The following is a 72,089-nucleotide window of genomic DNA, read 5'->3' as shown; positions in this document are numbered from 1 at the left end:
ATCTCTCTTGCACACAATGCAACTGTCTGTCAATGCCATCCAATACCAATCGGATAAAATGGACATACAGCTATCAGTCTTGCACTCACTGTCGGTCTTTGTCTCCAACATCGACAACAAGCTAGCCGAACTGAACAGTCTGGTCAAAAGGGCGCAAGAGGAGACAGCACTCATTCAATCAAACTGCCCTGGCATAGCAATTGTGGATAAGCTGGCCACACTCCCTGAAGCAATGGACAATCTCCTTATAGGAATCAAGGAGGCAGTTAAAAACAGCTCACCAATGGCTCAACTTGAGAGGAATAATAGTGCAAGGGAAACAATCAACCGGGGAACCCTGACATCATCCGAGGGACCCCCCCACCCCCCAATCACAAAATGAAAAGGTGACAAGGGATAAGGAAAATGCAGCACTCTTAAGAGCAAAAGGACACACTTGGGGAGGAGATACTCCAATATCAGCAAACAGTGACCCAGTTCTCACTCTGGATCCGAACCTAAACGAAGCCCTACGGAATCAGGGTCGCTCCCCAAAGAAGGGCAGAAAACAAAAGAGGAAGGGCCGCAAGTCAAAGCAATGGGCTTTGGGTGTTGGTAAAGCTGGAATTAACCAAGTCAGTATTTTGCACTCAGACCCAAAGCCGGACAAGTCAGCTCCAATGAGTCCTGAGACAGATACAGAATAGGACGCATGTCCCTTCCCCAACCAGGATCATTGGCATAGGGTCCAAAGGAAAAAGAGTCGGAAAACACTTTCTTCTAACATGACGACTACAAAGAAAGCTGATGGCCCAGCCCTGAGGAGCAGCACAGAAGTTACAAATCCCGACAACAGCAAGGTCCTGGACAAATGTGGGGAAGAAGCCACCAGTGACCAGAGCACCACAAGAAACAAAAAACCACCTTCCAACTCAGGCAACGGGGCACAAGAAGAGCAGCCTCGAGATGTCACATCAGTAGGAAACCATCCAAACCAGGATCTAATAGGAGCTGAACAACCAAAGGCCGATGACCAGAGAATGCAAATAGAGTAACCCACCAGGGTTGAGACCACCCCCGCAAGCCCACAGAGTGGTCTTAACAGGTCAAAGACGTATCTCAGCAACCCCTCAATATTACTAATCCCGGAATACACTTCAAGGGGCGATTTCGACATCCTAAACAGGGGTAACATTTTACGCTTGCTAAACTCCATAGATAGCTTAACAAACATATCCTCCAACGACCTGGACTTAGTAGAATTTATAGTCTCACCGGAACATCCAGGGGTGGAAGTTACCAAGACAATATGGGCCACAATAGAGTTGGCAGAGAGCGTGCTCAACGAACAAGCGAAGCTTAATAGCTGGGGCATAATACTTCGCCCATTTGTTAAACCAAGATACCCAGATTTCTTGGCATGTGATTTCCTACATCGGAATGCACAAAACCAGGCCAACCATGACCCTCACTCATTCTCAGTACTGCGAGGGGCTCGCAGCTACACCCCCAACGGCTCAGAACGAAAAGAACTCGGCTTTAGTAGGAAACTTGCCGCGGTAGAGCGAACCAATCCAGACTGGACATGGCTGTCCAGGACAATTAATAATAAGTCGGAAAAACACTGACATGATAAGTCAGTAACTGGGAAGTCCTTCAAAAACTTCAGATTCTGCTCCTGGAACATCAACGGCATTGGGGATAAGCTTGCGGACTCAGAATTAAAAGTTTACATGCAAAGCTTCGACATCATAGCCCTGCAAGAAACTTGGTCAGACTCCCCGCCTCTACTCCTAGGCTTTGCCATGAATTTTATCCCTCCAACCCAGTCTGCAAGATTTGGCCACAAAAAAGGTGGCCTCGCCATATACAGTTCATTAAAAAGCACGCGGAAGGTGGAACCGCTTCAATACAACCTAGTCTCTCCGAATGCAATGCTAGTATTACGAATCTCTATTCATGGTCAGGGAAAGACGGAGAAGATAATTCTATTAAACCTTTACCTACATCCCCGAGGGAAAAAGAAGGGGGCCGTGCAACTGAAAGAAGAGCTCACTAAGCTACTAACCGCAGAGAATACAAATAATCTGATTGTTAGCGGCGACTTCAACCAGAACATGCTCAATAAGCCGGCCACTGAAGTCATCACTGGTGAGGACCAATTTGCATTGGAACAATACCCTCAGGACAACTCTTCAGGGGGAAGAAGCACAAAAGCAGCTCAGCGACTTTTAATAACTCTTGAAGAACTTGGACTTCGAGCGCTTAACGGGAGATTCCCAGGGGATCGGCCCCAAGAAGCAACATTTCACAACACAACAACCAGTTCAACAATTGATTTCACTTTCCTCTCTGGCAGTTTGTTTCAAGCAACAACTGACTTTCACATTGGCTCAATTGACTACAGTGACCATTTACCACAGGAAGTGGCACTAGAGGCTTTTATAGTGCACAGACAAGCGCGTGCCATCGGGCACGAACTGGTTTATGCAGCAAATGATAGGCGCTTAAAGTGCAGAACAGATGATCCTCCGGGCCTACTGCTCTACGCCAAACAAGTTCTAGGCGAAGCCCATAATGAAACAACAGACCTAATTACCAGCTGGGAAAAATTTGCAGAAATATTACGCAAAAATATGGGAAAAATACAGAGGAAAAAACAGCTTGAAGGAGGGGGCAATGCTCCCAATCAAATTCAGCACTACAGTCACGCCTGTAAAAACAATGCTCACCTAAAAAATCTAAAAACTCCCATCGCCCAAAAATTACGACGGGTAAGGACAGACCCTGTTGCCAAGGATGAACTGAGGTTGTTAAAACAGGATCGCAGGAGGCTGGTCTGGCGTCTTAAGCGAGAAGCAGAAGAGTCCTTGTGGGCCAAACTCAGCGCCCAATTTTGGAGAAAGATCAACAATTTGTCTAAGGCGCGGAGTCAAGGCATCAATTCCTTTGTCCCAGAAGAAGACTGGATAACTTTTCTTAGCACGCACTTCAAGGGTATCGATATCAACATGCAAGGATCGCCTAAACTTATAAAACATACTGAGGATTGTTCAACACTCAGCTATGACCGCCACGAGTCCAAGCAACTTGACGAGACAATTATAATTAAATGTGATTTGATTTGCAAAAGAATTTCGAAGGGAAGACGCGAGGGGGCCCCAGGACCTAACGGGATCCCCCCCATATTGTTTAAGCAAGATCCTGACTTTTGGGCGGCTGCCCTCAAACCAATGTTCGTCAAGATTTTGCAAACATCTTCAATTCCATCATCATGGAGGGGAGCCATTATTTCGCCCATCTTTAAAAAGGGAGACCAAAGCGACTATTGACTAGTGGCTCTGCTCGAAAACGAAGCAAAATACTTTGCGGGTCTGCTTCTAGAGGAACTGACATCCTGGGCAGCTGATGTTTCTGCAATCCCATACAACCAAACAGGTTTTTGCAAAGGCATGGGAACTAATTCTAATATCCTAGCCCTTTCTTTATTAATTGATGCAGCCCAGGAAGCGAATCGCCCACTCTACCTGTGTTACATTGATTATAGCTCGGCTTTCGACCATGTCGATAGAAACCTTCTGTGGGTAAAGCTACATAAGTTGAACATTCCCCCGCTACTTTTAAATCAATTAATTCTCCTTCATAGCGATACATGGGTGCAAGTTAGGCTGGGCACAGGCGACTACCTTACAAGAAAGATTCCAACATACACAGGGGTAAAACAGGGCTGTGTACTTGCCCCAATGCTTTTTAATCTTTTTATGGGAGACCTATCTACACTACTGAACGAATGCAACTCCCACGCTCCAAAGCTAGGGGGCTCTCAGATCTCAAACTTATTCTACGCAGACGACCTGCTACTTATCAGCCCGACCCCGGTTGGCCTGCAGCGGCTGTTGGACATCACCTCAAGATATTCTGCTGCCAATAGGCTTAACATCAACCGTGAAAAATCAAAAGTAATGTGCATCAACCTTTCCGAGAAGAAAGCAACACGTAACTGGCTCTTGTCCTCCAGAAAGCTAGAAAAGGTCTCCGAATATCGATATTTGGGGGTCATCATAGACCATAAGGGCAATTACTTGCCGCAACACGAAGCCATAAAAAGGAGAGGATTAATCGCTGCGGTGGCACTCAGAAACTTAAAAAACACAGTCTCTGGTCCCTGCTTACATCCTCTCATAAAGGTTATACAGGCAAAGCTAATCCGAGCCATTACCTACGGCAGTGAAGCCATGAGAGGGAGGGACGCTCCTTTATTAGTCCGAACAGTGGCAAAAGCGCTACGTATGATCTTTGGCCTCCCAAGGTATACATCGCCTGCCTAAATGAGACTAGAGTTCGGGTAACAAAAAGAAGAGCTGGCACGCAAGGGAGCCTACATAAAAACTTGGCATAAATTAAGCAGAGGAGACCCGAAAACCTTAAATGCTCTTCTGTGGAAGGAACTTCAAAACAAAGAAACTTGCCCGGCAAGGCGGTACCTGGAGGCACCCATTGAGGATCTTGGCCTACAGCAACTCTGGCTACTCCCATGCTCAACAGCAGTTTTCAAAAAGATGGTCAATAAGACAGTCCGTAATGAATCATTGCTGAGAGACAAAGCCGCCCTAACAGAGCGGGCCCATGGTTGGCTCACAGTCCAATCATACACCGCGCCTTTGCCTCAAACATACCTACAGATAGGTTTTACCCAAAAAATAAAGGCGAAATTCTTGAAATATCGCATAGGGCTACTGCCGTCAGCGGCCCACCTACCCCCATGGTTACGGCCACATTTACCAACAACATGTCGACTCTGTGGTAACGGCAAGGAAAATATAGTCCATTTGATCACTACTTGTTCCAAGCTCACCCAAAATCGACGCGTCCTCCTGAGACCACTTTTCAACAACCGTAAGATACGGTCCTGCAGACAAGCAGTGCTAGCCTGCTTCAAAGGGGATGACATCCAACTGAGTTGCCGAATGGTAAAATTTCTTGAAACAGCTGAGGCTTGCTTCAAAATTCAGAAAGAACCAAACAAATTGAGTAGCACCGCAAATGGTCAAAGGGACGAGCTCACTGGTAACCCAGAGGACGTACGTCCAGAGCAACATCTCTGACCCTCCCTTAGACGACTGACACAGATCATATATTAGGGACTTTCTGATCTGTTATTATAACTTAACCACTTTGTTTTGTATGATGGTAGTATTTTATCTTCTTTTGGCCGCTAGGGAGGTAGTTTAGCATTTTAACATTTTTTCCAGGATAAATAGATCATTCAATAATATGTTAGCCTTTTTCTTAATTGTGTAACTGCCACCGTACTACGTATTCTTGTTTGTTTTATGGACGGAATCTTTGGTTTTAACACGTTTAAATCTGATTTATGTTTTTTTTTCATAAATTGAATTTTCTTTCTTTGATATTGTAAAGGTTTTAATTAACCATGCACAATAAAGCATATCTATTGCATATTAGTCATCATTGATCATTACACTAAATGGCCTGAAATTAAGTTCGTAAAAACACCAGAGGCACATAGTGTAGTCAAGTTCCTTGATGACGTGTTTCCATGCGAAGGTCTTCCCAAACAGGTCATCAGTGACAATAGGGCACAATTCATGTCCGAGACATTCAAGAATTACATAAAAAACACCAAATTGTGCACAAAACCACATCAGTTTATACCCAGCGGGCAATGGGACTGGTGAACGATTCAACAGAGTAATCAAAGGAATTGTCCAGTTAGCAAACAGAAACAACCTAAGCTGGAAACCGGAGAAATTCAAAACACTGTGGGCTTACCGCATCACAGCCTGCGAAACCACAGGTCACAGCCCATTTGAGCTTATTCGGGGAAGGACTCCATTGACCAAGGACAATGTGGGTTGGGTCAAGGCAGCCAAGAGAGTACACTGGTCCTCCCATCGTGTCAGAGAAAGGCTAGCGAGTACACAGTCCAATTGTAAAGAAAAATACGACAACAAGCACAGGTGTAAACAAGTGGAGCTCAAGACAGGGGACACAGTCAAGGTCAAAAGAAGTGGACACATAGGAAAGGGTCAGGACAGATACACCTCTCCCTTATCAGTGCGTGAGGTGTACTGCAAATCTGTGCTCTTGAGCGATGGTAGGGTGTGGCACTTCTCCGCCCTCTCTGCCTACAGACAACCCAAAGAGAACCCAAAAGTTACCATGCCACTGATCAGACAAGTGAGTATCCCGAAAAGATCAAATGCAGCGAAACACACCACAGTGCATCGGACTACAATTCTGACCATGAGTTTCCCACACCCCACATCACGGCGCACAGCAACAGCACGCAGCCCATTTCTGAACCAGTTAACTCTCCACTAGATCTTGGTACCCCAGGAAGAGTTAGAAGACAGTTGCCTTCTATACCGTTACATGACGCTCCCCTACCTATCAGAAGGAGCGAGGCAGGAAGGCGGCTTTTGCCACCTGTTAAACTTTCTGATTACATTTGTAAGAAAATTGTGACTGCATGCATTTTGTTTTGGTTTCTCCATCTTCTTCTTTCTTCTTCTTCCTTCTCTCTCTTTCCGCCTCCCTTTCTCTCAGTCTATTTCTATCTCTCCCTCTCGTTTTCTTTCTTCCCTAAGGGGGCGATGTGTTGTGATTTACAAGCTTCTGTCCCTGCGAGAACACTGTTCTTGTATTGCACCCATGTGTCCTGCGCGGACACTATACCATCTGTACTGTCACCAGCAGCCAACTGGGAACCTTTGACAGTTGACAGCTGATGAACGAGCAGCAGCCGCTTTACCTACGCTTTGATGTTCTGTAGGAGCCTGTGTTGGTCAAGTAAATAAAGAACTCAATTCACATACTACTACGAGCCTACAGGAGTTCTTTACAAGGGGTGCAATTTACGGACTAAATTCGTTGTCGAGTTATAGTGTGTTTTTGATTTATTAAATTGTATTTTCAAATGTGAAAGAATATGAAGTAGGTTTCAGAAACATTAGTGTGAGTGTGAGTGTTTTGTTATGGCAACTTATCGAGAAAGAGGAGGTTTTGATAGGCTGTAAATATATATTTTAAAGTCGGCGCTAACTGTTGCTGTCACACAACTTGAGACAACATGTGTGAGCGTGGCTGCATGAGCCAGGAAAGCGGAGCGGCGGGCCATTTTAGAAACAGGAGCTCTGTAACATGGAGCTTGAGGCTTGTCTTCAATGAGGACGACCATTAAGTGATTATCTGATGCACGTAGGACGTACATTGCAACGTATGGGTGCCAGCATAATCAATTCCAGAGGTTGGCTTTGCAGTTGAAAGCACAAGTGTTTCGCGGGTGAGATTTAATAAATAGAATAATTTTTTTTTTTTAAAAGGGAAAAACGAGAATATAAGAAAGGTGTATGAAAGTATTGAATGCGGTCACCTTTAAAAATCGGGCATGTTAGAGAAATGCACCCAGGTTTTTTTCTTTGGTTGATGGGGCTTGCTGTTTATTACATTTAGAATGTTGCTAGGTGACTATTTCTGACGTTTTAAAGAATGTTTGGATTAAGTCAGCTGTGACAAAAGTGAGGTAACAGTTGCTTGTGTATTTTCAATTGGCAAAGTTTTTTAATACAGATGCCCTATGCACTCAAGCAAGCCAGCTGGCTTGCTTGAAGTGATTAAACGAGACTGAATTGTTGACACATCAAACAAGAAATACTTGTGTTGTTTCTGCTAAAGCTTTGTATTGTAACTCACATGTGTCCACATTAACACACCTTCTATACTAATTTGTTGTGTGCATAGGACATCCTGTTGAAGCTTCGTAGTGCGTTGGTTTTCCATCACACAATTGGGGAGTTATAGGGCTTATCCCCTCGCCCAGTTGCATTACATGTGTAATCAATCACTCCACCCTGAATTTCAAAATCAGGAATATCATTAATAAAAACTGGAGAATCCTAAATTGTGATGAAAACGCTCCCCCCTTACCACCACCATTGGTAGCCTACAGAAGAAATAGAAATCTTAGGGACATGCTAGTACACACTAGACAAAACAAAACTGTCCCTTCAGAAAACCTACGTTCGATTACTGGCTTACCGGCTGTCCTAGGTAACCACAGATGTGGTTCATGCCACGCATGTGATGCAGCGATTACCTCTGATACCATAAATTATAATGACGGAAAGATTAAATTACGCCATCTGACAAATTGTCGCAGTAGCAACATTGTCTATATTCTGTTCTGCAGTTGCGGCCTGGCCTATGTGGGAGAAACGGGTCGTGAATTTCGCGTCCGTTATAGCGAACACAAGTCTGCCATCAAGACAAAAAAACTATTGGCACCCTTGGTCCAACACTGTTTGGATAAAAACCACTCTGAGCAGGACATCAAATGGTCGATATTGGAGAAAGTAATCACTAAAATAGGTCAGCCCAATGAAGTGACTCGCAAGAAACGAGAAACGTTCTGGATATACCATCTTGACAGTGTGAAACATGGACTGAATGAGGAAATTTCCTGGTATGTAACAAAATAAACATACACATACCTCATTCTCATCCGATATCCGTGTTCTAGTACTTAGCCCGAATGACCTTCTCCTGATCACACCTTATAACCCTGGTCCTCTCACCTTCTGCGTTACTTTGTACCCTCTCCCTCTTCTGTGTTATTTTGCACATATAATCATCGTGTAGAATCATGCCCAAATCGTATACAAAGGGTCTTCCCCGCATGATACTTAATTCATGCTATTTTCTTGGCGGACCATGTTGTGTGTATCCACTAAATCCTTTGACTCCTATCACTGACTTTCAATTGATCGTGTCAACTCTCTTGGTCTACTTTCTTTAATTTTTAACCTCGTTTCCCGATTAGGTTCCAGCGTTACAGTCATTGACCATCATGGCCATTACGCCCTATTAGAACATAGGCAACGCTGAAATGTTTTGAAACTGATTAATAAATGATCGTTCAACTTCTGTTTGGATCCGATCAAAATAAGAAATCAGTGTCCATCTTTTGTGTTCGGTCCCGTTTAGCTGAGTAAACAAACTAGTGTCCATCCTTTATGTTGCTGATACTTCAAAACAAGAGTCCATCTTCTATGTTAATTGCTATCTGAGAGTCGTCTTCTCGCGATATACTGGGGAGGCGTTATAAACCGGACTAGAGACATTGTACGCCGCTCACCGCCGACTGCCGAGGAAGATCAAAATAGACTCCGAGACTTCGTATGTGCAGGTATGCAGCCATCTGAGACGCTGCCCGTTTGTTACCTCGACCAAAATCCCTGCCGCGCTCGCCTCGTTAAAAATCTTGCACGACTAGAGTCTTCATGTTATCGTGCATTAACTGTCTCAGTTTAGCGCTTAAACCGCACCGCGCTCGCCTCATTAAAAATCTTGCACGACTAGAGTCTTTATGTTATCGTGCATTAACTGTCTCAGTTTAACGCTTAAACCTTACCGCGTTCTTCCTGCCATAAGCAGGGGAGACTACCTCGTTAAAAATCTTACACGATTAAAGGCTGAATGTTATCTTGCTTTAACTGTTCTACCTTAGCGCTTAAACCACACAGAGTTTTTCCTGCTACAAATGGGAGAGACCTTAGACGGTACAGTAGTTTAAATTCACCTTACTGTTCCCGTCTGTACAAATGTTTCCAACCTCTTTACTCATTAGATGGATGCAGTATAAAGAATGGGGTTATTTACCAAACTGAAGAAAGTAATATCTCTACTCCCTGTCCGGAGAATGGCGGCATATCTCTAGCTAAATAAAGGAATGCTTCCCTCATCTGTGCCACTAACAAGACGTAAGTCCATCTCATTAGCATTCACTTGTAGTATTTGTTGTACCAAAGTGCAATATATCTGACGAAATGGGGTTTTTGTGTTTCCTTTTTCTACCCGTGTAGACCGTAGCTGTTGAGACCACGTCTTATCGATCCGTATTGTACCGCTGAGGGCATTATCAGCCACTAAAAGGTATATTGCTAAACACCACACCATCTAGGCAGGTTATACCCCGCTCATATAGCGTATTCACAAATTGAAAGAAACCAAATATTATATATAGACACTCTTTTGCTTTGTAGTTTTTAATTGACTCCCTGGAGAACGGATAACCATCTCTGAACAGGTTGGAGTAATTGTACCCTGTCATGCAATGAAAATCGGTAAGATTGACTGTCCGTTGAGTATTATATGTTGCGCATATTTAGCTATAAATGATAAAATAAGGAGCATTGTATCCTCCATACAGGTGTCTCTCAACAAGTATCCGGTCCTAAAATTTAGCAACTGAGCATTTGAGGAACTTAAATCGGCCTATCTTTTCTTGTGAGTAGCACTATGTCTTGGTTTGTATGACAACGTCCCTTGTATTTTAAATTAGCATAAAGGGATCTTAGTTAAACAACACGGGAAATATCTGTTTTTTATTCTCATGCAACTAGAGTCTTATATTCAAATTATTTTCGATCCACACCACAGTAAATTAATCATTTATGATCCATTTGTATCGTAGTAATTGGCTTTAGTATATTCTTCCTTTATCGGTCATGTGAGGAGCAGCCATGCTAGATCTAAGCAATGTGTTATATTGTTGTGTTGGTTTTTGTGTTTGTAAATCATTATGAGAAGGGTTGGTGACAGATATATTTTTGTCTTTTCTTGTAAATAAACCCTTTTAGGTCCCCTGATATCTTTGATCCACAAGAGAAAAAAGGTCCTGAGGAAGGTGGTTTATCCACCGAAACGCGCGTCGACCGATCATGTGCGGGGGCCTCAAGTTCTTCTGAGACCCTAGAATTTGACAACTTGTGAACTTGTCAATTAATACGTAGTTTCTCCCTTTTTTCCCCTTTTGGTAGTGTGGTTGTGGTATGCATGTGTGTATGTTTGCGAATTAAGTTGAGTATTTAAATATCAGGTGGCCTTCTTAAAAATTAATTGTTTATTATAATCGTGTATAAGAAAATCTTTTTCTATTACTGATGTGTTACTAATAATGTGTGCTCTAAAAAGCAAAAAAATTCGAGTTTGAAAAATGTATTTATGATGAATCATGTATTTTGTATATGAAAAACTGAAATGAAAAAAACTTAATTAAAAATGAAAATAAAAACTATGATAAAGTAAACACTTTTATATAATTCTGTCACCTTTCTTAATTATTTGATGCATATTGCCTATAGATACATATGACCACTGAAGGAACAACTTTCTAGAACAAATTTCTTTTTTCCCCTCTGTTCCTTGGTCGCAAATTATTTCTTTGAGGGGGTCCCAACTTTCATGCTGTTGTAACTCACATGTGTCCACATTAACACACCTTCTATACTAATTTGTTGTGTGCATAGGACATCCTGTTGAAGCTTCGTAGTGCGTTGGTTTTCCATCACACAATTGGGGAGTTATAGGGCTTATCCCCTCGCCCAGTTGCACCACACCTTTATTTGTCTTAACCACCTTAAACTTGCGTCCACTATTAGCAGAGAGCTCGCTTTTACCCTGATTGGAAAAACCCTTTTCGCAATTACATTACCTTTTTGAGCACAGATGTCTGAGAAAGAAGTGAATGTAGTATAGTCAGGGGCCTTGGTAAACAATAATTTGACTGAGGAGATTAGGAACCTTATTAAAGAGAGTGTGAATACTGCCAAGTCAAGTAGAAAGAGACCTCATGATGATGAGGAGGAGGAATATTTTTCAATTTCGGATAATGAAGAAAGGGTTCAAAGAAGCCATGGGGCTAAATATAATAGCAAAAGAAAGCATCTGGATTCCAGTGCTGAAGGAAATGGAGTCCCAAGCGGCTCGGAGAGATTGGGTGTTATTGGCCACAGCAATGATGGGCAGAATAACCCTGCGGATTATACTGACTTAGATGAATATATATTGGATTTAAATTATAAAAACGATTTGGAGGATGATTTTGGAAGTGAGAATAGCAAGATAAGATGAGAGAAAATTGTGATGGATCCCTTTGGTCAGAAGTTGTTTGCCTGTAAAAAAGACATCACCCTAAGGGATCTGACTGGTGGCTTATGAGCCATGTGGCAGATTTTATTAGGCATTGGTTAAGGAGACCGCTGGAAAAGAGGGAACGAAATTTAATGAGAGCAGAATGTTCATGTTCTGTGATTGGAGATAAGGATTCATTGACCGCAAATCTGGATCCGGATTTAATAAAATATATGTTCAAGTTACGAAGTGATCCTAGAAAAGGTTTGGCGAAGTCGTTGAAGCTTTTAGATACCTAAGGACCCCTTGAAAGAATGTTCGACATGATAGAGGAAGCGTACCTTAAGGGAACAGATCTGGATATCAACTTGTTAAGGGGTTGGTGCCAGAGAGCAATTTGCTTCTTAGGGAATGCAAATGCTGGGCTGACTGCCGAAAGGCGCAGAGCAGTTTTGAACAGAATAAATCCTAAACTTGGAGACTTTGCACGTAAGGAGTCTAGTGAAGATCCTAAATGCTTGCTCTAAGGTGAGGGCTTAGTCAAGGCCTTGGGAAAATACGTGCATACTTGTACAGCTTTTGATAAAGCACAATTTAATATAAGGAAAGTATTTGGTGGAGTAAATAGTTTTTATGGCAGGGCTGGGAGGAGAGGGCAACTTCCCAGACGTAGCTTCTATAGGTCCCAGTTTAGTAGTAACAGAGCATTCTCAAGAGGATCCCAGAGTCATAACAAATTCTACCCTCAAAGGGGAATCAGAGCTAGAGGCGCAAGAGGATGAGGGCAATCATTTGCTCCAGCCTCAGGTAGATACGCATATGAGGATTTGTTATGGTTTTATCCAAGGAAAGGTGGGCGGCAGGTTTAATCTTTAAGTAGATGAATGGAAAGAGATAACAAGCAATGCATGGGTATTGGGGGCTCATCCAGGCTGTACCAGGATGCGGAAAAACGTTCAATTCAGAACCTGTCCAAATACAGGAACCAAAGAAGTTGTGTTTCAGCAAAGAACAGCTAAACATAGTGAAAGAAGAAATAGGGAGGATGCTTCGTGAGTAGGGTGACCAACTGGCATTGGTGCAAATTCAGGACGGTGAGTGTAAAAATTCAGGACAAAGGGTCAAAATTCAGGACACAAATTCAGGACAGGAGGTCAAAATTCAGGACAAAACTTCAGGACAATAGGTATGTTTTACAGACACATCAGAGGTCGCGCAATAGTATATAAGTAAGCCCAGCCATTTCCAAACATATTCAACCATTTGCAAACATATCCTTCATGTATCCTTCCATCTATCATTTCACTCATCCATCCCTTCATCCATCCCCTCATCCATCCTTTCACTCTCCATTATCCATCCATCCATCCATCCTTTCACCCTATCCATCTGTACACTTATCCATCCACTCTTCATCCCATCCATCCATTCACTCATCCATTCAGCCATTTACCCTTTCACCAATCCAGCCATCCTTTCACTTACTTTTAAATTTCAATTCAAAAGTGCTTTATTCGAGTATTACTCATAAAAGCAGACATACAAACACGTAATAAAAAACAATTAAATTACATAGGTCATGTTTGACATAAGCACATATCACTATAAAAAACAATTATGTTTCAGCAGAATTTACTTAATCACAGGTGTAAAGTTCGTTACTATTAAAAATCCAGTTAAAAAACAGATACAATATCAATGCTAAAAATCAATGAGATTACAGTCCGAAATGACACGTAAAGTATACCAATACAGAGAATAGATAATCTAGCAGTCTCTGATCAACTAGGCAGAGAGTAGTTACCCTACTAGCAATCTCTGCCTAATTACCCACGCCCAACCCAGGTACTTTGCAGTCGCAATAGTAATCCAAGTCAAGGAAGTAGATCTAACAATGCGCAAAGCTACCATACTACTTTTAGTACCCAAGTTCCTACACATAGGTGCCAACCAAACTAGCCTTGGAGCAGAATATACATGGCAGGAGAACAAAAAGTGACCAATTGTTTCATTTCCTTCCCCACAAACTGGGCAAGTAGCTGGTCCTCCTTCTCTCCACTTAGATGTTAAATTACGGAGAGGGAGAGAACCAGCCCTTAGTTGAAAAAACAGTTTCCTGTCCATAGGTTTCGATATGTAATCCCAATACATTTCATATATAGGGAACAGTTTAACCTCAAGAAAAGTGGTAGTCATGGACCCGTTGTTCATGCTAAGCAAACTCCTATTTACAACCCGTTCCCAGAATAAATTTTTTAGGATTGACTTAGTGGGGAATGATGTCCCAGCTGGATCAGACCATAGTGCGTTTAGACCTAGTTCAAATAATGCAAGTTTTAATGATTTGAACCAGCTAATTTTGTTGAAACGATCCGCTTTAATAACATCAATGAACCCATCCGCATAGTGGGAGAGCTCAGGTGTAGTCCAAAGCCTACGCCAATATAAAATCGGTCGTAGTTTACCCATTGCCGAGATTTCTCTCCGGCCAAGCTCGTATCTCAGAGGCAAAAGCGGGCTGCTCTGTGGGGTGCCTGTAAGTTTCCTTAGGAAATTATTCTCAGATTTTTTAAGCTCCTGTAGGTTTTCTTGCCCCCACAACTCTGCCCCATACAATGCAGATCCAATTGCTTTTGCCTCGTATATGATCAAGGCGGGTTTAATCGGTTTGGTCAATGATTTCCTATGCTCCTTTATAATGGTACCAGCTAATTGCTTATGTCTTAGAACTGCAATATTTAGATGTTGGTTCCATCTGTTATCATTGGAGATAAGGATCCCCAGATATGTAAAGGATTTGACAACTTCAAGGGTGCGTCCACTCATGGTGATTTTGGGTTTAAAATTTCTATGAGGATTAAAAACCATGAGTTTTGTCTTAGATGTGTTCACCTCCAGACCGTGATCGCCACCAAACTTATCAAATATTGCCAAAGCTTTTTGCAGACCACTTGTGGTTTTAGATAAAATTAACGTGTCATCGGCGAACATTAAAATAGGAACTTTAACACCTGCGAGAGAGGGAGCATCCACTGCCTGCGATTGCATGCGGGGGACAATGCCGTTAATAAAAAGGGTAAACAGAGTTGGTGCCATTGAGCATCCTTGCCGAACCCCGCGCTCAACAGGAAATTCGGCAGTGTCATTACCGTACCCACCCCATTGAATTTTGGCGTAAGTACCTTCATGTAATCTCATGATCAAGGTAAGCAAGACCCCTGGAACCCCCAGAGCCGCAAGCACTTCCCACAGTTTAGCCCGTGGTACCAGGTCGAATGCAGCCCGCAGATCAACAAATGCTGCATACAGGCTGCCTCCACCCAGCACCACGGTCCTCCACTGGATCAGTTGGAAGCGGAAGACCTGATCCACAGTGCTGGTTGCCCTGCGGAACCCAGCCTGAAAAGGAGATAAAATATTGTGGTCCTCTGCCCAATCAAGCAATCTATTTATAATCACTCTTCCTACGATTTTTTGAACAGTATCAATTAAGCTGATTGGGCGGTAGTTGCAAGGTTGGGCACGATCTCCCTTTTTGTATACAGGGATGATTACAGCACCCCGCCATGATACCGGGATTTCTGCACCCTTGGCAATGTGGTTTATTAGCAGGGAAATATATTTACTCCACCTTCCAGTGTCGTTTAGGAAAACGTCCGCTGGGACCCCATCAATGCCAGGAGCACGGCCACTATGTACAGTTTTTAGGGCAGACAATACTTCACTCTGAGCGAAGACGTTGTCATCTGCAACCAAATAGGTAGGGCAAGTGCTATTTACAGACTGATCCCTGGTAGAATACTGTTCGCTGAAGAAATTGACCCATGCGTCCTGTGGGACATTGTTTTTACTTACTTCTTCAGACCTTTCATGACCCCATTTGACAATGTGCCAAAATAATCTAGAGTGTTTACGATCACTTGCACATTTCAACCTATTCCAATGGGCTTCATCCCAATCTCTTTTCGCCTTATCAATACGGTTTTTATAATGCTTCCTAGCAGATCGAATCTCCCCCAAATTTTTACTCTTGATTGCTACTCCCAAATTAATTCTTGCCACCTTACAATCATGATTATACCACTTAGCAGCTCTATAGGCACATACCCTCTTTCTGTTTACAGGTTTTAGAAAACAACATTTAATTTCATTAAAGAGAGTCACATGTGCTTTGGTAGTATCATCATGGCCCAGAGAAATCCCAGCCACACACTCCAAGGCCTCGATAGCCTTGTCAGTCGCGGCTCCTATTTTTTCTAGGACCTGCTCATCTGTCCTGACACCTGACCACCTTAACCTGCGCATGTCATTTGTTGGTACAATCAGCGGTGGTAGAAGTTCGTCTCGGGGGATAGATACAATGTCTTCAGACAACCACCATTTATGAGAAACGCATAGAGGATTATGGTCACTCTCTGGCCTTTCTGTCACTACCATATCACTAACAGATGACCATATAGACATGCTACAGATGACATAATCAATGCGGCTTTTATTTCTCCCATTATTGAAAGTCATGGCAGGTTCTCTATCTGACTTAGTTCGACCATTCAGAGCTCTTAGCCCGTGTTCGAGGCACATTGCATTTATACCCAATATATCCACAGTCCAGCGAGTTACTGGAGTAGTATCTAGTGTGGGAATGTCCCATTGCTTATCTTCCTCTTCACCAACTAAAGCCTCACCAGTGACCAGAGGTTCAAACGTACGATTTAAATCGCCTGCAATTATTATATTCTTCCTTGTCGAATGTATCTCAAGAAGATTAAACAGGCTCAAGAGAACCTCAGATTTTCCTACATTTCCTCCTCTAACATATATGTTATAGATGTCAATCGAGATGGATAAATCACTCGTGAGTCTAATAAGCTGGATATTGTGATGTATTCCTATAGGTTCTGAATCGATCCCCCTATTCCTGACCCTATTCTGGTTAACAAACCAACAAGTTAACTAGCAGTCAGCCCATGATGCAGCAAACCCCCATGATGCAGATACCGTTATCTGACGAAGCCACACTACGGCACAGGAACGTGTTATCTGATTAGGTCATAACGCTTGCGATCTAATTAGACAAGCGATATTCCTCCAGCCCCTGATAAGGCATACGGAGTTCTCATAACAAATCAAACCTATGACAACCTGGGAAAAACCCCTGCGGCCATTGTTTTGATTTCACCAAGAACTTCAGCAAAAGAATGTGCTAACGACCTGGTCGTATGACATCCTTATTGACGTATCTATGTCCATCCTTACGTCAATCTCGGCACCTTAAAGGTATAAATATTACCGATATTGCCCTATGCAAACACACGCGGTGGTGACGAGACGGAGCAGCCATACTTGCCGAAGCCCAGAGCAGAGCAGACCCCGCTGGCACAGCCCCGCCTTCCTGACGCGCTGAGAACGAGACGCGCTGCTTTCTCCTGCCGAGAAATCCAGCACCGGCGTTTCCGGGTAGCCCTCGCAGGCAGCCTGGAATATCGAGAGCAGAGAGAGAGATACCATCCCTCATTCACCCTAACTTCCAGGTACAGAACTGAATAACCCCTCACAGAGAATTCTTTAGTCAGTCACTTGGCAAAAACAAACTTAACTTAAACTGTAACTTTCTACTCCCGCCCACGTATTAGGCTTAGGTCAGGTACACGGGGTAGGCGTATCTAGAAACACCAGTTGAGTACGTTTAGTCAAATATATATGTGTATGTAATATATTTTATTCATTTTAAACCTTCATATGGCTTAGAAACCATATCAATGTTTTTACAGTATTATTTTATACTTCTGCTTTTAATGTATGCACTTTACTTAACGATAAGTATTGCAATAATATCGATCCATTTCTCTTGTACGAGAAAAGAGACTGATCAATAAATAACATCTTTTATTGAACACGCCCGTCTCTTCCTTTTCTCTACAATCTGATGAGACTAAGAATGCACGTACTGACTGAGTAAAATAAATTGCCTTTTGTTCACACGACTCTTGAGATACACTCTTGATTAGGGGAGAGCAAAGTTGTCATGTTCTATGGTTGTCAGAAACTAAATCCCTTCTTGTCTAATCAGGGAAGTTAATTCCTTCCTGAACATTCGAGAAAGTTTCTAGTTAACTCTGAGCTAGCTGGCAAACCCAAAACTTTAAGTCTAATATCGACAGTAGTAGACCTAGTTAACGTCTGGTCTAGGCCTATACTATTGAAGGTATTATTCCAATGCGCAGAGCCTATTGGGATAATAGGAACTACACTACAATATCTTTTTGGTCAAGCTCCACACTTTTTACTACAACCTTTAGCGACTGCCTGACCCATATAGTGAGGCCCCCCATCGGGCGCCCTTTTGGGCCCTTAGTGGCTGGAACATAGAAATTTAAGTACCCCAAAGCAAAAACAGGATCACAGGTCCATGTCTCTTGAAAAATGCAAATATCATACTTGCTTACAAATCCAAACCAGTCTGCACAATCCAACTTGGAACATAGCCCAGCCACATTCCAAGACAATAGATTCCCCGTGTCGATTTCCATAACAGAGTTGGGACTGGAAACGAACCCATTCAACACCATATCAACAGTACCGTTGCAGTTTACATTTTCGTTAGTTGGTCCTGCTGTGACCTCAGGAATGACCCTCTTAGTTCGAGCCTCTACTGGTTCACCGGTCTCCCCAGTAGTACAAACATCCCAGGTGTTTTGCAGCGAAAAATTATGATTGAGTGGTTGTCAGTCACAGGCATCCAGGTTTGAGAGGGCAGAGAATCTATTTTCCAAGCCTAATCCCCACTCAGTAGAGCCAACGTCCATCCTGCCTCTCTTAGTTACAACGTTCCATTTTGTTCTTAAAATACTAGAGTTCGGACCTCTTCCCTTCCGAGGGTAAAAAAAGTCCAAAGTCAGTGGAACAATTGAAGTTGATCTTCGCTGTGGAGGTAAGATGTTGGGCAAGATGTTTGGCAAGACCCCAGGGTCTGAAAAGTGGAGAACAGCACACTCCCCCTGAAACTTTTTGGCCCTATTACCAATCCACTCAACCCTTCTGGCGTTTACAAGTTCTTCAGATAGTTGCTGCTTACCCCAGGGAGAAATTACCATGTTGTTAGTATGCCACGATAAAGATTTATTTATTAATGATGATGTTGATTCATTTTCTCCTGGAGCTAGTGGGGGGACATTTGCAAGGACGAGAACCAATGGAGAGGCTTCAACTACAAGCTCAAAAGTCCCTTTCCTAGTATTAGAATCACCAGTAATGGGAACATCTGAGGCACCACCAGAGGAGTTAATCTGAGAAGCCATTGATAAGTTTGGCGCAGGGATAGGGATAAATCCACTTTTTCCAACAGAGGCTGTTTTACTCACTATTGGCTCTATCCTAGACAAAACGACGTCCGGGAGATTTCCTACCTCCACCAAAGTTTTTTCTAGTAAACCTTCCAATCGACTGACCTCGGCGGTTAGCTTGTCTATTTTACTGACCAGAGGTTTAACTATACCTTTAAGTTTTGTATCCATCATTGTCAGTAGTTTATTAAATTGAGCGTTAGAGAGGGTAACATAGGCTTCGCTAGTCAGATCGTCCTCCTCATCCTCTACTGATTTCCTTGGTGGGGTTACAGCTTTATTTCTAGCTGACCTTAGACCCTCTTGTTTTGACATGACCTTTGTTTTACCCCCAGTGATCCTCGGGGCTGGGACAGGGGCTGCAATAGAGATTTGGGACTCATTATTAGTGGCTATCACAATCACAACTTCGCTATCACTATTATCACTATTATCTTCAGTGCTAGCAACTATGCCACTAGGCTGGATGGTAATAGTATCTTGGAGAGAATCATGTGTTTCACCAAATGGACTGTTATTTTGTTTGCAAAAGGATCCTCTACCTCTTTATCGACCGAAGGAGATTGGTTAGATGAGTCTAATCCCAAAGAGGACCTCCTGTCGCTGTTTATTTTTGCCACAGCTTGGATTAGATAATTATCTATGGTGTTATTGACTGGGGTTTGCTTTTTCGCAGGCATCGTTCAGGCAATACACTCAAAGCAATATAGTTACTCACAGGTCCCAACAATTATAGTAGATACCCTAGACGATGTCGTCCAAGATGGCAGTATACTGTAAATGGGCAAGAGGATTTTCGGACAGGGTCCCAGGCCCAACCCAACCTGGTCCAACCTCGGACGGCCTCAGACGGCCCGCCCTCTGCCCGGGATCAGCCTGACGCCGCCCGTGCGCGTCCCGCGACGCGGAGGGAGCCTCTGCCCTATGAGCGCCTCCGGTCGCAAACGTGGGCGGAAGTGGGCGGTGCAACCGCTCTGCTACCTGGGAGCTGTAGTCTCCCCCCTCGGCGGCCGCGTGATGGAACCAGCAGCGGCGGCAGGGGAGACCAACAGCGTGAGGTCCCAAGTGCGGCGGTAAAGTCTCTGGCAGGTAAGCGGTGCAAAAGGGTTCCCTGGTCCTCCCCAGCAAAGCGTTCACAATCTCTTTCACTTACTAATCCTTCCACCCATCCACTCTTTTAGTCATCCATCCATCCTCCCTTTCGCTCTCCATCGACTTTCACTTAGCCATCCTTCCTTCCTTCCATCCATCCACCCACCAATCCATCCATCTACTCATCCACTCATGAATCCATCCATTGACCCTATCACTCATCCATCTATCATTTCACTCCTTCACATATCTATTCATCATTTTGTCCATCTACCCTCCCTTTCACTCACTCATCCATCCTTACATCCACCCTTTCACTCATACGTCCATTCATTCACCCTTGCACGTATCAATCCATCAATCCATCAATCCATCCATCATTTCACTCATCCACCCACCCACCCTTCATCCACCCAACCATCCACCCACCCATCATCCATCCAGCCATCCGTCCGTCTCCCTCATCATCCATCCATCCATCCCCTCATCATCCAACCATCCATCCTTTTCCCTCATCATTCATCAATCCTTTTCCCTCATCATCCATCCATCCATCCATCCATCCTTCTACCCACCCACTCATCATCCATCCACCCCCTCATCATCCATCCATCCATCCTTTCACCCACCCACTCATCATCCATCCATCCATTTACCCATCCATCATCCATCCATCCATCCGTCCGTCTCCCTCATCATCCATCCATCCATTCCCTCATCATCCATCCATCCATCCTTTTCCCTCATCATTCATCAATCCTTTTCCCTCATCATCCATCCATCTATCCATCCTTCTACCCACCCACTCATCATCCATCCATCCATCCTTCCCCTCATCATCCATCCCTTCACCCACCCCCTCATCATCCATCCATTCCCTCATCATCCATCCATCCTTTCACCCACCCCCTCATCATCCATCCATCCACCCTTCCCCTCATCATCCATCCATCCACCCTTCCCCTCATCATCCATCCTTTCACCCATCCCCCTCATCATCCATCCATCCATCCATCCTTCCTTCCCCTCATCATCCAACCATCCTTCCTCTCATCATCCAACCATACTTCCCCTCATCATCCAACCATCCTTCCCCTCATCATCCACACATCCATCCTTTCACCCACCCATCCATCCATCCTTCCCCTCCATCCATCCCCTCATCCATCCATCCATCCCCTCATCCATCCATCCATCCCCTCATCCATCCATCCTTTCCCTCATCCATCCATCCTTCCTTCCCCTCATCCATCCATCCTTCCCCTCATCCATCCATCCTTCCCCTCATCCATCCATCCTTTCACCCATCATCCATCCCCTCACCCGTTCATCCATCCCATCCATGTATCATTCCCCTCATCCATCCATCCTTCCCCTCCATCCATCCATCCCCTCCATCCATCCCCTCATCCATCCATCCCCTCATACATCCATCCTTCCCCTCATCCATCCATCCTTCTTTCCCCTCACCCATCCATCCTTCCCCTCATCCATCCATCCTTCCCCTCAACCATTCTTCCTTTCATCCATCATCCATCCTTCCCCTCACCCATCCATCCATTCCATCAATTTATCCTTCCCCTCATCCATCCATCCTTCCCCTCCATCCATCCATCTATCCATCCATCCATCCATCTATCCATCCATCCTTCTCCTCATCCATCATCCTTCCCCTCATCCAGCAACCCTTCCACCCATACATCCAGCTATTTACATTTTCTCTCCATCCTTCCCCTCACTCATCAATCCATCCATCCTCTCTCATTATCCATTTATTCAATCTTTCATTCATCCATTCACCCTTTCACTAATTCATCCAGCCATTCACCCATCCCTTCACTTACTTACTTGCCCACCTTTCCATATTAATTTTGAGCTGAGCCCTTTTGAGAAGAGGCCCATCAAGAACTTCACCCTCGCTGCAGGGGCAGTTCCAGGACTGGGACAGAAGCCACCCAGGGCGGAGACAGGATCCACCACAGGGGGGGGACAAGAGCCATCACAGGCGGGGGTGGACTGGAGCCACAACATGTGGGGACAAGAGCCATCACAGGCGGGGGTGGACTGGAGCCACAACATGAGGGGACAAGAGCCATCACAGGCGGGGTGGACTGGAGCCACAACATGGCGGGACAGGAGCCATCACTGAGGGGAGGGCAGGAGCCATCACAGGAGAGGGGACAGGATCCACCAGGGTGGGCACAGGGGTGGGCATGCAGTATTCGAGTATCATCTTGGGCTCCTCGCCCCCTCCTGCACAAGACAAGGAGAAGACAGGCTCTCTGTCCAAAATGCCATCCCCCACTGTGATGTACAGTACTTACAGGAGATACTCTAAGAGAACTGATTGAACTGATTGTCCTGCATACTTTGTTAATCAGTGTGGGTGCGATTGTGCCATTTCTTTATTGTATTACATTATAGACTGCATGTTTGAAGAACCGAGGTTTGCTTACAATTTAGTGACAGTAATTAAGCTCGGGGAAGAGAAGCACATGCTGCCTCGGTGTAATCAGGGGTGTAATCTGGCCGAGTCTCGGATGTTTGGGGCCCTGGGTAGAAATGGAATGTGTGAGCCCCCCTCTAAATAGCAGAGCCATGATGCATTCAGGGCTGTTTGCATGTGAATAGATGTCGCTGCTCCTGACCCTGCAGCCCCACCCTCTCAGTCACCTTCGAAGCACCTCTTAACAGGTCATCAAGGGCTGGAGGTGTGAGGGTTGCCATCCCGCTGCGCCTCTCCATTGCTGCTAAGTATCTGAGGAGCTTTGGTGCAGCATCGGAGTGAAGAAGGGAGGTGGGTGCAAGCTGTGCCGGCTTTAGGGTGAGGCAACCGGTGCCCTGCTAAAATGACGGACAAATGGCGTCCGTTAAAGAATCATTCACGGACAACGGACAGACGGCCGAAGTTACGGACTGTCCGTGAAATTTACGGACGGTTGGTCACCCTATTCGTGAGTACATTATTTCTAGGGGAAAAGAAGGACAAGTGGCTGAGACCAGTGAACTATTCAAGGGATCAAAACTATTAGATGATATATAGGCATTTCAAGATGAAGGGTATTCATCTGTTGAGGGATCTTTTACAGGATTTAGATTGGTTTGTAAAGTTGTATCTGAAGAATGCATACTTTACGATTCCGATCTCAGAGAACAGTCAGAGATATCTCCAGTTCATGTGGGAAGGACATGTCTATCACTTTGTTTATCTGTCTACCATTTGGATTTTCTGCAGCCCCTTGGTGTTTTACAAAGGTGTTTAGATCAGTTGTTGGTTGTTTGAGAGAAAGGGGAATTCGGATGATTGTGTATTTAGACGATCTACTGATCATAAATCAGGACGTGGAAGTATGGAAGTCACAATTAAAGACTGTCAAAGATCTGTTACTATATTTGGGTATTCTGATAAAGGTACAGAAATCTAGTTTAGAGCCTGCTGAAGCTTTAGAATGAATTTTTAAGATTTGTAGTGAACTCGGTCAAAGGTCATTCGTTGTTACCAGAGAAGACGATCAAAAAGATTTGGCAGGAAGTGAAATCTTTATTGAAGAAACTGATGGTCAGTTTGAGAGAGTTAGCAAGGGTTATAGGTCTTTTAGCTTCCACGATACAAGCAGTGTTTCCGGGGCCTTTACATTCCAGAGCTTTGCAACAATTAAAGACCATGGGTCTGGCAGTTGGTTTATGGTACGGGATTGTGTACCAATGACAGAAGAAGCGAGGAGAGAGCTACTTTGGTGGATGGAAATTCTGGAAGCCTGGAATGGGCAAGCGATTTTTGGTACAAAACCAATTTTTGTGTTGGAAACAGAAGCAAGCAACTTTGGTTGGGGCGCAACATGTTTGAATCAAGGAGATTGACGGTAATTGCACAGGACATTTGGGAATTTTGCATGGATCACAGAATTGCTCTTCAGGCTCAATATCTACCAGGACAGCAGAACGCTGTAGCATATTGGTATTCAAGAAATGTGATAGATTTCAGCGATTGGATGCTGGACAGGGAGGTTTTTTGACAGATGCAAATCCCTTGGACATAGATCTGTTTGCTTTAAGGCTGACATATCAGTTGGAGGATTACTTCAGTTGGAGACCAGATCCAGGGGCCTTAGCGGTGGATGCTTTCACTCAGAATTGGAAGGAGAGGTATGCATTTCCCCCGTTTGTAATCATTTAGAGGGTGGTTCCCTTCAGTATTGGAGATGGTGATGGAGTAGCCCGTTTTGATAAGGGTTTACAGTGGACTGGTAATTGGACAGGAAGGGATAGAACGTCCTTTGGAGTAGGGAGGTTCGCTCAACCTATAGTTTGGAAAATATCAGGGGATCCAAAAGATTCTCAGGCCTTTCGGGAACAGCTTCAGCATTACTCACTGAGTCTTGGGCATCTGGGACTCGAAAGAGATATAAGGGTGCATGGTCAGTTTGGTTATGTTTGTGCATGGAAAGGGATTTAGATCCCGTGGAGGCTGGTGAGATGATGGTATCAGATTTTTTAACAGAACTGTTTGAAAACGGATTGTCATACAGAACTTTTAAATGTTACAGATTGGCAGTTTCGGCTGGGCACGCTTTAATCCAAGGTGTATCGATTGGTAAGAGTCCAGTGGTGTGTTTGTAGAGTAATGAAGGGCATTAGGTTGAAAAGACCTCATAAAGCAAAGTATAGTTCAGTTTGGGATGTTAATTTGGCTTTTATGTTGTTTAAAGGTTGGCATGCTAATAGGTATTTGGGTATGAGAGAATTTTTGTGGAAAGTGGCGACTTTGCTATGCTTGATTTTGATCAAGAGAATGTCAGATGTGAAGGCATTGGATGTTAGTTCTAGATATTATCAACGTCAGGGAGTGATGTTTGAAATTTGGAGAAGAGCTAAGACTATGTCAGGGTCAGTCTTTTATCCATTGTTGGATGCATGCCCGAAGGTTTGTATAGTCGAGTGTTTGAAGGAATACGAGAGCAGGGTTTTGGAGTTTCGAGCTGATGGTGTAGATCAGTTGCTGATTTCGTTTGTTAAACCTTTTAGAGAAGTTTCTGCTGCAACGACTGCTAGATGGGTAAGATTAGTTATGAAGGAGGCAGGTGTGAACTTGAATATTTTTACAGCAGATTCTCTAAGGGGTGCAATGGCTAGTGAGGTAGTGACGCGCAGCCGACATTCCACAGGAGGGCAAGAAGGGAATCATGGGAATTGTAACTTCCAAGGACTGGTGGACTGTTCCTTCTGAAACCAGTCCTCTCATTTCTATTCAGCCGGACTACTGGACTATCGCTCAAAACACTACACAGGATACAGACACCCCTTTTGTTCCTCACGGCTCCTTTAAGGGACACACTTCCCACGACGACTCCGCCCAGGAGCTTGAAGTCACTCTCCCAGGGCCAATCGCTGAACAATGAAGTTGAGGGAGTGATCGCCAAAAACCCGGAAGAGAAGACAAAGAGTGGTTTGTGAACGCCTCGAAGAAGACGACCGAGATGCCAGTAGAGGAATCCCACTTCGATCGGAGTACTCTGGGGAATCAATGACAACCGGAGTCCCAGGAGGCCAACGACACGGCGCTGAGCCCAGCCACACTCCTGGAGGTGCGTGGCTCTCCCCGGTACGGGAATGATTTGCAGGTTGGGTCAGGAGGACGGAGAAAGCCGCCAAGTAGGATGCCTGACTCCATTGTAACTTCCTGATCCTTCCCTGCACACTTACACGTTCTTAGACGTTCGGCTGAACAGGGGTGATCCTTCACTCCTTTTCCCCAATACTATAAGCGGATAGCCAAGCTGATACTAGCCTTTCTTCTCTTCTTTGCACGTGTACCCCTGACCTCCACGGGAACAGAAGAGGAAGACGAGAGCTGACTGGGTTATTGGAGCCATGACCGGATCAGAGGAATTACCCATTCCCTCTTTCCTGAACTCTGGCTACTCATAAAAGACGGGTGTACAGTAAAATAAACACAGCTTTGACACGACTTTGAGTGGACATTGATCCTTGCCTAGACCTCGAGCCGGCCCCACATCACAACTGGTGGAGAATGCTGGCACACTGACCATTAGTACAGACATAATGGACACCCTGATACATCACTTGGTAAAAGGCCAAGAGAAACTGGAATGGGCCGTGGAGCGCCAAATGACGTCGGCACAGGCAGACCGGGACAACTATAAGGTCTCTATCGCAGCCCAAATGGAGGACCTACAGAGATTAGCCACTGAACAAAAGACTACACGAACCCGGGAAACCAGAACTAGCACCCAGGTACCCCCAGGGGTTTCCCTGCAGAAATACATGGTAGGGGAGAACCCCGATGCTTTCCTACTCAATTTTGAGAGGGCAGCATGAGCCTGTAATTGACCCGTGGAGAAATGGCCCTTCTTTTCGGCGCCTTTATTAACCGGGGACGCACAAACTGCTTACCAAGTAGCGGACCCTACTGGTGTTACCCCTTATGCCGAAATTAAAACCATCATTTTGTATCATTTAGGTTTAGATGCCGAAGCCTGTAGGGTACGCTTCCGTAAAGAGAAGGGGTACCCGGGAGAGAACCCCAAAATGTTGTTCTTCCGCCTCAAGTCTGCAGCAGACAAATGGTTGAAACCATTGGACAGTACAAAGGAAGAGATAATGGACAGGATCTACCTTGAACAATTCCTAGAGTCACTGCCATATAACACCCATAGATCGTTACGCCAACACACACAACTCACTACAGAAGAAGCGGTGGAGATGGCAACCATTTTTCGGAACGACCAAACCTACCTGTATCAGGGAAGTATGAGAAGCGGAACAACAAACCCGCACCAGACCCTCCTAAGTCCAGACTCCAAAGACTGGAAGTTCTTCCGTTTAGAGGGCCACAGTGCTTTGATTTTGGAGACTGGGGACATATAATCCGTGCATTTCCCCAGAAGAGGACCACCGAGGAACCAATGGAGGTTGGCTACATCCTCAGATCTATATATTACACCGCATAATTGAGAAGCTCTGTCTATGTAAGTGTTAAAGTAAATGGGCAAACATTCAGGGCCTTACTTGACTCAGGGTGTAGGCAGTCGGTCATCCAGGGAGACCTAGTACATCCCAGCCAAATCATCCCTGAGGCCTTGGTACATATCCGCTGTGTGCTTGGGGACGTAAAGCCTTTCCCGGTAGCCGCTATAGACCTCGTATAAATCCGGGGAACCCCCTATACAGTAAAGGTGGGAAGTATGGCAGAGCTCCCTGAGGAACTGATTATAGGGCCCGACAATGCTAGCTTCCTGGGGATGTTTCTTCCACTGTGCATAGTCAGCAAAAGGGGGAAGAGAGGGTTTCTTCTGGGGAAAAAACCCCTACGAGCCCTGATTACCCCAGAGCCCTAGCTCTTCGACAGGCACTTCCAGTTTGCACAGGTTAACGACCCAACCCTCCAACATGCTTGGCAGAGTGCCAAAGACAATGCCGCCACTCCCCCCTCCCCCCTCTGTGTATGCCCATTTCACCATCAACAAAGGGTTGCTCTATAGGACAGGTATCAAGGATGGGACACCTCAGTTGCTGGTTCCGTTAGCATTTAGAAATAAGATCCTTTTCTTTTCCCACTCCCATCTTACTGCTGGTCCCATTGGGTAGGAGAAAACCACCTAAAATGTCTTAAGACATTTTTACTGGCCAGGGGTATATAGAGACATAAAAAAACATTGCCAGGAATCTGAGAAGAGCCAGAAAATGAATCCTTATCGTCCTCCTCCAGTGCCTTTACAGCCGTTACCAATGATAGGCACCCCGTTTGAGAGGGTGAACATGGACTTCATCGGGCCCCTACCCAAAACCAGAAGGGGGCATTGATAGGCTCTGGTGGTCGTTGATTATGCGACCCATTACCCTGAAGCCTATCCGTTAAAAGCACCCACCACTCAGAACATATTAGACCGACTCATCGATCTCTTCTCAAGTGTGGGGTTACCACAGGAGATTCTAACTGCACCCCTTTTATTTCCCTGCTGATGAAAGAGATTTGTAAAACCCTGAATCTCAGCCACATCAAAACATCTGTGTACCATCCCCAAACCGATGGCTTGGTGGAGAGGTATAACAGAACTATAAAATTGATACTCAAGATAATGATGAACAGTGAAGGAAAAGAGTGGGACCAACTTCTCCCCCTAGCATTGTACGTGATTCATAGTCAGGTCCAGAGCAGCCTCGGTTGTTCTTCCTTCGAGATGATATACGGAAGACAGCCGAGGTCCCTTCTGGATATGACCAAGGAGGCGTGAGGAAAAAGAAAAAGCAGACGAGCCTGGGGATTTCTAGAATACCCCCAGAATCTCAAGTCCTGCATAGGGAAACTACTGGATCTTGCTTATTCCCACCTCGAGAAAACCCAAGAGAAACAGAGATATTTGTACGACAAGGGAAAAAAAAGGAAGGAGGGTGGACATCAATGATTGGGTCTTGGTACTCCTGCCCTCCTCCACGAGTAAATTCAGATCAGACGGGCTAGGCTGATACAAAATAGTAGGCATTGTCGGGAAAACCAGTTACAAGGTACAGATAAAACCCACCCGCATACAGACCTACCACATTAACTTGCTTAAGAAATGGTTAGGACCTCTACCAGCTCCTGTCCACCTGACCCTACCAACAGACAAACGCCCTCCTGTACACTAGACCAGCTAGTGATTAATGACTCTCTTCAGGACCAAGACAGATTCTCATTAGATGGTGTGTTAAGGCCCTTTTCCTCTATGTTTTCAGACAAGCCAGGGAAAACTACCTTGACAGAACACGCCATAGAGACCATTTCGGGCCAAGTCATAAAACAATGACCCTATAGGATACCAGCAGCCAGGAGACAGGCAGTACGGAATGAAGTCCAAAGCATGCTGGAAATGGGGGTCATTCGCCCCTCCAGGAGAAAATGGTCATCCCCTATCGTAATGGTACCCAAACCGGACGGATCCATCAGATTTTGCATGGACTTCAGAGCTCTTAACTCCATCTCGAAAATTGATTCCAACCCTATCCCTAGGATAGATGAGTTGATTGAGAAACGGAGGCCCAATATATAACCACACTGGACCTCACTAATGGGTGCTGGCAAGTCTGACTAAAAGAGACAGATAGGGAGAACACTGCCTTTGTTACCTCTGATGGTTTGTATGAGTCCACTATCCTCCCATTTGGTCTTCATGGGGCACCAGCAGCAATCAGACGTCTGATGAATACTCCGGGAACACCAATCTTTTTCGTCAGCCTATCTAGATGATATTGTGGTATTCAGCCCCACATGGGAGGACCACCTAAAACATCTTCGCCAAATCCTACTGGCGCTAAGACACCCTGGCCTACATATAAACTCCAAAAAATCGTGGGTGGCATTCCAGAAAGTCAAATACCTGGGATATGTGTTGGGTCATGGGATTATTGTCCCGCAAGAAGATAAAAATAAGAGCTGTTGTAGAGACCCCTTTTCCCACATCCAAAAGAGAGGTGAGGGCATTCCTGGGGTTGTTGGGATACTATAGGCGGTTCATACCGCAGTACTCAGAGATTGCGGGACCCCCACAGACATACTACGTAAAGATGTATGAGCACAAACCCTGCTGAACCCCACTGATACAATGGTAGAACCCTTCTCTCGTTTAAAGAGGGCCATCACTTCCAGTCCAGTCTTCTCCTCTCCTGACTTTACCAAACCTTTTATACTCCACACGGATGCATCAGACTATGGTTTAGGGGCGGTGTTGTCACAGCTCTCCCCAAAAGGCACAGACCACCCCATCCTTTTTATAAGCAGGAAGCTGTTCCCCCACAAGGTGAAGTACCCCTCTATAGAAAAGGAATGTCTTGTGGTAAAATGGGCTATAGACAAGTTACGGTATTATCTTGAAGGGAACCACTTTACACTATACACTGACCACGCACCCCTCCAATGGAAGAGCCGAAACATGGGATATAACCCAAGGGTCCTACTGTGGTTCCTGTCCCTCCAGCCCTTTTCCTTCGAGGTGAAACATCGGAAGGGGTCCGACAACGGCAATGCAGACTTTCTATCACAAGTGTTTCCTCTCCCCAAACGGGGGAATATTAGGGGGAGGGTTTTTTGCGAAGCCGATATCCCGCAGGAGGGCAAGAAGGGAATCGTGGGAATTGTGACTACCAAGGACTGGTGGATTGTTCCTTCTGAAACCAGTCCTCTCATCTCTTTTCAGCCGGATGACAGGACTATCGCTCAAAACACTATATTTTGTCGCAAACCCGATATCACGCAGGAGGGCAAGAAGGGAACCGTGGGAATTGTGACTACCAAGGACTGGTGGACAGTTCCTTCTGAAACCAGTCCTCTCATCTCTTTTCAGCCAGACAACTGCTCAAAATCAATCAATCAGGAACATTTATAGAGCGCGCTACTCACCCGCGAGAGTCTCAAGGCGCGGGGGGGGGGGGGAGGGGGAGTGCCGCTACTGCTCGAAAAGCCAGGTCTTGAATTGCTTCCTGAAGGAGAGATGGTCCTGGGTCAGTCGTAGGTGGGTGGGGAGGGTGTTTCACGTCGTGGCCGCCAGGTAGGTCAAAGATCTTCCTCCGGTGGTGGTTCTGCGGATCCGTGGGATGGTGGCGAGGGCGAGGCTGGCGGAGAGGAGCTGGAGGGAAGGTGTGTAAAACGTGAGACGGTTGTTGAGGTATTCGGGGCCCATGTCGTGGAGAGCCTTGTGTGCGTGGGTGAGGAGTCTGAACGTGATCCTCTTGCTGACGGGGAGCCAGTGCAGTTCTCTCAGGTGGGCAGAGATGTGGCTGTGTCGGGAGAAGTGCAGATGCGTTCTGTATGCGCTGGAGTCTTTTCTGTAGTTTGGCAGTGGTCCCAGCATATAGGGCGTTCCCGTAGTCCAGTCGGCTGGTGACGAGGGCCTGGGTGACCGTCTTCCTGGTTCCAGTGGGGATCCAACGGAAGATATTACGGAGCATGCGGAGGGTGTTGAAGCAGGAATATGTAACGGCGTTGACTTGCCTGGTCATCGTGAGGGAGGAGTCAAGGATGAATCCCAGGTTGCATGCGTGGTTCGTGGGTTTGGGGGCGGTGCCCAGTGCAGGGGGCCACCAGGAGTCGTCCCAGACGGAGGTGGATGGGCCGAGGATGGGGACTTCCGTCTTGTCTGAGTTCAGTTTCAGACGGCTGAGCTTCATCCATTCCGCGACGTCTTTCATTTCTTCCTGGAAGCTGGCTTTGGCGGTGGCGGGGTCGTTGGTGAGGAAGAGGATCAGTTGGGTGTTGGGTTGTGCTTGTGTGTGATGGCTGCGAGGGGGCTCATGTAAACATTGAAGAGGGTGGGGCTGAGCGAGGAGCCTTGGGGTACGCCGCAGATGATCTTGGTGGCCGCTGCGCGGAAGGGCGGGAGACGGACTCTTTGGGTTCTGTCGGAGAGGAAGGAGGTGATCCATTCCAGGGCCTTTCCATGGATCCCGGCGTGGTGGAGGCGGGTTGTTAGGGTGCGGTGGCAGACCGTGTCGAAAGCAGCCGATAGATTGAGGAGGATGAGGGCGGCAGTTTCCCCATTGTCAAGCAGGGTCCTGATGTCATCGGTGGCTGCGATGAGGGCGGTCTCGGTGCTGTGGTTCGCTCGGAATCCGGACTGTGATGGGTCGAGGGAGCCGTTCGTCTCGAGGAAGGCGGTCAGCTGAATGTTGATGGTTTTCTCGATGACTTTTGCGAGGAAGGGGAGGAGCGAGATGGGGCGGAAGTTCTTGAGGTCTGTGGGGTCTGCGGTGGGTTTCTTCAGGAGGGCGCTGATCTCCGCATGCTTCCAGCTCTCCGGGAAGGTGGCGGATGTGAAGGAGTTGTTAATGATGTCCCGGAGTTGGGGTGCGATGATGGAGTCAGCTTTGTTGAAGATGTGGTGTGGGCAGGGGTCGGCTGGGGAGCCTGAGTGGATGGTGTTCATCACGAGGGTGGTGTCTTCCGTGCTGACGGGGGTCCAGGTGCCGAGGGTGGTGGTGGGGGGCGCTGGCTCAGTGTTTGGGTACGTGGTCTGAGCGCTGAAGCTGTCGTGCATATCTGCGATCTTGCGGTGGAAGAACGTGGCGAGTGAGTCGCAGAGGTCTTGCGATGGCGTGATGTCGTTGTTGCTGGCGTTGGGGTTGGAGAGCTCTTTAACGATGCTAAAGAGTTCCTTGCTGTTGTGGGTGTTGTTGTCCAGTCGTTCTGTGAAAGATGACCTTTTGGTGGTGCGGATCAGCTGGTGGTGTTTGCGGATGGCGTTCTTGAGGGCTGTCATGTTTTCTGTTGACTGGTCGTGGCGCCAGGCTTTCTCGAGGGTGCGGCAGGACTTCTTGGAGTCTTTGAGGTCGTTGGTGAACCATGAGACTTTCTTGCTGGCGGGGTTGTTTGGAGGGTTCTTCAGTGGTGCAAGGGCATCGGCGCAGTCGGTGATCCACTGTGTGAGGTTACGGGCTGCTTTGTTGGGGTCCGTAGTGTTGGTGGGTGGGTTTTGGCTCAGGGAGGTGGTGAGCAGGTCGGTGGTGATCTTGCTCCAGCATCTTCGGGGTTTTGTTGCGGGCGGTGGTGAGTCGTGGTTTTCCTGAAGTTGAAATGGACGCAGCTGTGATCGGTCCAGTGAAGTTCAGTGGCGTGGCTGAAGGAGATGTGGTTGCTGGAGGAGAAGACGGGGTTGAACGTGTGTCCGGCGTAGTGGGTGGGGGTGTTGACTAGTTGCTTGAGTCCGAGGTTGGTGAGGTTGTCTAGTAGGGAGGTGGTGTTGTTGTCCTTGATGTTCTCCAAGTGGAAGTTGTGGTCCCCTAGGAGGATGTAGTCGGAGGAGGCGAGAGCGAGCGGGCTGATGAAGTCTGCGATGGCTTCGCTGAAATGTGTGCTTGGTCCCGGGGGTCTGTAGATGAGGGTACCTCTGAGGGTGGTCTTGGGGTCAGTGTGTATCTGGAAGTGAAGGTGCTCGGCGGTGGTGAGGGTGTCGTCGGTGTTGGTCGTGATGCGGATGGTGTTTCTGTAGACAATGGCGATGCCACCTCCGGCTTGGTTGACGCCGTCCCTCCGGGTGATCTTGTAGCCGTCCGGGATGGCTATGGCGATGTCGGGGGCTGAGGAGGCATTCATCCAGGTGTCCGTGAGGAAGGCGACGTCCGGTGCTGTTGTGTCAAGGAGGTCCCAGAGTTCGACGGCGTGTTTGTGGACGGAGCGGGTGTTGAGTAGGATGCACTCAAGGTGGTTGTTGTTGGCGCCTGTTCTGGCGGGCGCGGTGTAGGTCCGAGGGCAGGTGAATTTGCAGGCATGGCAGGTGAAGGCTCTGTGGGTGCGTTTCGGGGTAGCTTGGTAGCAGGCTGGCTGTCGGCCGGTGTTGAGTGCGAGGAGGGTGGCGGCGGCGTATTTCCGTCGGGTGGTGTGGCTCCGGCGGGGGCCAGGGGTCCTGGCGCTGGGTGCGATCCAGGCGCGGACGGGCGCAGACGGGCTTGCCTCCATTAAGTGGGTAGTGGGACGGAGGAGCAGCTGGGAGGCGGGAGCGGGGTGGCGAATGGGACAGCGGGGGCGGGGCCGCAGGGACCGGAAGGTGGAACGGAGGACAACGGGGGAGGGGGACACGAGGGCACAGGCAGCAAAAACGAAGGGGGCACCAGGGAGCAGGGGCACAGAAGAAAAACTGGGGGGAGAGGGGTCATAAGGGCACAGGCAGCAAAAACGAAGGGGACACCAGGGAGCAGGGGCACAGAAGAAAAACGGGGGGAGAGCGGTCACAAGGGCACAGGCAGCAGAGCGAGGGAGGCGACAGGCATAGAGGACTTACTCAGTAGCAGCAGCAGCTGGGGCACTGTCAGGAGGACCGTGTGGCAGCTGGGGGGGGCGACCTACCTGCTGGCAGGGTCAGAGGTCGCTATACACTCTACGGGATACAGACATCCCGTTTGTTGCTGATGGCTCCTTTAAGGGATACACTTCCCACGACCCTTCCGCGCAGGAGCTTGACATCACTCTCCCAGGGCCAATCCCTGAACAACGAAGTCGAGGGAGTGATCGCCTAAAACCCGGACGAGATGAAGAGTGGTTTGTGAATGCCTCGAAGACGACGACGGAGACGCAAGGAGAGGAATCCCTGCTTCGACCGGAGTACCCTGGGGAATCAAGGGCAACAGTAGTGCCAGGAAACCAACAACACAGCACTGCGCCCAGGTATGGGAACGATTTGCGGGTTGGGTCGGGAGGAAGGAGAAAGCCAGCGAGTAGGGTGCCTGACTCTATTCTAACCTCCTAATACTTCCCTGCACACATACATGTCCATAGACATTCGGCTGAGCACGGGTGATCCCTCACTCTTTTTCACCAATACTGTAAGTGGATAGCCGTCCTGATACTTGCCTTTCTTCTCTCCTTTGCACGAGTACCCCTTACCTCCACGGGAAGAGAAGAGGAAGACGAGAGACGACTGGGTTATTGGAGCCACAACTGCATAAGAGGAATTATCCGTTCCCTCCTTTCTGAACTCTGGCTACTCATAAAAGACGGGTGTACAGTAAATAAAAGCCAGCTTTAACACAACTTTGCGTGGACATTGATCCTTGCCTAGACCTCGACCCCAATCCCACGTCACAGGTAGTAACTTCCACCATTTGTGAATGGTGGAAGTTTAGATGAGATCTTAAAAGCAGCTGAATGGTCAAATGCTGAAGTTTTCAGGACTTTTTTATTTTAAACCTATTGAGCATGTTGCAAAAAAGCTATAGTTGGCTTTGAACATGCATGATGCTAGCCTCCTGTCTTGCAATAAAATTTAAATTCTCATAGATTTATTGGATAGAGAACTGTGATTTTATTAAAGACAAGGAGGCTAGCATTATTCCTCCCTCCCAACCTGGTTTTGTGTTTGGAGGAAGTGGAGATATATTTTATGATGAGAGCTCTTTTAAGTAGTATATTTATTTTGGAATATGTCTTCAGTGAGGTTACTGATTCGAAAAGGAATATGATAATGTTATGTTTTAGAGTTTTGGATAAATAATTTATTTTTTATTATTTTTAGAAAATTAAGATTCATTTAGGGATTTATGCGGTTACAAGATATAGTTACAGAAGACGTTTTGTTTTGTTCAACAGGAAGTTTGGAGAAGAATAAACAAAAGAGGAAGAAGATGGCGGACAACTGGTCTTATGGGACCCTAGAGTTCTTTTCAATTGTTTGGAGTTGAGGTTCTATTCTAAAGTTCTTTGAAGTGTTGTTCAGAAGTGGTAAATAAAAGCATTATGCATAATGCTAGCCTCCTTGTCTTTAATAAAGCAATGATTTTCTATGCAATAAATCTATGGGAATTGACATTCATCGAAGTATGTTATCATCAGTGTGGCAAGCTGGCTCTGTATATACTACACCAAAGTAAGGTATAGTGTGCACAGAGTCCAGGGAGTCCCCAGAGGTATAGCAGAGGCGAAATTAGACAAGTACTAACCGCTCTCTTTGTGGTAGTTGGGCTTATCAGGAGGGTGTGTTAAGCATTTATTGTATTCGCTCAATCAAGACTGATAGCACACACCAATTAGGTAAGTATAAAAAAGGTATACTTATGTTTTATTTCTAGAACCAAGCAGGACTTGATACAGGTAAGTGTAATATACTCACAGATGCAAGATTTTACAAGGAAATTAAGTTGTGATTGAATTTGCAATCATTACAGGTTTGTATCTGCTTTTAAAACAAAAGGATTACTTTAGAATACTGTTAGATTACTTTTGGAATACATCAACGACTCGGGTGATATGCCTAGATATCACACTGTGGATCCAACAATACAAAGGTAAGTAAGACATTTTTATGTTTAAGCCATAGTTAATTTACTTTCGAACAAAAAGCCAGTTCAACACTTGGAACAATTTTAGACAAAAATCGTATCATTAATTCCTATGGAGGAAAATAGAGTTAACGGTTTACAGGTAAGTAAACAACCTGCAAGTATGGTTTTTGGGGGTTAGGACCAAGGCTTCCTAAGGTCCAATTAGGCACTCAAATTGCACCACCAGCGGCACAAGGGTGGCCTGGTGCAGAGTGCAGATGCTCATGTTAGCCAATGGGCCTGGGAGGCAATTGGGTTGTGGGCTGCCTCACGGCCAGGCCCCTTGATCTTGGGAGCCAAGGTCAGGGAAAAGGGGATCCCAGGTTGGCACCAAGTTCATACCATCAGCGGAGCTGTGGTGGCTGAGTGCAGGTTGCTTAGGAGAGGTCAGGCACCCAATGCAATCCTATAGAGGATGCTGGTTTGGGATTTTGACTGCAGACTCAGTCGAGGAAGACTTACGGGAGGAACCAACAACAGGGCAGGTAAGTTGGAGGGTTCAGGAACATAGGGGCCCCTCAGGGCCTCTTCTTCAGGGTGCAGGGCGGCAGATGCAGGGGTGCCTTTGAAGTCAGACTTCACCTTACAGGGCCACTGGAAACTGTGGGGGTCTCCACTCAGAGGCTGCAGGTGATGTTGGGGAGTCCTTGAGGGGTCAACACATGGTGGACTCGGACTCTGGAGCGCTTGGGACCTCGCTGGGACCTGTGGGTCACTTAGACTAGGGCATAATTGACGGGTGCACTGGTAGTTCCAGGTGTCAAGTTTATTCTTCCTCAGCAGATTCACAGAGTATGTCTTTGGAGTTTCTTTTGAACAGAGCTGCTGTTTGCAGGAGCTGGTCTTTATTGAAGGCAGTCAGTCCTCCCAGGGGTTTCGGAGGTCGCTTGCTGGAGGACAAGTTGACTTTTGGTGCTGGATCTCCACAAACTGCATACAGGCCAGTAGGGTTTGGGCCAAGTCAGATCTTCTCCACAGTCTCCTCTGCTGTGCGAGTTCTTCCGTCCTTCTTTGTAGATTGCAGGAACCTAGGGAGGCATGGTTCAGGGTCCCATTACATACTAAAATTAGGGGCTTTACATGGGTGTGAGGGTTGGGATCAATATGTTCCTTCCTTGCGGTGAGTACACCCCGTATTTTGCCACATCTTCAGGATGGAGGGGACTGAGATGTGTGTTTCACCTTGCCTCCCCAACCTGAGGGATGGGGGTGGCAAAAGTGGGCACACCTTTCCTCCAAACTTGGTTTCCACCTGATTCTCCCATCCCCAAAGTGGGGCTCAGAACCGGTGGGAGCCAGTTGCTGGGGGCAGCAAAATGCAGGGACAGCATCGAAAGGCGGCAGGCCTTTAAAGTTTCCCTTCGTGGAACCCAGCCCATCATAGGGGAGGAGGCACCATACCTCTGTCCAGGATGTGCTTTGTTTCTGGATCCGGAGAGTGGAGGCCCTCCACCCAGGGGTTCTGAAACCTGTCTGGTGGTAACAAATGGCAGGTAGCCATTCAGGAACCACACCAAGGCTGGTTGTTTTTCAGGGGGCATCTCCAAGATTTTCTATGAGAACATTTTACATTAAATCCCACACTGGCATCAGTATGGGTTTAATGTGCTGAGAAGTTTGCTACCAAACTTGCCAAGTTTTAGTAAAGCCATTACGGAGCTGTGGAGTTTGTAATGACCAACTCCCAGCATACTCTTTATGGCTTTACTGCACTTACAATGTCTAAGAATGGACTTAAACACTGTAGGTCGACTGTGCTCATGTAACTGTGCCCTCACCTGGGGGCTAGTGCACCCTGTTGGAAGGTTGGCTTACATAGGCCGTAGGAAGTGGGTTGCAGGCATGGCACCCCGGGATGTGTGCCATGTTGACTCTTCACTTTTCTCTGCAACATAACACATAGCCTGAAATAACAGTATGTGAGTGTGAAGATGCAGGGCCTCTAAGGGTGGCACAATAGATGCTGCAGCCCTTGCAGGCTTTCTCCGATCACAGTACCCATGGTACCTTTTACAAGGGGCCTACCTGTGGCCAGAGATGTGCCAATTGTGGGTACAAAGGTACAGGTTTAGAAAACAACACAGGCCATGGGAACCTGATTGGCAGGGACCCAGGGCACATCAAGTCAAAGTGCATCAATTGTCAAGCAAAAAGTGTGGGGGTCGGGGGGGTATTACTGCAACAGAAACCCACTTTCCTATACCCGACCACTGCTAAAGAAGGTCTCCCCGGACCCTGATAGGTCAGAAAATTGCACGTCTATCATTCTCATTGCTTCCTGGATTAAGTATAATTTTAGGGAAACTACTAAATGGTTTTCTCTCTAACTTTCTGGTTATAAATAACTTGTTACACCAAATGCAAACTAGTTTTCGCCCTGGTTATAGCATGGAGACAGCTATACTACTGGCCACTGATGACTTGAAAATAACCTTAGATCGAGGGGGTCGGCTGCGCTCATTCTTCTTGGCATAAGTGCAGCTTTTGACAGAGTCTCTCACTCAGCCTTGAGCGACAGGAGGAAAGCAGAAAGGATCCCTGGGATAGCACTAACATGGCTAACAGCGGTTTTGGCCAACAGAAGCTTCCAAATCAGTGAAGTGCCCTTCTTGTCTGAAACCTATAAGTTGGAATGTGGAGTGCAGCAAGGCTCTTCTTTGAGCTCCACACTCATCAACATATGTTTGACCTCCTTCAGACATCACATGTGCCTATGACTTTATGATGGTTCCTACGCAGACAACAGTCAGATTGTCCTTTCTATGCCACTTGACACCAAATCTGCCTCTAAGAAACGTAATACATGCTTAGAACAGGTGGCCAGTAGGATGGCGGTAAGTTGTTTCAAGTTGAATGGGGACAAATCAGAGGTCTTATCTGGGTGAATCCCTCCCCCACATCCTGAAGTCAAGAAACTTAGCTTTACTTTGGACAGATATTTGACTATGATATCCCAAGCTAAGATGATTTGAAGTTTATTTTTTTTATGTATGATTAATAAAAACAGTTTTCATACACGTCACTTTACAAATTCATTTATATAACATAAAACAAAAGTTTAAAACCATCTTAAAATACACCATAAAATACAGGCTGCAAAGAATTTGTTGTGCAAAATTTGCTGTGCAAAATAGCCCTTTAATTAGTTTTTTTATGTTGCTTTGGTTTGTGGCTGCTTATTTGTTTAAACGGCTTTGTCAGCTTCCTGGTTTGTGCATTTTGCGTAGAGTGATGGCATTCTCAAGGATTAAAAAGTTATTACAGCAACCTGCCTTGCTCATGTTAGGAAAGTTTAGATTCCTCTTGGCCCATTTGGTATTTTATTCACCTATGGCTTCATTATTAGAAGACGATTTGGCAAGTCTCCTTTCTGCTGTGCTGAGGAATTTGTGAATCAGCAGTTTAGTTGAGTGGCGGTTGAGTTGAAGTAGAGCTTCACTGCCTGCCTGTAGGACCTGAAACTTTTTTGATTGGAGATGGGGCGGAGCAATGCGCACCTGACGTCCATTATGCTTGGGCAAAAGTAGATTCTGTGCACAAGATCCTCACTTCCGTTTCCGCAAAGGCGTCAGATGAGCTCCCCAGTTTTCTTTTCCAGGGAGGTAGGTGCGGAAGTATTGGCAGGATGCATAGACGGTGTCTTTTTTGAAGCTCAGGTGAGTTGCAGGATCTCTCTAAAATTAGTCAGGCCTAGTTCCGATAGGGAATAAAGGAAGTACTCTCTGGCTGGTGAGTTTCCCCGATATTACAGTTTAGCCCTGAGGTGTGAATTCAGTGAGCCTTGCTCAGCTCCCCTGTTCTTGTGCCAGCTTTTAATGAACCCTCCCTTCTGGCAATGTCTGTTTCTGTAGACCGAATTCTAGCCATTTTTGAGCTGGGAGCGTGTAGTTTGGTAGGTGGAAGATCGTTCTACAGGCACTGGCGATGATTTTATCTAAATCGATTGCATCCCTCCATTGACTAGCTTCCGTACGTTAACATTGGTAGTAGCTTGGCCTGTAAGACCTGAAGTAGTGGGTCTAAGGTCAGGCATGGTAGTGTTTTTTTAGGTGCTTCATTGTTATTGTTGTTGTGATGCCTTTTTGGCGCAGGGCCTCCATCTGGGGTTTGTAAGAGCCCTTGCTGTCTAGTAAGACTCCGAGGTGTAGTGTAGTTCCTATTTCCCTTATAGGCTCTGCACATTGGAATAATATACACTATAGTTTTGGCATAGGACTGAGGTCAGTATGCCTCTATCGTGTACATTAAACTTAATTACTTGTGTATGCCAGCTAACTCAGAGGTCACTAGAAACTTCTCGAATGAACAAGAAGGGATTAGTTTCTGACAACCGCATAAACATGACAACTTTGTTTCCCTTAGAATCGGAACAGTTCTCAAAATCGTAGAAACAATAGATAACAATTCCACCTAGTCAATCGTGCATGCTTAGTTTCTGCAGAGTTACACAGAAATAGATAGACAGGCGTTTCAATAAAAAGGGTTTATTGAACAGTCTTATTTCTCGTGCAAGAGATATGACCTGCTACAATCGTAAGACAGTATGGGAAATATAATATGTGTAGCTTTAGCAATAAGAAGAAATAATACTGCAATACCATTGTCTTTTAGCTATGACATATATTCATAGATACATACATAAATAACAGGCTGAAATGTGAATACTTGTTTGGTGCTTCTAAATAGTTCTACCCCAGTGAACCTAACCTAAGTGTAGTGCGAGGTAAGAAGTAAGGTGCTGTTTTCTAAAGTATAGTTAGCTATAGTTTAGTATTGCCAAGAGTCCCTCTAGGTTCAAGTCTGCTCCATACCTTAGAATGAGAGAGGTTGGAATCTCTTTCCGGGTCTCAATATCTAACACCCCGCGAAGGGAGTCAGAAACACTGGAGCTGGATTCTCTACGAGGAGGATGACAGCGTCTGGTAAGTGTGTCGGGCGGGGACTCAAATTCTTTCCGAACTTGCCTTGGTGAGCCGTATCCAGCTGTGTAGCCGAGCCGTAGTTTTCCAGGGAAAGTGAAGGTATATTTATAACTGGAAGGTGCTTAGGAATGCTAGCACTGACGTAAAGTCTGGCAGAGGAACGTCATGAATGAACCCCTAAGGAATAGTTGTTCATGCACAATAAATGAGTTCTTGGAGAAATCAATAATCCAAGCAGGGGAAGTCCCAATGGCTTAAGAGTCTGGTTTCTAAGAACTCGTTGTGATGTGGGATGTAGTTGACCATGCCTGTATTTGGTTAGCATGGCTGATGCCTAAATAAGGACACAACAGAGGTATTTGTATTCAGTTACTACACCTAGGCGATGCCCATCTAGATGCCAGTGCAGCTTTTTCTTTTTAGTGTAATTTATTGCCCTTGTTTTAGGTTTGCTTAATTTGATATGTAGAGCGTTTGCTTGTGAGAAGTCTTTAGTAGAATCCAGTAGGTGCTGTAATCCGATTGGCATTCTGCTTATTAAGACCAGGTCGTCCACGTAGAGGAGGTTGGAGTTTGGAGAGAGATATGTTTCCAAGTTTCGTGGCATGTGATATGCTTTTGACCAGTTTTCCCGGAAGGTCATCTATGAAGAGGTTAAAGATTGGGGAGCTAGGACACACCCTTGTTTTAGTCTTTTGGTGGTGTTAATGCGCCTGGGGAAGTGTGTCCTGGCTTCCAACTTGATTTTAACCCAGGTGTCTGTGTGTAGTAAAAACAGCTGGTTTAAGAGGGCTGGTGGGATGCTTCATTTTTTTAGTTTCTGCCATAGCCTTGTGCGATCAACATGGCCAAGTGCTGAGCTATAGTCAATGAAGCATAGAAACTGTGTTTGCTTTGCCTCTTTAACTGCATCAATCAGAAGTGACAGGGTCATGATGTTGGTGGTGGCTCCTATTTGTCTGTAGAAGCAGGTCAGGTTTGCTGGCATGATGGATTGTGATGAGTCCCATGATGCAAGTTCTTCCAGGATCATTCCTGCATAGTATTTAGCCTCATTTTCAGGGCTTCAAGACGGTAGTTATTTGCGCTGCCCTTGTCGCCCTGTTTGTGGACGGGAGAGACTATGGACCCCTTCCATAATTTTGGGATGGTTTTTTTTTCCAATATCTCATTGAAGACTGGCACCAGGGCTTTACTCCAGTACTATGGGTCTTGTTTGTACAGGATGGGTGGTATTCTGTTGGGGACCAAAGTGCCTTCTGACCTCCCTTCCGCTATTTGCCTCATGATTTGCAGTGCTGATATTTTATAGGGTTCCACACCACTAGTTGAGGGTACTTCGGTGCCCGCTACTTCTACTCCTGTGTTGGGTTGAGTGTGGTTCTGTATGGTGCATGGGTGTATGTAATATCCTGGTTTGGCACAGGATTATTCCCTGGTCATTTCTCCCCCTTGCTCCAGGCTGATGAAGTGGTGGTGCAGGAATGGTGGCCAGTCTTCTTTTGAAATTTAGGAGTTTATTCCTCAGTGCAATGGCCGCTGGAGGATGTCGATTGTCCGCTTTTAGACTCATGCAGCAGCCTTGCCCACAGTGATTCATTTAATTGCCTCTTTTCGGCCCATTTTGTTCTTTTCAGGGTAGCCTTGAGTTTCCTCAGGTCGTTCTGCAGGGTTCAGTTTTGAGGGTTCCTGTGAAGTTTCCTTAATATTTGGTTTATAGAGCATTTGAGTCTTCTGACCAGGGGGGTGATTATTTTTGATGTATGTTGCCCCTTTTTTTTTATTCCTGCCTTGGTGGCGAATGTATCCCTGAAGGTCTTGGTGAAGTTCTCCCATGTAATTAAGGGGTGTGTCATCATACTGTGGTTTTGGAGAAGGCAGATTTTCACAGATTCGAAAAGCTTCTCTACTGAGGTGGAGCGGCACTTAATACTCTTATAGTCGGTAGTGTATTCTGTGCCAATTGTTTTATGGCTGGATTTAAAGATTCCGGCGTGTCCCCGCGCTGTAGCAAGTGAGAGATTCAGAGCCCCATACCCAAACAGAGGTTTCTAGGTCAAATAGTGAAGGAACAAGTGTGTTTTAAGCTCTCTTCTGAACCTCAACTCAGAAGGTTCTAACCGGAGCTCAATAGGGAGTTTATTCCAGCTCTTGGCCGCCAAGAGCCGGAAAGATCTGCCACCCATACGGGCTTTCCTGACTTTAGGAATCATCACCAGGCCAGTCCCGGTAGATCTAAGGGACCGGAAGGGCCTGTAACAAGTGATGAGGGTCTGCAGGTGTCTTGGCCCAGAGCCTTGAATGATACGGTGGCACATGCAAAGGGCCTTCGACACTATCCGCTTCCTGACAGGAAGCCAATGAAGAGCATCCAAGGCTTTTTTAGAAGCGGCCTTTCTAGGGAGCCTGAGGACTAGCCGAGCCATTGCATTTTGCAGCACCTGAAGCCGATCAAGACTCCTAACTGTGGCACCTAAATACAATATGTTGCCATAGTCTAGACGTGAGGTGACAAGTGCGTGGACCAGCGTCCTCCTAGCTTCAGTAGGAAGAAGGTCCATGGTCTTACGTAGGCGCTTAAGGACACCGAAGCACATTCCCACCACACGTCTAATCTGGGGTTCAAATGAAAGGTCTGAGTCTACCCATAAGCCCAGGTTCTTAGCCTGGGGGCACGGAACAGGGACTGGGCCTAAGCAGGGAGGCCATCATGCCGATGACCACACAGACGGGCTTCCCCCCACCACGAGCACCTCAGTCTTGCTACCGTTCAACTTCAGGCAGTTGTTGGCCATCCAGTAGGCAAGCTCCTGCATGCATGCTCTTAAGTTGGGTGCACCAAGATCCGGCGCCCGCGATAGCGAGACAACCAGCTGTGTGTCATCGGCATATGACACAATCCGTATTCCGAAGTCCTCCACTATTCTATCCACTGGAGACACGTACAAGTTAAAGAGGGTGTGCCTCCCTGGGGCACACCCTGATCCAGCTTCACAGCTCCAGAATAATGGGCATCTAATCTGACCTGGAAACTACGTTCCGTCAGAAATTATTGTATCCATTTTAGTGCCGCACCTGAGACACCACCCTTATTCAGACACTGCAGCAAGGTGTAGTGTGCTACAGTGTCAAAGGTGGCGCTCAGGTCCAGAAGGAGGAGAGCCATTGTCTGCCCCTCATCTACACCCTGCCGGATGGCCTCCGTGGCCATAAGTAAGGCTGACTCTGTAGAGTGGAGTGACCGAAAACCAAACTGCGTGGGATGGAGAAGGTTGGTTTCCTCCACATAGGCCATACGTTGTAGATTTACAGCCTTCTCGGCCACTTTTGCTAAATAAGGTAGAAACGAGATAGGGCGGAGGTTGTCCAATTTCTCCAAGTTGATGTTGGGCTTCTTCTGAAGTGGAAGAAGCACAGCCTGATTCCAGCCATCAGGCACCTTGTGCATGCTAAAAGATACATCAAGGATGTGCCTGATATAAGGCTCAAGAATAGCAATACTCTACCTTTGTAGTTTTGGTGAGGCCGGATCCCTGGGTGAGCCAGACTTTATGGAACTGCAAATCTTGCAGAGCAGCTCAGGGGGAGGAGTGGTAAAACTATCCAGCCTCCGGTCTCCCCCACCATCTCCCATCACTTCCACATACTCTACACCTAACTTCCTAGCTCCCAGAAAGGAAGAGTATATTTTTTCCACTTTATTTGCAAAGAACCCCGCGATGTGATCGCAGGATTCCTCGGAACTATCTATAGGAATAGTGGACAATGTCAGTGTAGAAATCTCCTTATAGATCTTAAATAGTTCCTTCGTGGAGTTTCCTGCTGCCCCAATTCTTTCAGTGTAATAAGCGGCTTTGGCCCGTCTAATTAGCCCATGATAGATTTTCCGATAATTATGATACTCCAACTTGGCCTGACTGAGAAAGGCCAACCTCCACAACCTCTCTAAGCGTTTGCATTCTGTCCTAGCCAGGCACAGATCATCGTTGTAGCAAGGGGCCGATTTCTGAGATCTTCTCACTGTTATGTTCAAACGCAGAGGAGCTACACTATCAAGGGCTTCTACTATGTGTCTTTCTAAATTACAGCAAGCTGTTTCAACATCAATACCCCCCTTTGGTCAGGGCTTCATTAAACTTCAACCGAGAAAAGCCGGCCCATTTGCGGCATGGCTGGTTTAGCGTAGGTTGCTCTGGGACTCTGGAATCTGGGACCTTTATTAGAAAGGGAACAAGAAAATGACCAGTCCAGGGGATACGAATACTCACTTCCACTTCCCCCCAATTGTCAAATACTGGGTCTAGTAGGTGACCATGCTGATGGGTGGGGGCCTTGGAGTTCAGGCCTAGTTGAAGTGACAGTAGTTCCTGGCATAAATCTGCAGCCCCCCTGTCGAGGGGATTCTCCAAGTGCATATTAAGGTCCCCCAACAACAGGAATTTATCTTTCCGTAGGGCAGATTCCGTTATACCCTCCAGCAAGCTGGAAACAAAACGTGCTTGTGGGCCAGGAGGTCTGTAGACCAGAAGTCCTCCCCCCTGTCGAGGGGATTCTCCAAGTGCATATTAAGGTCCCCCAACAACAGGAATTTATCTTTCCGTAGGGCAGATTCCGTTATACCCTCCAGCAAGCTGGAAACAAAACGTGCTTGTGGGCCAGGAGGTCTGTAGACCAGAAGTCCTTTCACAGTAAGGTGCGGGCCAACCTTAATTGTGAATGCGCCTGCCTCACTGTCCGCTATGGTGACGGCTTCCAGTTGGCAGCTAAGCAGTTGTTTAAACACAATAGCTATCCCGCCACCTCTACCTGACGCCCTATCCAGCCTAACAATCATGTAACACGTGGGAAGGGCCTCGACAATTTCAGGCTCGGAATCGGAGTCCAACCAGGTCTCCGTTAGAAATAGGAGGTCCAGTTTTTTGTCTACGAGTAGATCGTAGATATCGAGTTTGTGTTTACACATTGATCTAGAATTAAGTAGAGCGCAAGAGAGCTCTGTTGTCCTTTGCAGTATCTTGCCTGCCATGCAGTAACTAAAAGGGCAGTGTTCACAGCTTGCCCCAGGGTCTGCCTTCATACAATGGTAACACACGCTGGCTATCTTAGGACAGAGCTTGTGGAGTAGATTAGAGCTCCACTGGACTCTAGCCAAATTTTGGCCAGGGGTTGTGGCCCCGGTCCCCGATGGGCCGCGGACGGGCGCACACGGGCTTGCCCGCCGGCGCGCCCGCTCCGCGGTCGATCATACATGTGCCCTTTATCCGCTTCTGCCGAGCCTAGAGCGCCGACCGCCCCCGAAGTGCCTGAGCTCTCACCTTCCACGCCTTCCGAACAACGGCACTGTTCGCCGCGTCAGACCGAGGCGGGATGGAAGGAGCAGTCAAGCGAGGCCCCCGGAGCGTAATGTCAGCCCCCCCTTCCACTTGCAGCCTCTAGTGCACAGGTAAGAGGTCCAGACTAAAAGTAATGCGCAAATTAAAACACATGCAATGTAAGCAGATAATTTAAAACACCAATTCTGAGGGTAACGGTCGTAGCAGCTGCTTGTGGGCTCTACCACCGCCCACTTACCACTTAAAGGAAGGATTTCACATTTGTGGCGTTAAGACGATATCCAGAGACTTGAGAGAAGGAAGAAACCTGTTGAAGGAAGAAAGGAAGAGAGGATTGAGGATTAGAACAATATAAAAGAATGTCGTCTGCGTAAACTGAAAGCTTAACTTGTTGGGAACCAAAATGAAAACCAGAAATATTATCATCAAGTCGGATCTTAGTCAGAAAAGGCTCTAAAGCTAATACAAACAATAAAGGGGACAATGGACAACCTTGCCTAACTCCTCTGTGTAATGAAAAATAATCGGAAACCATACCATTAGCAAATATTGAAGCTTGAGGACCAGAATAAAGTAAAGAGATGAAATAAATAAATGTACGGGAAAGCCAGCCCATTTGAGAGCATTGAACATAAAATCCCAGCTAATCCTATCGAATGCTTTCTCTGCATCTAGGGAAATAGCGGCCAAAGGATGATTGGGTGACGAAGCTTTACTTAAAACGTTAAAAAAGACGCGTGAATTGTCAGAAGAAAGTCTAACTTTGACAAAACCCAATTGCTCTGGACCAATTAAATCAGGTAAAAGTTGATCCATTCTAAGAGCCAAGATCTTGGCAAAAATCTTATAATCAGTATTTACCAAAGAAACAGGAAGATAATTTTTGCACAGAGAATGATCTTTATCCTCCTTAGAAATTAAACAAATCAAGGCTTCTTGGAACGTACCCAGAGAAGAACCTGAAACCAGAAAGGATTGAAATAAAAGTAAAAGATTTGGCAGGAGAAGTGAAGCGAAATGACTATAAAATTCAATGGTAAAACCATCAGGACCAGGTGCTTTCCCATGACGAAGAACCGAAACCGCACGCGAGATTTCAGCTAAGGAGATGTCCGCTTCCAAGGGTCCAAAATCTACATGGGTGGAGGGAGGCGAGGGTATATTTTAAAAAAAGGAAAGAAGATCAGCCGAATCTCGACGGACTCAGGAGTATAAAGATTATGATAGAAAGCAACAAACTCGTTTAGGATGTCTTTGTCTTTAAATAAAGAGACACCAGTAGGACTTTGAATAGATTAAATTTTACTCCGTTCCTTTCGCACTTTTAGATAATTGGCTAATAATTTTCCCATTTTATTTTGTCCTCCATAATAGCCGGAATTACATTTTAAGAGAAAATTGGAGGCCGCGTCTGTGGTTAATTTATTAAAGGTGAATTTAGCGTCAATAAGTTCTTTAAGGGAGGATTCAGTGTTAGAGTGATAATACGTATATTCAAGAAGTTTAATTTTATTAAGAAGTTGAGTCGATTTAGCTTCCATTAGCTTTTTCTTGAGACAAAGTTAATATTAAAACCTCTAGCAGCCGCATTAAAAGAATCGCACACCATAACAAAGGGAGAATCTGGGGTATGATTAATCATAAAAAATTCAGTGGCAAAAGCAGTGAATTTGGTACAGAACTTGGGATCAAGGAGTAGAGAATTATTAAATCTCCATCGGCCTGTGTGGGGGGAAAAGGGAATGAGGTCAATATCCACATGAACAGGAGCGTGATCTGAAATTAAAATGGAACCAATGTCAGAAGAAGTGGCATGTTGAGCTAACAATTTACTTAGAAAAAGGTAATCTATGCGAGATTGGGAATGATGGGAAGGGGAATAATAACTATATTCTCTAAGGTCAGGATGACATAATCTCCAAATGTCTACTAAAGTTTTATGATGTATGGGAGCAGTAAATTGAGTGTGCATTTTGGATGTACAGAATTTAACTTTGGAATTTCTATCTAATATGGGGTCAAGGATTTGGTTACAATCACCACCAAAAATGATGTAATCATCATTAAGTGAGTGCAATTTTTCAGAAATTTTAAGCCAAAAAGATTTATTAACACCAGTAGGAGCGTAAATGTTAAAAAATAACTATAGGAATCTTATCAATATGAAGTTTAACAATCACCCAACAACCATCAATATCACATTCATGAGAAACAGCAGAAACATTGACCTTTTTATGGCACAGAATCACAACACTATTTTTCTAACCCACAGCAGGAGAACTAAATACATGACCCACCCAACATCGCTTAAGGTTTGAGGCCTCATTTTCTGAAAGGTGGGACTCTTGAATTAGGGCAACATCCGTTTTAAGCTTAGCTAAATGAGACAACACCCGCTGCCTTTTAATTGGGTTATTTAAACCTTTAACATTCCAGGTAGTAACTCGGAATGTAAATCAATAAGAAAGTATGAACATAAAATTATGCTTACTAGAGCAACCAAGAAAACTTATAAAGAAAAAAATGCGAAGAGAAAAAAGATAGAATAAAAGAGAAGAGAAGGTAAGAGCAAAGAAAGCAAGAATAGGAGAAAAACGGTGAAATACATAAAGAAGAAAAAGAGGCAAGGAACAAGAAGACAGTACAAGTCAAATGATGACTGAAAAACATACTCCCTGAGTGTCACTTCTTGCGGTAGGTGTTTGCTTTGCTTTTTATCTCCCAAGTGATACGAGGAGATTTTGTGAAACAGGGAGAGTGTGACAAATATATAGTCAAGATGCGAAGTAGTTGTTGTGGAGTGATACGTAGGTGCAGGAGGATGATCCTCTATGAAGCGGCCGTTCAGGGCCCTCAGATTTTCAAGTTCTCGTAGAAGGTAAGTTGATGATCTGGTTTGTCTGTTTAGATGAATTGGGCCCTGGTTTGGAATTTCCCATTCCTCTGTTAGATCCCGTAGCAGGTCTTCGTCACATGTGGGGGCGCCCAAGAGGTGAAGATGAAAATCTCCAGCTAGTATGATGTTCTCTTTGTGTCCTTCTTGTTAGTTCTTTAATCAGTTGTTTGGCGCCCTTGAGTGTGTACCTTGGGTGCAAGAAGGCATTTATGATTATGATCGACCATTCTACTTCAATGAAAGTGATTGTTGTTGTTACTGCCTGAATATTTTCCTAACAAAATGAAGTCTAGCAATAATACCTCTTAAGTAATCCTTCTCCTTAACAGTTTAAGTAAACCGGTACCTGGCGTGGAGCAGATGGAAGTCTTCAATGGCCATTGTGAGAAGATGGCAAACCACTTCATCAGCAAAGTAGAAATCATCGGCTCCAGCTTCACCGCCAGTCTTCCTGACTCATGCACAGCCAGTCCAGCTGGCAACATCATGCCACAGCTACACTTAATAACTCAGATGCCCATATCAGTGCTGTATATCCTGTGGAAGAAGGTCAAATCCTGCCGACCCTCTCAGGCCAGACTTGTTTAGGAAACTACTGGATGCCTCTCCACCGCCTGCTTTCAATTGATAAATCTCTCATTGACATCTCCATCAGTACTTAGTCCCTGGAAGCATACCTCTCCTGAAAAAAACCTACGTTGGATGCTTCAAAACTGGAAAAGGTCTGTCCATTCGCTTTGTGGTGGTTGACAGGGTTACAACTAGCCCCGTTGCTGTTGCCAAGGGGGTTCGCCTGTGGAGATCATTTGCTTCTGCCTTTGTTTGAGAATTAACATCTTGCTTGGTTTGGTTCTGGGCTGTTGTGTTGAGGGGTAGTGAGGGTTCGGCATTCATGGTAACGCTCATGTTGTTTAGTTCTGTTGATCTGCTACGGGGTGCCTTTCCAGAGGCTTTGTTTAGGTCCTTGGCGCCCAATGCCTCAGTGGCTATCCTGCCTTCCTTAAGTGGTGTAGTAGTTAAAGTGGGCGGAGGTGCCCCCTGAGGGAACCCTTCTCTAGAATTTGTTGGAGTATGGGATTGCTGTTGTGGTGCCGGGTGATAAATGCTCTCCTTTAGGTCTAGAAGTGCCCCTGTTGGGTGTCCACCCTGAAGTAGCCTGTGATCTCGGCCTTCTTGTTTCTGCTTTTTTTGTTTGTGAAAGGCTTGTACATTGCTGGGAGCTGAGTTGACGGTCTTTTCTAGAGCTGGAGTGAGAGAGGTGGGCGTCTGTTCCCCATGGTTTTGGCCCGTGATAAGGTCCTTTTTGTGTTGGGCCCTGTCTGGCCTGGTGTCCTGGCCTGTTGTACCTTTCTCCGGTTCCATGTTTGTGTTGTTGATGTTAATGGTGCTGTTAGGTTTAGTGTTCATTTTTAAGTCTGGTAGTAGGCATTCCAACATGGTTGGGAGGGTGGCTAGGTTCTCCAGGGTTGATGCGCAAGTGCACTTAGGTTGTGCAGTTGGAGAGGCTTCCTACCCTTGTTTTATAGGGCCATTGAGGTCTGCAAGCTTCTTGTCTATACCTGAGGTGGGCGGCTAGGATATGAACTGTAAGCTGCATACAACTTATCTAATTGGTATTGGAGGGCGGCATCTGAGAGCTGCATAGTGTTGAGTAGGGTTTCCCAGATGGATTCTGTAGGGTGGGCAATCTCTAAACCGTTTTCCATGGTTGGTGCAGCTTTTCGGGGGCCAGGGGCAGGCTCTAGTGTACATAAAGCTACCAGTTCCTCCCATTCCTGGGATGTAAGATATGACATTTCGCAGTCTGTCCCCTACAAATATGTGTTTTGTTGGTAAGAGAGAGAATGCAGTTGGTATAGTTGTACACTAATGGATGATATGCTATTAGATCAATAGCCGATACGTTTGTTGGCTTTAGGGGAGGGCTTATTTTGGGTTGTGGTGTATTGGAGGCATTCTGCCGAATCTCTGAAGAATGTATAGAGGGATACTTGGGGGGGGCTACTTGAGTCATAGTCCTCTCCTGTGGTTGGGTGTGCTAGTTGACCCAAGGATCTGTTGTTCTACATACCACTGGGTTTGGGAGCCCTCAGAGGTCCTGTTTCTAGTGATGTCCCTTGCCTCTGCCACTGTCTCCACCCAGTTTGAGTCCAGCCCGAGCCCCTGCCTTCAGCTGGACCCCTGTCAGAGCAGCTTCTTGAGAGTTATTAAGGTTTGATGAGGATTGAGGCAGCTCAGATGGTTCCCAGGCTTTCCTTTCCTTTCATCAGTTTGCACCAACCAGCTGCTGACCCAGGATTCAGGGTATTGCTGTTTCTACAGTTGTGTTTTGCCTGCTGCTGTTGGCGGTCTTTCTGTTTTTTAAAGTCTTGTTGTTTTTTGGGGGGTAGACTTAGCAGTGTTGTAGTTTAAGTGCTTTGAAAAGAGTCAAGCAGGATGAGCACAGTTTTCGGGGACTTCCAAAATGTGCCCTTGTGCCCCTATGTACAGCTTCCCTTGTGTTAACCTCTTTTGTCCCTGTTTCGTCCCTCCCTGTTTGCATCCCTCCACCCCGCCCCCCACTGGCACGGAGATGGGGTGGACAATCCGCTGAGGAGGTGTTGCAGGTCACTGACTAAGCAGAGGCAAAGCAGTGCAGGAATAAGGCAGCAATGAGCAGCCTAGTTGCAAACCACAAGACAGGGTCATCTCGGGGAGGGGGGGGGGACCACACCAGCATGCTGCTGGCCACAAATGCAACTCCAGTGACCTCCACGGCTTAAAGCCTTACCTGCTGTGCTGTTTCCTAAATTTTGCCACTGCCTTCCCTGCTCCTCCGCTGGAGTCAGTTTGACAAATGCAAAAAGAACAATTGATGGACAGAATGCAGAACAATGTCATGCATTCACCCCAATACAGAGATCTGGGCCTAAACCCATTGTTTTTTTCATCACCATGCCATTCCAGTTTGGACCCAGCCACATGCAAATCAGTCTTGACCCTGCGCCTAATGGGAACAGTCCAGCCCGAACTGCCAGGCCAGGTCCTCCCTGGACTGGAAACAAGCATCCTAGGACCAGTTTCGGCTTTCAGCCCTCATCAGCCAGGATAGCTTGACTCGAGTGGCATGGGGAGCACAGGACCCACATCTGGGCATACTCGTCCCACTCGGGGTGACAAATGCAAAAAGAAAAATTGATGGACATAATGCAGAGCAATGTCATACATTTACCCCAGTACAGCGATCTGGGCCTAAATCCATTGTTTTCTGCTCACCATGCCATTCCAGTTTGGACCCAGCCATATGCAAATCAGTCTTGACCCTGCTCCCAATAGGAACAGTCCAGCCCGAAGTGCTAGGCCAGGTCCTCCCTGGACTGGAAACATCATCCTAGGACCGGTTTCAGGCTTTCAGCCCTCACCAGCCAGGATAGCTTTTCTCCAGTGGCATGGAGAGTACAGGACCCATGTCTGGGCATATGTGTCTCACTCGGGTGACAAATGCAAAAAGAACAATTGATGGGCAGAATGAAGAACTGGCTAATAAAGGGTGATGCCCTGAAACCGGTCCCAGGATGCTTGTTTCCAGTCCAGGCTTGGCCCTTCGGGCTGGAGTGTTCCCATAAGGAACAGGGTGAAGACTGATTTGCATATGGCTGGGTCCAAACTGGGGGGTGAACGACGTCACATCGCATGCGTTTTTGTCGCGTGCCGCCACAACGCACGCGACGTTACAACGCGTGCGTTCACTACGCACCCATTACATCGGAGGCGCCATTCCATCACGGTCGCTTACAACGGACACGGGAGACAACACTGGAACCACGAGAGACAGGTAAGGACGACAGATGTACCCGTAGTGTTTTAGGCTTTTAGGTAGTTTGTGAGGAGTGTAGTGGAGGGGGAGGGTTTTAGGCTTTAGGGATTGGGGTTAATAGTAGTATGTGGTTGTGTTTTAGAGTTTTTGGCTTTTAGGGCTTAGGGTCGGATATGGTCGTGTTTTAGCTTTCAGGGTTAGGGCTTTTAGGGCTTAGGGTCGGATATGGGTACTGTTTTAGACATTTGCGTTAAGGCTTTGAGGGCTTAGGGTTAAGGCTAGAATATGGTAGTGTTTTAGACATTTGGGTTGGGGCTTTTAGGGCTTAGGATTAGGGTTCGGATCTGGCTCTGTTTTAGGCATCAGGGTTAGGGCTTAGGGTTAAGGGGCATATGTGGTAGTGTTTTAAGGTTTAGAGTTAGGGCTTAGGGTTAAGGGTCGTAAATAATACACTTTTAGGCTTTAGGGGGTCGTAATGTGTAGTTTAGGCCTTAGGGTCAGGGGGAATGCGCATTGGGGTAAAAATAGCGATTTAGAACCATGCGGGATGTTTGTATGCGGTGTGAATGTGTTTTACATGCTTTTCAATTGGGATGCGACATGATTGGGTGCGTAGCAATTACTTGCGATGTGAAGGGACAAGTGATCTAAAAAATGCGATGTGAAGGCATGCGATGTTACCGTTTGCGATGTGCCATCATACATCCAAACTGGGGTGGTGTGGTGAGAAAAAGAATGATGGATTAAACCCAGATCCTTGTGACTGGGGGTGAATGTGTGCATTGTCCACCATTAAGTCCATCAATTCTTTCTTTTGCATATGTCGCCCCAAGTGGGATGGGTATGCAAAGACTTGAGTCCCGTGCTCACTACACCACTGGATTCAAGCTAACCTGGCTGATGAAGGGTGATGCCCGGAAACCGGTCCCAGGATGCTTGTTTCCAGTGCAGGGAGGACCTGGCTTGGCAGTTCCGCCTGGACTGTTCCCATAAGGAACAGGGTCAAAACTGATTTGCACATGGCTGGGTCCAAACTTGGGGTGGTGTGGTGAGCAAAAGAATGATGGATTAAACCCAGATCCTTGTGACTAGGTGAGAATGTTTGCATTATCCAGCATTCCGTCCATCAATTGTTTCTATTGCAGGAGTCAGTTTGACGGCGCTGGTGGTTTGTGATAAGTGACTGGTGATGGGTCAGTCGGTTGGTCAGCGACAGGACCCACATCACCAGCATGATGAAGGGAGTAAAAGGGATGGCGTGGCCAAGTCGGTGTGAATGGTGCAGTGATGCGATAGCAGGGCTAGGAGATACCGTTACCCACCACGCGCTGTCACTGCTGCTTCATGACTAGTCTCACATCTTGTGCTAGGTTCTGGTTCCGGGTCAGTGTCAAACAGATTTGAAAACAGTCACCTGAGGTTGGCACACTGATTTCAATAGCAGATGCATCAACTCACTGAATTACCATAAGCTAAGATGGTGATGGGTACGTGCTTTGGGCCTGTCAAGATCCCTTAGGAAAACACTAAACTGGGTTCCTGCAGAATGCAGGAGGGTGGTGGTGCAAGGCCTAATCCTATCACACCTAGACCAAGGCAACTCCTGCCTATGTCACAAAAAAATTGCAGGCCACCCAAAATTACGCTGCTTAAGCCCTCTTGGGTCTGCCTAAACTGAATTCCACATGCCCGGCTCTCGCACAACTGCAGTGGTTACCTATCATTAAACAAACTGAATTTAAGGCCCTATGCATTGCCTACAGGCTAAAACATTCATCCAGTCCACATGTCCTGTAGCACTTCTTCACACCACACACAGACTCCAGAACATTGAGATGAAACAACCTATCCCTACTTGCTGTCCCCAGAATCAAGAGAGCAAGAGGAATTCATTTTTGAGATAAAAATAAATTACTGTGGCAGTTTTTGACCTTATTTACCTATTTTAGCTATCATATGTTGATGATCAAGACTTGAATGGGCTGGTGGACCCTGGACATAGTAGAGAGCAGCCATTAGTCGCACCACGAGGAAGAGCTTCTGAAGGAGTCTTCGGTGGCTTCTCGTGACGGGTGTGATGTCATCTGGAGATGCTGACGCAGAGGGTGCTTAAGAACCCTGCAGGCCCGGAGAGCTTCCTCTTTTATCCCTTGACCATGCGTCAACACCTCCAGAAGGTCGGCAAATTATATGAACAATTCAAGGTGAGCCTGGAGGTAGTGAGGAGTGAGGTCGAGAGGCATCCTTGACGTAGTTCGATCAACTCAACTTTTCTATTAGTCAACCTGAAAGATGGTGATCAAAACACTGTAAACTTCAAATCTGAAGCCATACATGCCTCGAAAGCATTGTTTGGTATGATTTGTTTGAGTCCTTAATTAATGTTACCTTGAATGAAAGCTAATAGAGCAACAGAGCTTCCGGCAAGCATAGTGGGCTCGGGGACTGCATATATGAAGCAGGGCAATTTATGTATCACTCTGAGGCTAGCTGCCATCATTTTAGGGTCTAGGACTTTCTATGTGACTGGTATTTGTTTAAGCCCTGGCACATATATGATTGTGAATCTGGTCGATAAGAAAGAGGCTACATAATGCATAAATTATTTTAAATATGGGAAAAGTGTTAAGGAAGTTGAAGCTTGTCATATTATTCTCTGTTAGAGGTTTTTAGGGATTATATAGGCAGCAACACGGTAGCGGCCACGCAGATTTCATTTGTTTGTGAGGGTGGCCGCCTATTTTAGTAATACAACTCAAAATATTTAAATATTAATATACAAATGCATTCATTGGAGGGGTATATTCACTTCTGCGTGCTAGGTACAAAGCAGTCATCGAAGTCCTACTATAATGAAAGTGAAGGGGGTTATATTTGTTTGTAGAATACCCTAAGGCAGTCTTTGTCTGTAAACAAGGTCTACCATAGTCACAAGTGTCTTGCCTTTCTGTCTTCAGGTCCCATTACAGCCATCTTAACGAACCATTTATTGATGCAGGAAAAACAAACAAGAAAGACAAAAAAGGCTTGTGGTATTTTAAACGGCTACATTATTATTCATTTTTTTTTAAACGTAATTCCTATTTGGTTAGACATTATTTACCCCTTCCACGCTGGGCTAATTCCCCCGCGGTGCGTGGAGGAGGGGGGCCGCACGCGCGCCGCGGTGCTTGTGACGAGCTGAGCTCGTCATGTCACCGCCCACTCAATGGAACGCCTGCACAGGATGGGAATTAGTCCAGCGTGGGCCTTCCGCGGCGGTTATGGCGAGCTCAGCTCGTCATGAGCACAGCCCCACTGCGCCTCATGTCAAGCTGAGTGCGTCATGAGCGTCGAACGGGTTAAACATAACCCCTTTTGTCCTGTTGAATAATGAGATGCTGCATGGGTGATAGCGCAGTAGGCAGCTGCTCAGGGTGAACTGAGCACAATTGCAATAAGAGCAGTAGGCGTAAGAATTATGCATTATTTTCATTGTCTAAAGTAAGAGGTATTGCTGATGCCGCTGCCCTCATGAGATTAACTTTACACTCTGGTGAACAGTCACACAGAGTGTCAAATCTCTGGGGGGAAGTGGGGGGGGCTTGTCTTTCTGTGGTGCACATTGCACTGGTAGAATGCTGGTCAGATGTTTGCATCTACCCTACAGTGTTTGTAGCACCTTGTCAGAGGTACCAACCACTAGGTAAATGTGTTTGCCACAAGGACATGTTATTGCGAACTTGTCACTGCCCCGGCGAATGTTAGTCCCTCAGTGCCAGACCGGTGATGCCGGGCACCGGGCAATCCCCCAAGCGGCTGAAAGGTTGGGGGGGGGCGGTTTTGTCACAGTACCCGGTTTTGTTAATGGGGGCCCCCAGTAACAGAATGAGAAGGCCACCGGTCTGTGCCAGTCTTTGCACTCTGACCTCTGTGTGGGGAAAAAACACCACTACTATTGGTGAGGTGACCTCACCTCGCTAATGGAATTGGTGCGTTTTTACCGCACAGATGTCAGTGTGCACCTTTGGTTGGATTTAGTAGTGCGTGTGCATGAACTTCTGGCGCCGCCACCCGCATTATGTAGGCAGTGCACCCAGCACCAGAAAATGTCTGGAAGCACCAATGACAGTGCGAGAATAGGGTGCAGCGGGGACAAGTAATACATCAAACAAAATATAAGCAGAGAAAAGACTTCGCCTTGAATCCCTCAGAGAAACAGCAAGATAGTGATCAAACCTGCCACCAAGGGTGGAGCAATAGTGATTCAGGAGACTGAGATCATGAGGCAACTACATGTTTCCGATAATTACAGCAAGATCGAAAGCAATCCCATAAAAGAGGTTGCCAAATTGATAGAAAAATTTACGTTTAAAGGACTAGCTGATGACTATCTCAGCGACCTGGAACTTGAGTACCTGAACAAAGAGGTCCCCCACATTTCCACCCTATACACCTTGCCCAAAATACACAAAGACAAACATAAACCACCAGGCAGGCCAATTGTTCCAGGATGTGGTTCAATTCCTGAACACTTGTGTAGATATATCGACCTTTTTCTGCAGCCGCGGGTGACCGAGCTAGGTTCCTACATAGGAGACAGAATAGATGTTATTAATCTAGTCGATAACTTACCTTACAATAGGGACAGACAATTGGTAGTAACCCTAGATGTATCCTCCCTCTATTCCAGCATTCCCCAAGACGAGGCACTCAATGTGATATGAGGGGTCCTAAACAAACAGACAGGACCCTTGTGGGTCCCCACTAAGTTAATTACAGAATTGCCATGATGAAAAGCATCTTGGAATTCAGGAAGGAGTACTTCTTTGACTTTATCACGGCCCAAAATCGGTATGAAATCAGTTTCCTTAACTTAAACATCAAAACAGATGACGTATGCCAAATTATTTCAGTCAGACTAACCACTTTATTCGGTTAGTTAAAACCATAAAAGTAAAATTCTGATAACCCAATACACAATAAAAACATTTAAAATCCAAATTACAACATAAGAGCAATTCAAAAAGAATCAGTATTACAAAGTCAATTTCATAGGCACATAAAAACCCTGATAACCATTAGCACATATATAGACAAAAGGAATACCACATTAGGGGTATTTTCAAGAAAAGGCAACCAAAAAGGAAAACAATGATCATATGTATACAATTGGTGCTTATGTAGCGTTCATCATAGGGTACTTTTTTGCCTGAGATGAACGGCTGCTACTAAAAAGCTTGCGATATTAAATATATCCTGTGGATCATTCAGCATTTGGAGATAAATTAGAGCAGGTTTATCCTGTAAAAACCTTTTTCCTTTAAAATAAGAACTAAAAACTTCCTGCGAATCACAGTGTAATGCTTGCAAAACATTATAAAATGCATAGTATCCTGTAGTGAGAAGTTGTCACAGATACACATACTCAAATCAGTTTGCCTACTCCCTCCTTGTGAGATACCTAAAAAGAAGCGAATTAGGTTAAAACGGAACCTGGTTAAAAGCAAATGGTGGAAGGGTTTGATAACAATTCTCAGGTAAGTTTCAATCAGAGGGGAGGTTTTGAACAAAAAATAAGCCTTTACTGAGGGTTTCAATAGCTCCCGCTCCAACAGAACATTAAGAATTTGGTTTTAACCCAAGTCAGGTCCTCTTTTTTATCGTATCCGTTGAATTAAAAAGATCTGGGTGCCCCAATTTTAATAGGGTGTGCTTAACATAATAAAGCCACAGGATACTACTAGCTTTCTCCAAAGTGACGCAGTCCCTAATAATCTGATGGTTCAATGTTAAGTCTAGATTAAACCTCATTATTTAGATAACCCATGGAACGGATTACGCTACTCAGATACTCGAGTCACCACCCACGTAACCTCAGAGACAACTTATCATATGGGCAGTTTCTATGTCTCCGCAGGAATTGTTTACACAAGGACGATTTCTTTAAAGAAGCAGATGACCTTTTTCCAAGGGCATCTTGAAAAAGGCTAGAAAACAAGCATGGTACTGACATAGGGAAACCCTGTTAGAAGTTAAGGACCAAACTACAGGTGATAGACAAAGAATGGTATGTAATATTATCAATCACCACTTGACACTCACCACGGATGAGGTTGATACAAAGGAGAAGCCTCTCTTTGCTTTCAATAGAGGGCTTAACATACGTGACTATGTAGTTAGTTCCTATCTGAAAGTGAATCAAGTTCCTGACCTCAGATCTCAACTTTTATTTCCAGTGTTGGTGGGCCATTTTAAATGTGGCCAGTGTAAGGCTTGTGGTCTCACTTTGGAGAGAAAGGTCTATACCTACCATGAACTGACCTACAGATTGAAACACCAAACATATTTTAACTCTACAGATGTGATCTGTGTCATATCATGCCCCTGTGATTTACTGTACATAGGGCAAACTAGACAGAAAGTGACAACTACGATTTCCCAGCATTGCTCTACGATTCAATGTAGGATACAGGGCGCTCCATTGGCTGAGAATTCTATGCGTTTTGAGCACACAGCAGAAAGTTTGAGATGATGGGCACTCCAAAAAATCACACCTAACCCGAGAGGGGTCATCTGTCTACCACCCTTAACTTGCGTGAATGCAAGTGGATACACCTGCTTGATACACTGATTAAAGGTCTAAATGAATCAAGTGGAAATATCTAAACATACGTACTTAACATGTATATGATAGATTGAGAAAGAATTCCTTGACAGCCAAACTGTTTTTGACCTTAACAACATGACTGGTTAATCCTGAAAGGCTGCTCCTCTTATATATGAATGCATTAGATAATAATGTGAATATCATGCTGATTAGAGGAGTATGCATCTGTATAAGTATAAGCCATTTCCATGGTCGCTATGGCTGATAGACTACATGCCATGCCATTGTGCTGACTATAATTAGACTCTAATTATCATTATAGCACCTATGCTGTATATTATTTGTCTCCATTGCGTAAATATGATGTCTTATTAGTTTGCTATTCATCATTTGACTTCTGTAAATTCACATCATGTCACAAAGTTGACTGTAGATAACCGTTGTCACGATACAAATGATGTATAATCTTTAACCTAACGTTAGAAATTTGTCTGCGGCTAACTGCTGCCATAATACCAGTGATACACAATCTTTACCCGAATTATGCAAATGTGATTTCGCATGCTTGCCTGTCAAATTGACACATATTTCATTGTATTATACAACATTGTTTTCTGTTAAAATAGCATGCATCATTCGGATATTGCACGATGGCTTGCTATCATGATTTGTAATACTTCCCAACAAGCATGATTGTTATAGACCCCTCAGCGTACATATCGTATTTATAATAGGACATTTGTATATTCAATTTGGGCGTGCTTCTACATTACCCTAACAATGGTACTGCCCTCACTCAGACAACGTTGTCTTTGCCGAGGCATTACAGAATACGCCATCTATTGGCACCTACTATGTACGTATGACTCATCTGTCGTCAATGGTTCCACTAGAACGCTCACTTCACATTACAGGTACAAGTTACCATTGCAACCGCTGACAGGAGGCACAACGTGCTCAGAGACGTGCATGCTCACACGGCGCACGCTCTCGTATACCCGTATTTAACATCGGTCTAGGCAAGTTCACACTTCCCTTTATACCGGATTCGAGCTACGGTGACAGACAGATGCAGATGCGCCATCTTTGAAGGTGAATCTTGTTTTATTTATGGCACAGTGATTTGTTCAATGTTGTCTTGGTTCTCACTGAACTAATGGGCATTTGGTTAAACTTTTGTCCCTTTAGGACTCCGAGGTACCCAAGAGATTATATATTTATTGAGAAAAGGAATTAAGCATGTTTACTGACGGATGCGGTTGCACCGTCACCTAAAGGTAATCGCATACCATGAAATAATCACGGTCAACTGTACACTGACCTTACCCTTTTTTTTTTTTTTATAAACCTCACAGGTATGTACTGTAGTCCTCTGCAGCTAATCGAAGCCCCAGGAAACCTGTTTTCAAGTATTTTCCCAAATATCGAGCCAGGTAACTCATACCCTGCACATATCTTTCAGTCACACAGGTGCATTCACCTTTTGGCATGTCGTTTATCCACCATGTGATCCTTTTGGAATCACGAAGGGTCATAGACAAGGTTCCCTTTTTACTAAACCCACAACTCCTTCCCTTACCCCTTACCTTTCTCCCCCCTTTCCCTTTTCCCCCCCTATCTCAATACATGGTCGGTGTTAGGTGTGCATGTTGGTGAGGCCAGCCCCTTTGTCAGGAAAAATTCTTTTTGTATCTTGGTACCTGCAGACATCAGGATCATTGCATTTTTGACAGACCCACTCATTGGGCTCCATGAGTCCAGGTACCGTAAGTTATTCACACGGTCACCTCAGGTGAAGAATGCTTCCTCTCTCACCTATCTGATACATTTTTCGTGTTGTGATTCGCAGCACCTAAATTCCCTTCTCTTTACCATACAGGCTATCCCCCAATACATTCCCAGTCACTTGGAGATGTTTTACAATAACACTCCTTCCCAAAGGGTCGAAACGTCGACCTATTGAGCAAGACATCCAATACTAACATTTCACATAGTGATTTATTTATTTAGTTATACGTTTTGTATAGCGCTAGCTGGACCCAAGGGTATCAGAGCGCTTCACAGCAGGTACAGTTATGAGCAGTTTTTGGCAAAGACAAACATCTTCAGGTTACCAACTTACTAGCATTCAAAAACAAAGTTACAATATAGATCTTCAGGCTGAGGGGTATCAGGAAGAGGAGTTAGTTGTCAATTGTGGATGGTACAGGAGATGGCAACGAAGCGATCTCCTCGTGAGCGATTTGATGTTGACTGACATGCATTCGAAGGTTTTATAAAGGCCCGAGAGGCATTCTGAGATGGAGAGATCACTTCTGTGAATGATTGCTAAGCCACCGCCTCTATGTTCATGTCTATCTTTGTGTATAATTGAGAACCCGGGTGGCACCAGCATGTCCGTGTTGGGGTAGGACAGGGTGTTGAGCCACGTTTCCGTGATGAAAGCTACATCTAGGTCATGGGAGAGGATGGCTTCTGCTATTTTAGTTGCATGTTTAGAAGCATATCTACTGTTGATGAGCATGCACTTAATGGAAGGTTCTTCTTCGAGTTTCGAATTGCTGGGCTTGTCTCTCGGTATGGAGGATATGTGCGCTGGGGGTCTGGTATATCTCCGTGGGGGATGGTCCCTACCCATTCCAGTGATGACTTGGATCGAAGATTTAGGGGTAGAGTTCATCGGCGGGACCTGTGCTAGAATGGATGGAGTCACATTCTGTGAGCGGAGTGCGAACTTAGGGTGTGGGTAAGTGGGATCGTTGTATGATCGGCGAGTGTGGTCGCTTCCTGAGGGGAGAGGTTGGGATTAGATCTTCTAGGCCTATCTGCTCTTGACGGGCGAGATCTGTGGGGGGCAGAGGTTCGGTTGGGGGGGTGGTGATTCAATCTTACTAGGTTGAGATGGGGAGGGGGGTTCTACGGACAGTTGGGTGGGCAGACAGATTTTTGCTAGGGAGGATAGGGTTTCCTTCAGGCCACAAACCAGGATTTTGAGTTGCGCTTCCATAATGTAGAGGCGTTGCGTCATGTTGTTAGCGGGGGAGAGATCGGGAGGCTGGGAGGAGCTGGGCTCTGGGGGGAGGGGTTACTCGATATATATTGCTTCTAGAGGGGTTCCGGGGAAGCGGGGTTGCTGACTCAGGATTAATGTCCCTCAGCGATATGACTGAAGGGGGGGTTGTGTTCCCATTGTGGCTGGGCGGGTGGCCTTGGTCTAGTTGCATTGGGGTTGACGGTGAGGGGGGGGTGTGGATCGGTTTTGTTTGGGAGATGGCCTTTTCTTTGAGCGGATGACTGTGCTCTGGGTGCGATTGTGCTGGTGTGGGAGGGGGGCTGTGGGTCTGAATGGGATGGGAGCGAGCCTTAACTCTGGGCAGCTGGCTGAGAAGGGTCGGGTAGGGTTGGGTGATAGGAGAAGCCATGGTTGAGGAGGACGCGGGGCAGGTAGAGTCAAGGTCTGGTGGGGAAAAGGTTTGGGGAGAGGGCGCGGGCGTGATCTGGTTACTAGATGATTGTTCGAAGCCTCCCGTGCGGGTGGTCCGTGAATGGTGTGTGTTGTGGGATGAGGCCTTTTTGAGTGAGGGAGAAAGGAAGTCGAAGAACTCGAGGTTCTCGTTTTTTGCCTGAATTAGGATGATGCCTGTAATGGTCATGCATCCGGTAAGGGTCTGGTGTTTCGGGAGAGAGATTGTCCGTTTACGGTTGTGGGCTGTGATGGTGGTTTTAGAGACGATGAGGTGAGAGTTGAAGATGGTGGCCCAGGCTTCGAGCCTGTCAGTGTGGAAGATGAAGTCCATTTTACGTTGCCCTCTAGATGGGCAGTGGTATGTGTCTACAACTAGCGTTTCGGGATGTTGCCTGATTATTCTGTGTTCAAGGTGTTTTTTTGCTTTGACGGAGAGTCTGTGGGGGAAAGATATCGCGAAGGCATTCTGTCCGTGGGGTGTCAGGTAGTTAGGTGAAGGACTCGGATATGGGTCCAATTTTATGGCCGGGGGAATCTTCGTTGAGCGGAGGGGGGAAGTTTCTCTCGTGCAAGAAAGGGGGAGGGTGTCGCGTCGGGTGGGGGTTAGCTGCTCAAAGTGGTATGTAGTGGGGTAGTAGGTGGGGAACTCTCTCAAGTGGGGTGGGTTATTGGCTGGGCGACAAGAGGTTTACAGGTGTGGCTCCTTTGTGTGAAGTGGGAGAGTGTTGCGCCGGGGCGGGGGGAGTTGATTGACGGGATGTGTGGAGGGGCTAGAGGTGGGGACTGGAGACCTCTCTGGGGGTGGGGGGTCGATGTGCCTAGGGTGAAAACTAATTCTTGGTTTTCCTTGGTTGTGGGAGGATAGTGTGACTGGGGTGAGGAGCCTTTGGTTCCTTTGGTTGTGGCTGCAAAGCAGATTAAGGGACCCCACTAACCTGGTGTTGCTGGTTCGGCGGGAGACTGTTTGGTTTGGGTAATCCCAGTCAATAGCAGTGCTTCCTGGTCGTGTGCTCGACCAGGCGACTCCTTTTTGCGCCCCTCTAGTTTGCCGCAGTGGGGGGCACCAGTGAGCCTAGTAGCTGGTCTCCTGGATTTGGAGATACTGATTTTGAGTTTGAGCAGCGACAATTGTGGGGGAGTCTTATTTATAGCGCCCCTCTCGTTCTTCGTTGGGGGATGGTCGCTCCAGCCCCTGGGGGGGTCGCTCCGGTACCTTGATGTTGGGGTGGGGCACCAGTGCACCTCCAACCCAGTCTCTAAGAGTGCAGAGTTAGAGACTCTGAGTGGCGGCCATTTTGGGATCAGGTGGTCCCTTCGCAAAAGTGTGAGTTGGGGCTAGAAGGCTCTGTGAGTCTCTAGATTTGGGCAGATCCGACGCTGTGGTCAGTACTGTCCCTTATGTGGGGCTCCGCATCCAATTCCGTCCCTTATATGGGACTCCGCCTCCAATTCCGTCGTTATTGTTGGGGTGAGTTACCCGTGCTCCTCCAGCTTGGTCTGATTGACTGCCGAGTTAGAGCCTCTGAGTGGCGGCCATATTGGGGTCAGGCGGCCCCCATGTAAATGTCTGTGCTGAGGCTGGAAGGCCTATTCAGTTTCTTGATTTGGGCACCCCGCTAGGTTGCCTCATGGGTAAGCTCACCTCGACCAGAAGCTGGTGTCAATTTAGGCCGTTTCAGCCTGTGTGACGCGTATTATGGCTGGATTATAGCTAGCGGGCGGCCATGTTGGGAGCAGGCAGCTCCGGAGCAGTAGAGCGTGACGCCGAGCCGTCGTAGCGGATAGCGCTTGCCTGAATATGTGGCTCCACATCTGATTCCGACGTTCCCCAAGTTTGGCGCTTCTGCTGCGATGGACCGCTGGACTCAATGGGGACTTCTCGGGCCGATTTCATTTTATCGTCGCCGCTCGCAAGTTCTTGGGTGCGGTGACAAAAAAAAAACGAAATCCGCTCGAGAAATCCGCTCGAGATGCCTAACGATAAGGGATACATGTTATAAATAATGAGCCAAGTTGCTGCAGATGCTTAATGAAGATTCCTTTCTTCCCCCCAAAAAAAATGTACTGTAAATGTTGTTTCTTGCATACTAAACGTCATAGGTTTATGTATGCAAATGTTTTGATATGGTTTTCTACTTGTATACATTTGTATGAGATACGATATATGATGAATAATATATTGGTCACTTTCTGGAGTTTATTTTTTGTTAGTCTCAGTTTGTTAGTTTATCTGTATGGCATAGGCACTATGGGCCAGATGTAGGTAATCAGATTTTACCGATTCTTAAATACCGAATTTTACCGATTCGGTATTCAAAAATCGGTAAATGAGATGTAGGTAAAAAATCGGTATTTTTTACAGATTCGGTAAAATTCGGTATCGGACTTTCGGAATTTACCGAATCGGTATTTACCGAATCGGTATTTACCGAATCGGTATTTCCCATTCATCCCTATGGGCCAAAAAGCCCATAGGAATGCATTGGAAATACCGAATCGGTAAATACCGAATCGGTAAATTCCGAATCAGGAAGCAAGCAAAAGTGAAACTAATTAAAACAGCCAATCAGGTGCAACCACCCTCCCCCTCCCTACCAGGAAGTGGCTACCCAGGCAGCTGCAACTCATTAGAAGGTTCTGGAGAGGCAGTCAGAGCTGAGCAGAGACACAGAGCAGCAGGGAGTGATTTTTGGGAGTTTACCACAGTGAAAATGGCTAGCAGCAGTGAGAGTCAGAAGGCAGAGAGGAAAAGGAAAGTTAAGTTCAGCAGCATGGAGCTGCAGGTACTTGTGGAGGAGGTGGTGAGAGTCCACCAGCAACTGTTTGGCAGGCACTCCCTCACTGTAGCTTTTTTTTAATTATTATTATTTTTTTTAACGGATCTTATCTTGCGCAAACTTAGCCCAAAGGGCGTCAGCTGAGTCAGCAAAACGCAAGATGTGGCTTGCTATTGGAGAAAGGGTCAATGCAGTGGGAGTTACAAGCAGGAGCATTGATGACCTTAAGAAACGCTTCTATGACATCAGGAGCCTCACAAAAAGAATATGTCAGAGCTTCATAAGCAGGCTGGTGTCACCGGTGGAGGCAGGAACCCATCGCCCCCCCCCGACTGACCTGGAGGAGTTGGTGGCCTCAACCATCGAGCCAGACAGTGTTGTGGGACTAGGAGATGTGGACAGCTCAGCCAGAGCCAAAGGAAAAGGTAAGACGCATGTGCAGCATGACACCCCATACCAACCTGCTACCCTTAACCCTTTGTGCACAGGGCAACCCCAGTCCAGTACTGCTAGCACTATACAGGAGTAATGCATTATGGGAAATGTAGTCAGCTAATGTAAGACCATGTGTAACTGCACAGACATCAGCAAGGCAGTTAAAGTAACGCAGAATAATGACAGTAAAATGTGTAAAGCATTTATTTTAGTGACTGTGACACAGTAGCACTTAGTTGACATACGCCTATTTATACCTAGGGGCAACATCAGCCAGTCGAGCCACAGCAACGGCAGGGACTGCACGAGCGAGGGAGGAGAGTGACGAGGCAGGGCCAAGCCATGTCCATGCCTCGCAGGAGGAAGAAGACACAACTGCCATCTCCCAGGAAGAGGAGACAGTCCAGACCCCCGAGTTCCCCGACTCCCCACACCTTTCACAATCCCCTTCATTGGTTTTCTCTCCTGAGACCTCCCCATCACTGTTACTGCCTGCACCTGCAACCTCACCAGCCAGGAGGTGAGTCGTGGCCCCACTGCCAGTGATGGAGGGAGAAGAGGGTGAGGCTCAAGCCACTGCACCTGTGAGTCCTGCTGCACTGCAGCTCACCACTGAGTCTTTCACCTCGCGCAGACGGCAACGCAGGCCCAGCAGTGCAGGTGGACCTGGAGATGGCACTTTGTTCCGTGGGCTGGAGGGGAGCATGATGCGCATCCAACGCATGCAGGGGAAATCCATACAGGCCTGCCACCGCCAATTTCGTGTCCTAAACTAACAAATTGGAGACATGGGGAAGGGCATCAGAGACATTGTAGAAAGCAACAGGGAGGTAGCAAAAACAAATGCTGACCTTGCTGCAGGAATGCAGCAAATGAGCACTTCAATCACCCAGCTGTGCTCAAAACTGGACAGCCTGGCGCACACAAGGCGCAGGGACGCCCGAGTCAAAAATAGGGCCATGAATCGTCTGGCCACTGCCACATCACAGCTATGCCGTAGAGGCATTAATATGCAGGTGAGCCTCACTCAGAACACGGCTGAGGTCACCAGGGGCATGGCCAGGATCACTAGTGCCCTTGAGGCAATGATAATATCACACACTACACTGAATCCTGCCCTGGATTTGGCTGAGGGAGACGACAGCAGTAGCCGCAGCAGCTTGGCAAGCTATGTAGTTCAGCCACGTAGAAGCAGCAGGCGCCCAGCTGAGGCTGCAGGCCATGAGGAAAGCAGTGACCAACATCCCAGTGGCTCTGGGAAGCGCGGGCGCAAATGACTTTGCGGGTGTGGGTGATGTAACCCAGGACATGTAGTCCCCACCTTTATTTTGTTTAATTTGTTGCACTTCAGTGCATGAACGTTGTGGCAACATTAAATTACGTTCTTCTCATTCACAACCTGTCTGTGTCTCATTACTTACTCAGAAATAGTTGCGTGTAATCTTCTCACGTCTGTATCTGCCATCACTTGGTGTTGTCACTCCAGCAGGTTGTGTTTCAGGCACAGCAATGTCGTCGTCATGATCCTCGTAGTCAGACAACTCCACCTCAGTACCCTTCTTAACAGCAAGGTTGTGCAACATGGCACAGGCAGCAATTATCTTACAGCAGGTGATGGGGGTATACTGCCTTGCACCTCCACTCTTGTGCAAGCATCTGAATCTGCTTTTCCAGATACCAAAGGTCCTTTCAACAACATTCCGTGTGCTTTTGTGGGCCCGGTTATATCTCCTTTGGCTGGGTGTTGAGGGGTTGAGGTAGGGGGTGAGTATAAAAGAGCGGAGGGCATATGCACTGTCTCCTGAAAGGAAAAGGGAATACATTACTCACATGCATACATGTACTTCTTACTGCAATAGGTATTATGGGGGTCAGACACTGTGTCTTACCTAGGAGGTATCCTTCACCAAATTCCCCTGCAGTCAGCCGTGCATAGATGCCACTGTTCTGAAATATATACGAGTCGTGGGTACAGTGGTTGGAGGTCCCTGATGAGCTCCAAGATGGTGTCTGGATCCAACCTGTACCTCTGCAGTATCTCTGCCTCTGTGAGCATGAACAGGGAAACCCTCTGCCTGTAGACCTGCTCCTGTCTCAGCCATTCCCTCTCTCCTTCCTCCTGTAGCCGTAGCCGTCTTGCAATGACATAAAATGCCGCCATTGTGCAAGTAGAATTGCATTTTGGGTCCATTTTTATAGGTTGCACCTGTTTACCACCTTTTCCCAATCCATGGTAAATACCGACTCTTAAATACCGAATTTCAAGCAAATTCGGTATTTCAGAGCTTCCCTACATCTCAATATCCATTTTTACCAATTCTTAATTACCGATTCGGTATTTTACCGATTCGGTAACTTTACCGACTCTGTAAATTTACCGATTCGGTAAATTTACCGAATCGCAAACTGTTGCGATTCAGTAAATTTACCGATTCGGTAATATTTCCGATTCGGTAATTTACAGATTCGGTAAATTTACTGATTCAGAGGATTTTCTGTCTCCTACATCCCGAAAGCTCAATACCGGTCGGTAACGGACGAAAATACCGATTTTTGGACGTTACCGACCGGTAAAGGCCTTCCTACATCTGGCCCTATGTGCCATTGATTGGTTCTTTCCTACTGAATCATGACAAATACAAGTACTAAAAAAAATATTTGGTTTTACCCAATAGAACCAACCACTATTATATACACTGTAACATTGATGGAAGCACCCACACTCTGGCCTGGGTGCCTTTGTGTTACATTTTTATGCGTTCCGGCCTGGGTGCTTATGTATGACATTTCCATGCTTTCTGGCTGCCTTGGTGCTTATTTATGATGTGTCCATGCTTTCTGGACTGGGTGTATATGTGTGACGTTTCCATAGTTTCTGCCCTCAGTGGCCTGGGTGCTTATGTGTATCATGTCCAAAGTTTGAGGCCTCAGTGGCCCGGGTGCTATTGTGTACATTTCCATGCTTACTGGCCTGGGTGCTTATGTGTGACTTGTCCATTGTTTCTGGACTCAGTGGCCTGGGTGCTCCTGTGTACATTTCCATGCTTACTGGCCTGGGTGCTTATGTGTGACTTGTCCATTGTTTCTGGACTCAGTGGCCTGGGTGCTTATGTGTGACATTTCCATGCTTACTGGCCTAGGTGCTTATGTGTGAAGTTTCCATTCTTTCTAGACTGGGTGCATATGTTTGACGTTTGCATAGTTTCTGGCCTCAGTGGCTTGGGTGCTTATGTATGAAATGTCCATACTTTCTGGCCTGGGTGCTTATGTGTGACGTTTCCATAGTTTCTGGCCTCAGTGGCCTGGGTGCTTATGTGTAACATTTCCACAGTTTCTGTCCTCAGTGACAGGGGTGCTTATGTGAGACATGTTCAAGCTTTCTGCCCTGGGTGATTGGGTGTGATATTTCCATGCTTTCTGGCCTGGGAGCTTATGTGTGACATTTAAGTGTGTTATGTGTGACGACGTGAGTGACAATTTATTGATAATACAAAAAAGAATATTAGAATGTACTTCTTATGCTTATATCATTGAAACAGTCTTAAAAAAGCCTAAAATGCATAGCATTTTTGACTGAAAAGACAAGAGTGTGTTATGATCAGTACTGAACAGCCTCTTGAGGAGTCATGGGCAGCAATGTATGCAATTTCACTATCTCTTAGACTGTCCAAGGGAGTTATCTCTAGGTTGTGAGTTCAGTCTGTACTGTGCCATCTCTGAGCATATCCTAGGGAACAGTATCTTCAGTTGCGATCTTATTTTGTTTCACACCATGCCTCAGTCTGTTCAATGAAGCAGTCTCTCCTTCTGTTGTGATTTTAGTTTATATAGAGTGTCTCTGAGCCAGTCCTGGGAAACACTCTCTTCCGCTTTGGCTTCCGTGACATCTTGCTACAAGAATAGAAATACAGAAAACTTGTCAGATTGATATCAAATCTTGTTATTTCTTTTAATTCCGGTATCTATAGTTTTGACGTGTTTCTAATTTGTTATTGGTTTGCGTCAGCTTTGAAAACCCTCTTGTATATCATTTTAGATTTCCACTATGAATATGAAGGGTGGTAGGAACAAAAAATCACACAATGAAAAAAAAAAAGCAAGATATTGAAGCAAGCCGTTACCAAAAAGTGACTGATATTTTTTGTCCCCAAAAAGATTTGGTTTCTTTCAAAGGTGGCAGCACGTCCACCAGCTTCATTACTGAAGGTGCAGAACAAACTGCTGAAGCCCAAAGACCTGAAATAGGCAGTGAAGCTACTGTAACTAAAGCAGCTTCCAAGTACATGGAAGGTTACATTGAATTACAAAAAAAGGGATGAATAATGCAAAGAGAAGTGTCAAGAAGACCCTGTAGTTAAGAAATCAGCATGTGCTGATGTGACTTTGACTCAAGCAGCTTTTGGAAAGAGTAAATCGCACAAGAAAGGAGTAGCTGCAAAAGAACACGAAAAGAAGAAAAAAAACAAGAGAAAGAAGCAAGCCATTACCAAAAATTGACTGATATGTGAAGGTCCAAAAATTATTTGGTTTCTGTCAAAAGCGACATCACATCTACCAGCTTCAGAACTGAAGCTGCTGAACAAACTGCTGAAGGTCAAAGGACTGAAATAAATAGTAAGAGATGCAGCTCGTAAGTCTATTTAAGGTTACATTGAATTAGAAAGTGAAGAAAATTCCAAAGAGAAGTGTCAAGAAGATCCCATATTTGAGAAATCAGCATATGCTGACGTGACTTTGATTAATCCAGCTGAAAGTGTTGATGAGAACCAATTGTTTTTGAGACCAACATCTGAAAATCTGAATGCCTTTTTAAAATGTCATCCCTGTCAAATAGATGGTCTACGTTGGCATGATAAAAAAATTATATCAGCAAAAAAATGGGAAACCAAGGCAGTGGTTGACATATTCACACAAAGCTGTCATATTTTCTGTGTGTTATGTCTAGCTTTTAGCAAACAGACAGATAGAATTGCTTTCATTGATGGCTGTTCTGATGAAAGGAATATGTATCAAAGAATCTATGAGCACAAAGAAAGCATCCTTCATCACACTACTTCAGAATCCTTCATGATGCGATCAACAAACATAGATATATGTAGCCATCTTTATAAAAAGAACACTACTGCAAAACAGAGGAAGTCAAGCTAAAACGTGCCATTTTAGAAGGAGTAGTGGAAACAATAAAACTGATTGGCAAAAGAGGTCTGAGCTATTGAGCAACTGCAGAAGCTACCTACACCTTAAGAGATAAAACATTGGATCATGGAAAAGTTTTGGAACTTCTTCAGTATCTTAAAAAATGTGATCCATTATTGAAAAGCCATATTGAGGACATCATTAAAATGAGTAAAAAACATCATGAGGTTGCAAAGAGAGGTAAAGGACATGGCAATCTGGTTACCCCGATTTAAAAAAACAACTGTGAACTCTCTCATAGCTATTATTTCCTCATTACTAAAAAAGGGTATCTATGAAGAAATCAGGGAATCTGAAATGTTCTCAATACAGCTGGATACAACAGAGGACAGTGCTCTATTATGATCAGGTATGTGACCAACGTTGTCCACAAACGTCTCGTGTCTATTGTGAATTGTACAATGACAACTGGAAAAGCATTGTGTGAGGTAGTTTAGCTGCCCTTGAATCCATGAACATTAAAGCTGCGAATTGTGCTGGTAACTCAACAGATGGAGCCTCCAATATGCAGGGGCAGAATAATGGGC

The sequence above is a fragment of the Lissotriton helveticus genome, chromosome 6, assembly GCF_964261635.1.
Source record: "Lissotriton helveticus chromosome 6, aLisHel1.1, whole genome shotgun sequence".
In the NCBI taxonomy this organism is placed as follows: domain Eukaryota; kingdom Metazoa; phylum Chordata; class Amphibia; order Caudata; family Salamandridae; genus Lissotriton; species Lissotriton helveticus.
The sequence above is the reverse complement of the archived record's forward strand: the minus strand, read 5'-3'. Positions refer to the sequence as shown.